Here is a 62,228-nt window from a genome sequence, read left to right on the forward strand (position 1 = left end):
AAAACTTTTGCCTAACGGCGTTTAGAAATGCGAAAAACAAAATCATTTGAACATAACTAACCTTAACGGATAGTTCATTTATAAAAGTGGTGTTACAACATACATATCATTAAAATAGTATAAGAAAATCCAGATTTGACACCAACATAAATACCAACATAATCAATACATAAGTCATATAAAAAATAGACATTCATCATATGGCTAACATAAATGACTAAGCAAGAAACTAAATGTCTTCTTTATAGCAACTACCCGCCTCACCAAGCTAAGTCTTTTACTAGCTCAACCTGCTTAACCTGAGGGAACAACGTTTTTCTAAAGAGAAAGTGTTAGCTTTAAAAGCTAAGTAAGATAGCATGAGTTTATGAAAACATTGTCAATTCATTTTATATTAACAAAAACATTTCATAGTTGTTGATATCACATAACCATTACAACACTTTAAGATCACCACATTACTATGGTGTCTTTCACAACATACTTTAGCAATAGCATATCATCATCATTATAGTAACATGCATAAATTATCACATTAGGATCGATCGTAGTCCTAAATGTGCCTAACCTCATAAAGCTTTACTTTTCGTCTTTCTTTTCTTTTCTTTCTTTTTTTCTTTACTTTTCTTTTGCCTAGACGTAGGTTATGTGACATAAGCCACACATACTTAGGGATGTGGGGTTGTGTGTAGGCGGCCATAAGACCTTACATGGGATCCTCACACCTGACTTGATGGGTAGACCTTACGGTGGTCCATCGTCGTCGTTAAGGAAAGACAAAGTCAATCCAACTAAGTATATCGTTTGAACTTTGCGTGTGTAGTGGTTAGTTACTCCACCCAAATACACTCAAACATAACTATGCCATGGGGAGGTATCTAGATTCCCACACCATGTGACCACGTACACACTAGCTCCGAAAAACTAGCATGGGTTAAGCTTAGCAGAAACTTTACTTATACTTCTTTATTATATTAGCTTAGGCTACACTTTCACCTAAACTAATTACATATATCTTTCTTTACTTTATATTAGCTTAGGCTACACTTTCACCTAAACTAATCACATAGATCTTTCTTTATTTTAGGGCCCTTAATCGTACACGTGTCATGACAAACTGTGGAGTCAAGGATTCGCTGAGAGACTCAGCGAGCTTGTTTATCAGCGAGCTCTCAGCGAGTGACTCGTTCAGCGAGCTCTCAGCGAGCGTATGCATCTGCAAGCACGATCTATCTTCAAGTCTAAAGGATATGTTCGATGACTCACCGTCTAGTATTTGTAAGTCAAATATGAGCGGGAAATTGAAGATAAGAAGGATGGTCCCAAGGACACGTGTTGCAAGATCAAGATGAAGCCATGTGACCTTGTACTATTTCTGTGCAATGGAGTTTCTCTTTCATACCGTTTTTGGAAACAAACAAGATGAAGGAAAGAGACCTCTGCAGATCTGAATGATCCACCAATAGATAGTTGACAACCTTCATGTGTCAACATCTACTAGGGTTGTCATGTGATTCCTTATCTGCCTATAAAAGGAATCACTTGACCTAGCCACCCTCTTATTGGTGTGTTTCACATTCTTTACTTTATTCTCTCTGCATATTTGTTAAGTTTTTGTGTGTTCAAAAACTCAACGAATCTTTTCTTTTTGTTTACTATTGTTGTAAAACAACAACCCATGATTTCACCGTTTAGATTGTAATACATACAACTAAACTGATTCTTTATTTCTCATCTCTATTCTTGTTATTTCATCTTTACATTTTTGTTTAGTTAATCAAATACAAGTAGTGCATTCGTGGACTGTTACAAACCTATAGAAGTCTAGTGACTATGTGTTCAAGCCTTGCAACAATCATAAGACATAAATACATCAACATATCGTCATCACATATTAACACCACATCATCATATCATCAATTGCATTATAGCATAATAACATAACATCTTATCGTTATATCATAAACATTTGAGCTTATCGTTAACTTTATTCCATCATGACATCATTTCATAACATAAACATATTATCATTTCATCATAGCATGCATAAGATTACCATTTATCATCAATGATAATCAAAATCAATTCCATAGTAACCTCCCAATCATTCCCGAATACATATAAACATACAAACATTCATTTGGGGGAAGTTAACTTATGAAAACTATGTTTTGTTGTCCCTCATATGATAAAAGATGTTATCTTACCTTAATGAAGCGCACAACAAAATGATAACAAATGTTACCGAACTTTGCAAGTGTTCCAGACTACTTACAACCATTAAAATATCATTTGATGAGCTCAACAAACACAAGCTTACTTATGGTCATAACTTAATCTTAAGCACTTCAAACATGACCCATATTAATATTTGATTCAACAACGATTCACTCAATATGTTAGAGTTCACAAAAATTAACGAAACTTGACCATTATTCAACATTTCAAGCTTATTGGTATTTTCAAATTTGACTCCTCATTAAAAGACTTCCATTAGAAATTAGACTCCACCACCGTTTCGTGGATAACTTATTTGTCAAAAACGGAGTTACGGTTTGAAAGTTATCACTGTTTCAAAATTGCGTCGCAAATCTGTCGCTTACCATTTTCTGACCAAAAATATGCGTCGCAGATTATAGACATGCGTCGCAAATTTGGTCGCTGACAGCAAAAACCCTTATTTTTCACTCTTAAACGATTCCATACGACTCCAAGGTTAATCCTATGACTTATTTTTCACACTTTTAGGGTACAATTGATGATATAATCCACTAATTAGATCCTTAATCAATTGCATCAATGATTCACACTCTAAAACACCCGAATGATGCAAAAACGAAAACGTTTTGATTAACAACTCAGTACATCAAGTGGGTTTCCAATTAACCACCTGGAATTCACTCTAATACATATAAACAACATATTCCATCATTAAAGTTTGCAACTTGATGTTGTCAGCTAACTCAATTATCGATTATATTCATGAAAACATTGATTTTGCCCGAAAACATCATCTTTAAGCAACCCCAACCCTCATGGCCGAATCTACAGGAACAAAACCTAATTGAAAACTCAATTATCATTCAATAGATGATGTTATACCTGTAGGGATGATTAATGGATCGAAAAGCTAGCAAAAATCCTTCCGAATCACCCGAAATCAACTAGATCTTGAAGATTTAACCTAGGTTTTGTGTGAAATACTTTTCTAGGGTTTTGATTTGTTTTCTCCAACCTTTAGGTCGACCAAGAGGTCATATATATACTAGGGAAACTTTAAAAACTTACATTAGGCCCTCGCACTTCGTTACTACTCATTTCGGCCCTTAACGACTCATTTAACGCAACCGGTAACACTTAACAACTCTTATATCTTATCGGAAACATTAATTTATTTTATTAATCATTATCAACTTTAATTTCATTACTATAAATCACTTTAACACATATCTCACGTAAATCATTTAATTCACGTAAGCACATATTATACACATAGTAACTAACGGCCAAGTAAGTTAACATTCAATGTCAAAAAGTTTCGAGATGTTACACTACGAGTATTTTATCTTTTAAAATATATCCTCATTAACCTTTCAAATCAATTACTTTTACATCAATTATCTACACCACTTGACGCCTCCTCCATCACCAACAGTCGCTCTCACCACCGCACCGTCACCGTTACAACAACCGCCGTATTGCGCGGGTACCATGCTAGTTCAATAAGATGTGTGTTTGGAATTTGAACTATCTTTATCTTACTATCTACTGAAAAAGAGTAATTTTTTCAATTATTTAAATGAAATTCAATTAAACTATTCACATCATCATTAGCTACATAAAGATCCTATCTTTGATGGTTCCGCTACATAAAGATCCAATCTTTGATGGTTCCTCGATAAGGTACCCGATGGGTATGGTCAGGTTCTAGTAGTTTATTACTTATCGGTTTCGGATTGAGCAGTTACCGTTTTAAACCGGACTCATTTGTCATTTCTAAGTTTAAGGTTTTATAGGAGGTGATAGACACGCTTCTTATATACAAAAGGGTGCTAAAATCCTTTTGATTGGGCTTCAATGGTACTTGAACAAACAATTGCTCAATGCTGGTGCATACGAGACTTTGCAGTTTGCACATAGAACCGACCTCAGTTCCTCTCACATGCCAACACGAATTTTATTATTCTTTAAAACTTTTTGCTATTAAATCATTATTAATTGCATGTGAGTGTTTGTTGAAACAGATATTAGTTTCCCATTTCTTGAACTAATAATAAAATTAGTCTTTTAATCTACAAAACCAGGATAAAGACATTTTGTAGACTTTGAGTAAAGGTAGAACCGTAAGAATAAAGATTTTGGTTTTATTAATAAAAGTGAAAAAAAAAAAAAAAAAAACACTAAACATTGGTTAATTCACCAACCTTAATACTCACTCCATATCATCAAATCTATATCAAAGAATTTGTGTTTGTTAATATGGCGACAGCAGCCTTCAAATCCAACACAAAAAGAAGCAATTCCACAAATGAAAAACAGAAAACAATAAGAAGATCCTTAAGCGTCAACGCTGTATCTCGAAGGTCAATCAATAATAATAATAATAATGAAGAAGAATTATTCTTGAATAAAAGAGACAACCCTCTGTACTGGGCAACTGGTGGGTCTCCTCCTGGCGACAAAAACGACACCTGTACTAGTCAAACTCATTCTTCATCACAAGTTGTTGCTCTTAGTGGGTCAGAGAGAGGTCGATCCATTAAGAGGAATCCAGATGTCAAAATTGATAATGGCCGGAGGAGGAGTTTGTCTAGAGTGGCTGCTGCTAGTACTGATAATGGCCGTCGGGGCCGCTCCGTTTCGAGGCCTAATTTTGAGGTTTGCATTCTTTACATAATAATATTGTTAACTTATATTTTACATATCCGACTTATATTGTAGAGATTAAGGCTTGAAATGCTATCGTACTTTCTTTTCTTTTTTGTACATGGTTGCGCCATGAACTTTTTTATTGAACTAGTTGTTTAAGGAATATTTAAAATGTGTTCATATATGGTTATTGAAATTTTGATTTCTAATTATAAAATTTGAAAGTTGAATGAGCATATGGTCATCATTCTAAGTGATACAACTTTTGGCAAATACCTGTATTACGGGGCTGTGTGGCAAGGGACTTTTGGAACCTTGTAGGAGCTTAAAAGCCTCGAGCTTTTAAAATAAACCCTTTTTAAAATGATAGCCCTGTTTGGATATGCACTTGGAATAAAAAGCCCCGGTCCAAAAAAGCTTCTAAACGACTAAAAGCCCCGGATGGTCTTCAATTGAGTAAGAAGGTTTGAGGTAAAAGCCCCAGCTTCTAGTCCCATCTCTAAGCTTCAACTCTAAGCCCCTAACCATAGCCCCAGCTCCAAGCTTTTGTGTCAAACATAGTACATGACAAAATTAATTAACCTACTTACTTTGCCTACAAAAAATTTAGTGAGTATTAAGTATAACTTTTTGGATAATTTAGGAACTTTGGAGTTCATTAAATGCACCATTTTTAGTGCCCCACGGGCACTAGTTAGCAAATCCCTTAAATAACGTTAAGTAACATAAGTGAGGTGAAGAAAAGCTCTGATGCGTCTTCAATTATCTGGTTCATTAAATTAGCTAGGGTCTATTTTTTTTTTTTTTTTTTTCTAACTTATAGTGTATTGTTCTTTGCCAAAATAGAGTGAAACAGAACAAGAATCAAGAGTTTCGATAACTTACGGAGGCAGAAGTAGTTCCACTCGGCCATTTAGTAGAACGGGGAAGGTTCCAGTTACTGGTGCTAACGCATCTGACAGAAGAAGTTCCCATCCATCCCGCCATCCTTCAGTTGGTTCTTCTATGAGTTTACATGGATTGTTTTGTTATGCTTATGCTTCGTTATATACATCCACATTTCAATGAACTTTCCGTAGTGAAATATGCCGATCTTTTTGTAGTTTGACTCACAAGTGTCAAATATGGAAGATATGGTCTCCACCAGTTCTTTGTCTGAAGCAGAAGAGAAAACAATTAAAGCTGTCTATGAACAGATGAAGGTTAGATTTTGTATTGTTTGCGTAATATTTTGTACCAGACTTGACATTTGTTTGTGAGACTAAATGTATAGGTTGCGAAGGATAATTGGGTAAAACTTGGTTTGGGTGAAAACATTCAAAGTTATAAAACAGCCTGTTTAGGATGACTCACTGACAGTTCGAATATTATAAATACTTGTTCCATTACATATCATTAATAAAAAGTTATCGTCAAGGTAATGATCCATTTGATCTTACAAAAATCATCTGGAATTTATGAAGTATAAATACATGATTATGACATGGGCTATTTATAGTCTGTTTTGCCTCTGTTACTGTTAGTTAACTTTTAGATTTGATCTGTTAGCATGTATATAAAGCCCCAATTAATCCGTTTTCACATAAATGGGTCGAAATTGCCACCCCTAAGTAAATTTATAATGTGACTCTGTAAGGGAGGGGATTGACATCATTTGTTGTCCAATGTTATCATTCAATTGCCTTGCAGTCATTAGAAGGGAACAACTCGAGAAAACAAGTTGCCTCAAGTGAAATATATGAAACTGTGAGATCTGAAGTGAGACGTGCTATTGCTGATATCCAAGATGACCTTCAAGATGTGAGTTCCTAAGGTTATCTTTAATTAACTAAACATAATGTATTCCACATCACGGTGTAAAGTTTCAACTGTTTATCACATTGATGTATATGTTTAAATATCGCCCATATTCTTTTTCTCAAAGTTTTACCTACTTCTCTTTAATTTTGGACTCTGTTGACTCTCAGGCCATCCGAAGGAATACTACTGGTGCTCTTGTGAGTGCAGATGTGACAGATATATCCACCAAGTTGATTAATCCCGGGGGTGTTGAGTTAGTCTTTGACATAAGAAGGGAATATGCCAAAGAACTTGAAGAGGTAAATTTGCTATATATCCATTTTGATTAGACACCTGATATAATCAAAGCCTTGTGACTTATTAAACATCACTCATCTAGAGGGAATATTTGATATATCTATGTGAAGATATGGACAGTTTTGGCTAAAAATTTAAAATGTATCTAAAAGAGAAGTTGTTAGATGAACATAAATGCCATCTCAAGTATCCCCAGGGGCCTGCAGGAAAAGTTAACATTAAAAGCATTTGCGGATAAACCAACTCATTTTTACCTGTCTGAAAATTTTATTCTTTTTGACTCTTTACCATTTAGCCTCCTCTAGTCTAAACCATCTCAAGGCAGGGTGAACTTTGGAACTTTAGAAATACATGCTGGCGGGCATAGAGAAGCTGTCACTATTAGTTGAATTTTATAATGATCCCTGCTATCACCAAAAATATTGCTTGACCATTGTATCATTGACTTCATTCATGGGGCAATTATATTTAAACCCCTCATTTATGCCTATTTTCTCATTTCAATGCAAATTGTAACTTATTTACGTTTGCTGATTACACAACTAACCTTGTTTAATCTAGCATGAAATTGTGTTGTGTTGGAAATGGAATAATCTGATTTGAATATGGAGGAAAATTACCATATGAAGTTAAAATGTACAATGTGGTGGCAATAGAACTATTTCTGGTCGTCTTAGAAAAGTTAAGTAAAGATTATGCTCCACCAAGTTTTGCCAAGAGGTGTCAATATATGTTGGTTGGATAACATGTCAAAATAGGTTTTCAAAGTACACTTTGTGTGACTTCAAGATATCTGACCTCTTCTGCCCTTTTAATTCATTTGTTACTTATAGCTCTTGATTTTGTGTATTTGACTTGTTAAAGATGTAAGATATCCATATTGAATCCTTTATTAGTAAACGGGTTCAACTTGCCACCTTCAATTTTCTTTCTTAGTCATTGACGTTAACCTTTTTATGCTCGTGTAAATTGTCCAGGCCCAAGAACGTGCTAGAAAACTTCGATCTGATTTGGCCATCGAGGAGCATCGCAAGCAGGAGTTAAGTAGAATTCTCAAAGAGACACTTCCTGAACCCAAGACATCTAGTTCGCATAGGTCTCGGTTAGGAAGAAAAGTACGTATTTCTTGTATTTTATTTCTTATATCTGTATGTTTATATTAGCAGTATTGTATGTAATTTATACTGTTTTGATAAATGTTTGACCAACAGAGTAGCAGCGAAAGAAAGAAGATGTCAAAACGCTTGACTGATGAAGCAATGTCCTACTTCGATGAATGTGTTTCAATATCAACATTCGATAGTTCCGATTTCTCTGCAGCAGAAGATCCATCTGTAAACTCAGCTGTCACCGCTACTCCAACAACAGGCGCTGTCACTGGTCCAAACCGTTGGATTAACCAACAGGTAAAACTGCAAATTTGGTATTTTGGATGTCCTAGGAAATTGCAATGTGAGAACATATAATGTTATATCTACTTATTATCTACTATCATCATTATATCATAAACAATGATTTAGGGGTGTTTTTGATTTGCGTTTAATTTTAGGGACTTTACTCCCATATAACAAAACATCTTTTCTCTCAAATCTCAATAATGTTTTCTTTGGTCAGTTTATGTATTTTCCACTTTAGGATTAGAGGTTAATCGGTCATAAAGTCACAATGATGTCTTCTTGGGTGATTCTTAATCTATTTCAGTCCATATGATGTTTAAGCAATATTTAATATGGACCTCTCCCCCCATTTTTGGATTAAATGGATCAAACTTGCCCGTTTGCCCCTTATAGATTGCACCTGTATTTAGTGAGAAAGTATGATTTGGTGACTTTGCACTCTTAGAATTAGAAATAATGTTAGAGATGCTCGTTGAAGACAAAGTTAAACATGTCAAGAAATGTTTGTTTTTTTGCCCACATGAGTGGCCAAAAGGTGATTGTGTCATATATATTTAAAATTCTTATCCAAATTGACACCAACTTGTCTTTCCAGATAAATCATGGCGACCTAGGATCTAGCTCTGTGATTGGTAGCAGCTCTAATGAATCCGTGATAGATAGAGTTGTAACTCCTGATATAGAACGAGATAGGAAATTTCGCTTCTCATTTGGTTACAAACCAACGGAATGCATAGAGCTTCAACATGACTTACAAAGTTACATCAAAACTTTAGACAAAGACACCGGTTTAGATGGAATTTTATTAGAAAGATCCAAAGATAATTACAGTCTAGATGCGTATAACCTACTGGAGGTCAAGGAAAACTTGTTGTTTGATAAGGTGTTGTCAAGAAATCGACAAGAGTCTGGGAGTGTGCATCTCTGTGGCGGGGTGGTGATTCCATTTTTGCCGCTGAACCATCTTTATTGAAGATTGAAGACGTTGTATTGTAAGTGCACTTCATTGTAATCATGTTGTTTCTTCTTTCATTTTTGTTAGTTAAGGTATCAAAGAGCTTACAACATGACATTGTATTAATGTTATGTAATATAAATCTATGTTAAAAAGTTGGCGATTAGTGCAAAATCAGTTTCTACATCTGGCAGTTAAAAATGTCCTTTCCATTGTTTCTCTGATATTAATTGGTCGATGACAGGTTGGTTTTATAATGTATAACTTTTTGTACCTATGAGAATGGGTCATGTTGGGTTGACCTTCTTACTAGAACTCTAAGCAATATAACAAAGTAGCTTATGTACAAGTACAAATGCTTTTGAACGTTTGATTTGATACAACGACCCTCCATTTTATTATACAAGGATAATCTTTTGTTGTTAATAGTCTCATAATTTTGGCTGTACATTGTTATGTTGAAATGGCCGTAAAGGTGTATTCAAAGCTTTATGTGTCAAATTCTAATGATTGTAATTAGGTTGTGAATGGACAAAAGTTGTAGATTGTCAAGATTGAGATTTTGAGTCAAAAATATTGAAGTGTTCAGCAATGTTTATAAGTCTTTTTAAGTACAGATGAGTTTGGACAACATTGATTTATGATGCCAAAAACGTTTATAAACGGGTATAAAATGATCTATGGGGCTTATATGAGTTCCACACTTCATGAGTCGCATATAAATTTCACCCAGCTCAATGAGACTCATGAACTCAATGGTCGCATATGAGGCTCTTGTCTTAGTGACTCTTCCTTTTTTTAGTTTTTTCTGAGTATGAAAACGGTAGATTTTTCAATTGTTAAGGGCAATTGAAATCCTACTCAATATATATATATACTAGGTATTTAACCCGCACGATGTGCGGTAATTTTAAAATTGATTTATTAATTTGAATGGTGTGACTCTGCGATAAATATATTTTTTATTCTTTAAAAAAAGTTTTGAATTACTCGCGAATGCTGGTAAGTCTATCATAAGTTATCTTAACCCATTTCACGTTAAAGAGTCTTCACAAAATAGATTCCCCATTAAACTCTTTGATGAGAAACCTCTATAATGTGCAATTATATTGACTAAATATAATGACAATAAATTTAAATACTTATAAGATAATAAATATATATATATATATATCGGTTTTCAAAAAAGAAAGAAAATAGCAAAAATAAAATACATTATAAATAAATATTTAAGAAGCTTTGATATTTTAAATTCAAAACATAGATTCGAGGTGATCTCAAATCAGGTACTTAATATTGTTTCTATATTTGATACATATACTTTTAGTAATGTATACGACATTTCAATTCAATTTTGGTATTATTATTATTTTTTTATTTTTTTATTTAGATACATATATAAATATTAGATATAAATATTATATAAAAAGTTTAGAAATGACACATAAGATTGAGTCTTATGTGGCAATTTTATAAAATAGCTTTAAGTTTTTAGAAGCCTTATAATCGTTCGGATTCCTATTGTTTTAATAATTATATATGGTGAGAACCAACATATATGGTGAGAACTGTGAAAACCATTGGTTTTCCTCATCTTTTCTCTTTTTTTGTGGTGTTTTTATTTTTTTAATTTTAATTTTTCATTTTTTGAAACTTTTTTTTGTTTTTTATTTTCATTTAAACAAAACCCATTTCAAAAAAATAAATTAAAAATAAAATAAAATTTTTAAAAATCATATGTGTTACATGTTAAGAAAACGTATGGATACGGTACGGGCGTTGCCCTACATCCGTTCTAAAGGGGTTGTCACCGGACGCATATAGTAATGGTATGGATTTGATGGGCGGCGATCCAAGAGATGGTGACGGTTGTTATGATATGGGCGTAGCCCTTAATGCTAAGGACAAAGCCCTTAGAGATGATTTTTCAATGGTTCTCACCATATATGTTGGTTCTCACTTGATCCCTCGCATCTACTTATACTGATAACTTTTATTGCTAATGGTTTGTATAAGAAAATTACGAATTAATCAAGGTTAACATTATGGAGGCCATAAACTTTGGAAGTGAGAATGAATGGTTTAAATTAACCTAAATATCATTTGAATGTTAATATGTCGAAAGTCTCATACTTATTAAAGTTTGGGGACTAAAATGGTATAAGACTAATTAGTCAAAGATTATGTCATCAAAATTGATCCAATGATGGATATTAAATATTGAAAATTAATGGAGGGTCTTGATATATATATATATATATATATATAGGGTATGTTGGCAAAATTAGCTGATAGCTGTAGCTGGAAGCTGATAGCTATTAGCTGAAAGCCGGTAGTTGAAAGCTGCAAACTGGAGCTGGAAGCCGAAGGCTTTTTAACTAAATTTAAGTGTTTGACGGAATAGTTGTAAACTTTAATAAATTACCTAAAATGACAAAAATGGACATAAACTAAAATACTTAATACTATACATAACATACATTACACATATATATAAATCTTTATCGGTTAAATATATATTTAAAAAACTCAATTTGCTTTCTATAAAATATATGAAATACATTTAAAAAGAAAACTCTATCTTAACTTTTACATCCTTTTATCTATGCCATGATGCTCATGGGCAGTTTATCTCTAATTGGATTTTCTTTTCTAACTGGATTTTATTCCAAAGATGTGATTTTAGAGCTCGCTTATATTAAGTATACCATCAGTGGGATATATAAGAATCATATTAAAGAAACTCTCAAAATGATGCTACACGTGTATGTCTATGAAGATTGACGAACCACGCGTATGTATAACATAGTCACACACTCAATTACTCAAATATATATTCAAACTTCCAATCATGTACAAACGTAGAATAGAATAGATTTGAAAAAAACACACTATTAATTTTTACACGTAGAAGCTATCATTCCTCCAAAAAGGTTACTTGAGTAGTTTTACGAAGCAAAAGCTTCTAGCTTTTGTTTAACGCTTGATGGAGTAGCGTTTCTTGAAGCTTTGTAAACAAACAGGGCTTTTAATTGGATAGAAGCTTTTTCATAAAAGCTTAAAGCTCGAAGCTCCTTGCCAAACACAACCATAAAAGATTCCCTTAAAAAAACATTACAAGTATCTTTTTTTTTAACCACGGATCGGCTAGCCGTTACATCCATTCAAGTAAGCAGTCACTAACGACCGATCCATGAAGTCAGACCACATTCTTGGAAAACCCACCAATTTAACGCTGGACATTACGAGTTAATTCTTTGGAAATTACCTGTTTGTAACCGACCGCGGTCCTGTTGCTCCATGTCTCCACCCGTAGATCCAGTTTGAACAAAGCTCTTTTTGTTCGAACACCAGCAGAACTAACACACAATAAATAATAACAAAAATGTTAAGACGAGTAAAACAATCATCACCATTCACAATTATTATACGTTTATTTATAGGGTTGATATTGTTAATTTTCATATTCAATATCTACAGTAGAGGTATCTTAGAACACCAACAAAACCTCAATCCCCAATTCCCCTCATTACACCCATCTCGTTTTCAACCGGTAATTATCATTTATTTTTATTTTTTTTAGCTGTCCACAAATAAATAAAAGAAATAAAAATTTACTGACATAGTTTTTAAAATGTGGATTGAAATTTATTTGTTTGATTGCAGTTGGCAGGTGAAAAACTACTTCAGGAAGCTCCTAATAATAATAATACTAATAATAATAGTTTATATTCATGTGTAAAACCTACTTCTAAATATATACAGCAAGGTATCCAATTTTTATTTATTTTATTATTATACTACTGTTTTAAACATTTGTCAATTTTGTTGTAATTTTAGGACATTTGAAATGGGTGATGATTTGTACCCCAATTTATTTTAGCTGTACGCCAGCAAACGTGCTTTAGGATGTTTCACTATACATTAATGTGACACATGTTTGGTGGTGTACGGCTAAAAAATGAAGTTGAAGTTGGTGTACTGATCACCTCCCTTTGATTATAATTTTCCAAATATAAATGGGTCCGTGTTTGTAAATCTAGAATTACTCTATTTATATATTGTCATTGTATGTATTGCCACGCCCAGTTTGCACGTGTTAATCGGTCATATATTGTATACAAACTAACACCCCATTAAAAGCTGGGTACATACTATAGTCTATAGACTTCGAGTTATAGATGGATACATTTTCAAGAACTTAGCCCCTTGTTTTATTGTTATGTGTAATGTTATGATAATTTGTATCGGTTTCTTTTTGTTGATGGTTATCTGTATCCGTTTTCAGCTTTTAACGGTGGGGATCGTTATATTACTGTAAGAAGCAACGGCGGTTTGAATCAAATGCGTACTGGTGTGAGTATTTTATTTCTCTCCTTTTAATACTTGTACGTTATAATTCAGTTGCTGCTTTATGGTTGTAAAATACATCATTTATTTTGTATGATTGTAAAGCAAAGTGAAGATTAGGTATGTTTCTAGGCTAGTTTGTTCCGGATATTGGGATATTTAGAAAGTTTCATGAGTTCAATCCCTGGTGGCTGAAACATGATGTATCACATGATTTCATTGGTGAAGCTGGGTCAGTTGGTTGGACCACTATCTGAGCGGGCTGCATGGTGAGTTTATATCACTTCGCATGTGATGGGTCAAGTACAGTTTGGCGTGGGCAGGTTGGGGTTGCCAAAAAATCGACTTTTTTGGTAAAGTAGTGGTCTAGTTTAGATTGACTGTATTGCTGAATCGTCACATAGTGAGGAAAATAAAAAGGATAATGGTTCTATTTCGTTTGACTCCAAAGTTGTATCGTTTGCTTTCTGCTAACTTACACTGAACAAGATATTGTTACATACTTTTTGCCAGATTGCTGATATGGTAGCGGTTGCGCGCATAATGAATGCAACTCTTGTAATTCCCGAGCTTGATAAACGCTCATTCTGGCAAGACAAAAGGTAATCCGTAAGTTATACCACATTAATGTAGACATAATTACGCGCACAGAAATAAAGATTTAAGATTGCACCCTAATTGGTGGTTCTGCAGTATATTTTCAGATATCTTTGATGAAGACTATTTCATTGATAGCTTGAAACGGGATGTGAGAATCATAAAGAAGCTTCCTCAGGAGTTGGTCTCAATTCCTCGAGCAAGGAAGCACTTCACGTCATGGGGCGGTTTAGGTTACTATGAGGAGATGACCAAATTATGGGAGGATTATCAGGCATGTAGTTTCTTTCTGGTATATAGGTGTATAGGATTTATTTATATATATGACATCTGCTTTGGCTATGATATTTACATACAAATTCTTGTTCATTATTCTTAATTGAAATGTGTTTGTGCATCCTTTTAGCCCTTTGAAAATCATAGCATGTATGTTCTTACAGCTGTTACCATACATCCCATTTCAGCTTTGTTGAAACATTTATTTTTGTCTGTGAAATTATTTTCAATATGTATCCAACTATCCATACAATTGTTATTACTTTTCGAAACAACAAATTGACAGTCATTGTTTATTGTTTATTGCTCACTGATTGTTGCTTAAAAACAGAGGATTCTGGTTTTTTTGCAAATATACATTGTTTAATAAATTATTCTCCTAATTGATGGGTGTTTAGTTACCTTCTATGTGCGTGACTAGTGTATATTACTTTTTTAGTTATATTGGTTTCATATATCTATATACGTTTGGCTGAGGATCCCCTTATGATTGTACGCTTTGATTTCTAGTCCCATGGTGCCTCAATATATTTGTTCTACGTAAAAGCAACTGTACTTATATAGTTTATAAGCATTATGTATTTTGCGCAGGTGATTCATGTCGCAAAATCAGATTCGCGACTAGCAAACAATGATCTACCACTTGATATCCAGAGATTACGCTGTCGTGCTCTTTATCAGGCTCTTCGATTTTCGCCTTCTATTGAAACCCTAGGAAAGGTTGGTGTTTCCTCTCATACTCATACATTAACCTCAGTAATTGATTTTCACAGCATAATCTTATGCACTATATATGTGTGTGTGTATATATATAGTATTTAACAACACATTTATCCGTCAAAATCGAAATAATCATGTTTTTTGTTTTGTGCATCCATCTTGGATGCATATTCATCAAAATGATGCATCCAACAAAAAACGTGATTTTTTCGATTTTGATGAATCAATGTGTTGTTAAACACTTAAATAATGATAATTAGTTATGCACTATGTCAGTTTTATGAACTTTTAATGCATCAAAATGATGATTTTAAGGTGTTCTCATCATTCTTATTTTAAAACTGTTCTTATTTGATTGTCCCCCTATATATATATATATAGGTCCAGTCATCTTTATGTCACTTCTGTGTAACACAATCTAAGAAATTTAGACTAGGAAGATTTTGGATATTCATGATATATACGCTACTGAAAAATATCATCTATAATTACATGCATACATTTATTGATACATCAATGCTTGTTTCTTGTCTACTATATGTCATGTATGCTTGTTTTTTGGTGCATTTAAGAAGTCATCTATCGGGGTTACTATGTATTACTTGTATGTCATAAGCTTACCCTTCGTAGACCTGCTTTTATATGAGGAAAATCAATAAAAAATTCCAGGAAGAGTTAGAATTACGGTCCTTTGAATAAATCTGCAACCTAGAGGTGGCAGTTTTGATCAACCTAATTTATGCATGGGTCAAATGAGTTATGTTCCCCTTAAATTGTAGAATAGAAACCTTGTAAACAAAGGAATGGGTTGTTAGTTGCCTAAAGTGTAATTTTAGTGCTATAAACTTTCGAATCGCTTTATGAAGAAACTAGATTTACCGTAATGCTGTAGTTTCTGTTATCATACTTAAAACACTAATTATCTGTAAAGAGTTGAACAATCAGAATGACAGGTCAATCAGTATGCCCCATGCCAAATCTCAAAAGTACCCATGTTGAACCATTAAGCAACCACCCATTCTGTCACCTCTACCGAAATGTATTGGCTTTCAGTACTTGAATATCTTTACCACTACCCTAGAGTTTCTGGTTGTAAATTGTTTGAATACATGTCACGTGTGCCCAAAAGTCGGTGCATTTAAGAAGTCATCGATGAGCATTTGTTTTATATTAGGCCCTGAGCATAAATGATGGTGACACCGCAGAAGCTAGTTGATCGGCTCAAATCGCACGGTGGAAGGTATATATCTCTTCATCTGAGATATGAGAAAGATATGCTGGCTTTCTCTGGTTGTACATATGGCCTATCTGAGGCAGAATCTGAAGAGCTCAGATTGCTAAGGTGAAAAGTTTGTGCAATTATCTATTAAAGTATCTATAAATACTAAAATGTTTGGATTTCATATGAATTTATAATATTGCAGGGAGAACACAAATCACTGGAAAATAAAGAAAATAAATTCAACAGAGCAGAGAGTTGGCGGTTTATGTCCATTAACTCCTAAGGAGGTTGGAATTTTTCTTCAGGCACTTGGTTATCCTCCATCAACAGCTGTATACATTGCTGCTGGGGAAATTTATGGTGGTAAAGTTCATCTTTCCGAACTCACCTCTCGTTTCCCGAATGTATTATTCAAGGTTTGCCTATTCAGAAGTTGGTCCTTTTTTTTTCTAAAGGAACCATTGCTGTTTTTTGACGCATTGGGATTAATATATATAATGGAAATTGAATTAAATGGCAGGAAATGATAGCAACTGAAGAAGAGCTGAGAATATACTCAAACCACGCATCTCAAACTGCAGCACTTGATTATATCATCTCTTTAGAGAGTGATGTATTTATACCTACACATTCGGGTAACATGGCAAGAGCCGTTGAAGGTCATCGCAGATTTCTAGGCCATCGGAAGACTATTAATCCTGACAGGTACTTTTTTAGTATGGACCGTGAAATTTGAACTTTTGCATACTTTAAAGTCATGTAATACTTTGGGATTGTCTGAAAAGAATAATATACCTTGACCGTGATTCATTATTTTTACTCCGTTATTGAACTGCATGTTTGTCAAATTCTACTTCCCGGAATCACCAGGAAAGGCCTTGTGGAATTATTTGATAAGTTGGAGAATGGACAACTAATGGAAGGACCATCAATGCAACAACTTGTTCAGCACTTGCATGAGAAAAGGTATTTGCATCCTCAAGCTACCTCTCCCACTAGAGATATCTTTATTTGTTGGGTTATCTTTTTCATATTGTTTTTGGTTTTCTGCAAGTTTTTAGTCACTATTTCAAAAGATCATTTATTTGGCCATGCCCTCTTGTTTTAGTCACCGTTCGCAAAGTCTCACGCATCCGTCACTTATAAAAAAGTTCCATCACTATTAAAAAACAAGTCCTTGGAGCACCACCCGCAAGTAAAGTTTTGTGATAATTGCTGTGTATTTAAATATATAGTTTTTGGCAGTTATACATCAAAGAAATTGACGAAGTCTTCATAATTACACTTTCAGGCAAGGAGCTCCAAGAAAAAGAGAGGGTGCACCAGATGGAATCAAAGGACGAGCACGGTTTAAGGCTGAAGAATCGTTTTACCAAAATCCATATCCTGAATGCATATGCAGTTCTAAGCACAAACACGGATAACATTACTGCAATCTCAGTATGCAGTTCTCACTTGACACATACTACACTGTAAATGTGTGATGATAGATATGAGGTAAAGAGCAACAGTTCCTAGAATTGATACTTGGATAGCAATAGCAAGCATTTGTAATGGGGCATTAATATTTTTGTATTGTTTTTGCCAATTTCAATTCATTAAGTATGACTAGCAAAAAAACAAGAAATACCCTCTTCCATGGCATGTTCTGTCTTTATGTCATGTTTTGTAACTGGCGCCTCTGCTACCTTAGATTTTTATTACATTCTGGTATTCCTTTATTTGTTCCGGTTTTTATATGCTCGGGCAAAAGGAATCGTGCAATGTTCTAGAGTTTTATGTTATTTATCTACGATATGTTACGTATATTTGTCATTTGGTATGATATCTTACTCGTCAGTAATTATTTAACATGTTAATTGCATCAAGGCTTGAGACTTTTTTGTCCTGGGATGTAAGACACTTTTTTCAGTTCTGTTTTGCATAGCATGGCGTGCTCAAATAATTTAGAATAACTGGTTAGCTAGAATCTCAATCCAGTATCATCAAAAATATCCCTGTTCGGATATAGCTCCCATTGAGTTCCATGGCGATTTATCAACATTTTTATTAAAAAGAAAATCGTGCTACAAAACTAGTATCTATAGGAACATATGTTAAGAATTTAGATGCATAATCATAACAAATGGAATTTTTAACCACAATGATAAAGGGAAGACAAAAAAAAAAAGACACTATTGAAAAATCATGCCCAACAAGTATCTAGAATGATAGAATAGTGGGGAATTTTTCAGGCTGGCACTATATAAGGTAAGTTGTACTTACAAATCTGATGCTTGTACTCGAATTGTTATCACAGGCAGTAAAAATTACTCACAAGGCTAATGAATTTTCATGTTACATGGATAAAATGGCGGAAAATGATTTAACCTCCTAAAACATTAGCCTAATAATCCTCCTAATATTATCAAATCTTGACATGTGTAACCCACTTATTATCTTCCTTCATCACCCCCTTGATTTTTCCATGAGGCTTGATCTTATATAGGAGGATAATTAGGCTAATATATTAGGAGGATCCATCATTACTCATGGAATGGCATATGCAAATATGCAATTTTGTGTAAGGGCAAGCTATTTACAAAACCCAAACACCTTGATGTATTTAGCGCGTTGAGGAAGAGGGACCATCTTATGATGCCAAACACCCCCCTGATTGTCGCTATCCACTCAGCAATCAAAAATTGCCAGTACTTTAGCATGAATCTAGGATCAAATGTGTAATGTATGGGTTACGTGCGTCTGTCTGTTGAACGCATTTTAAGCATAGGCGGAACAACACTAAGGGGAGGGGTAGTCGGGGCTTCGGGTCCACTTAACCCACGTAGTGTAAACTTGTACGAAATACGTTGATTTTTTCATTGGTGTTACTGGTCAAAGAAATTTGGGATACCGGTCAATGTGAAAGACTTTAAACTTTTGAATTATTTTTATAGCAACAAGCTTATAAAGACATAGTTTAGTAACTAAATGAGAAATAAAAACTATCACATGGGCTAAAACTCTAATAAAATGCTAAAAATAGCAAAAAATTGTTAAAAAATGCTTAAAAGTCGTAACAATTTAGTCATTAAGTTACTTCGCATTAATATGAGGCTAGTGTTAATAGTTTTGTGTTACGGGTCACTCGGAATCCTGGTTCCACCACTGATTTTAAGTCTAAAAATTAGCAGCTGAATCCCTGGTAAGATGGAGGAAGGACTGATATAATGGAGCATATGCTAGTTATTAAAGATTTAAATCATGTTATAACTATAGCATATACATTTGGATGCAATGTACACTTTGAGTAGCAGATTGACCAGATGTTGACTTCAAGTTTGAAACCCGTACTTAGGTTGGCCAAAATTGACTGAAGAAGTGGGTAAGACGGCTGAGTTGCTCAAGGTTATTCTTAATCCGTAAGTTGACAGGTATCATTTGTGCCACTAAAGCATTGCTGCAATAACAACCCAAGTACCCAACTTATTCATTACAGGCAGTACATTATGGAAGTCTTTGACAGAGACAGTGCTCATAGAGAATCAATCCAGATTAGATTATAGATATGATCATTTGGGTTCAGTAGTCCTGATTTGCTTAAACTACGTCGAAACAAAGAATGTTTGCAAGACTGCAAAATGTAAAAGCAGATCTTCTGTTATGCAACAACAAAAAATGCTATTGAATTTGCCATTATATTAGAATAATCTTTACATGAGAATTGCATACCTTTTTATATTCATTGTATAATGAGCAATTGAGCATAATCAGCAATTAACTTACATATTGCATGACAAGAGAAACTATACACGACACGGAATCATGAATTCTAATAAGTAAAACTATCAAAAATTTTAACTACCTTAAGCTGTGTGCTTTTTCTTCATTACCTTGTCGTTATGAATATTAGTCCGATTCCCGTCTCTTTAATGCATTCAAAGGTCTTTGAACCATCTTGGACGATGCTTGAAATAACTCATTTGGCCAATGCTGACCTTGTATTACTTGTGTATAACCTAACTAGGAGCTATCTTAATTTACAAAACTGTTCCAACGTTGTTTAAGGATTGTGTAGGCCTCGGAACATGGAACTGGTAGTAGTCCAACTCTTTCACCAACTTCTTTTTCGATAACAAGATCCAACCTCATCAAAGTATTAACAGCTTTATCAATTGGCATTTCAACCTGTAAAATATATACATCAGAAAGAAGATACCACAGTTCCAGAAAATACTTTATCTAACATAACAACAGCCATATATCCAAGTAAGAGAACAAGGGGTCACAATGTGGACCTGTTTATCTGAAAATGGGTTGATTTGAGCTTAAAGGGCTTAAAAGTAGAGTGTATATGAAAATTTACAAGAATGCCAGCATAGGACCCAAAACCATCCAGCCCAATTTGACCCATTAATTCCCCATATTGTCACCCTGTAAAAACTACAAAAGTCAACTCGATGTGCCTCCAATGCAGAAATTCAGCAAAGATTTCATGCTTTTTTTTGAATATTTGAAACCAACACAGGTAATATGATTGTACAAATATTTACACTGGTCTCATTAGTCGTTACCTTCTTTCTGAACACATCATACATAAATCTTTCACACTGGTCTTGAGCACTGTCTGCAAAAGTGGCCTGCAAAAAATTTAGTTACATTTCAAATCCCGTTGTATGTCTTCTAAATTGTACGAGTACAGATTCCTGAAATGTCACATAGTCCTATTGTTTACAATCTAAGATACCAAATACAACATACATATGGCGTTAGCAATTGATCATAGATCAATCGGTACATGGCCACCATGACCTTTTATGAACCCTTTCCTTGGCCACCCCTAAGATGTTTATGTTGGGAGGTTCCAACCTGAAACCATCAGGATGCCTGATTACTAGTTCACCTTGGGGTGGGGAATATTCCTTGGTGAATATGAGTTAGCTAGTTTGACCACTATCTAAGTGGTCTAGTAGGTGATCTTGATATACCTTACGTAATAGGCTTGGGGTAATTTGACGTGGCTGGTTGAGGTTGTCAAAAATTAGACCTTTTGGAAGTCATATGACCTTGTCAACCCATTTGAGCCGTTCCCGTGTTTCTAACCCTTTTGATTGAACCTTGAAATGTAAAACAACTCAAATGGACCCAACAATTAGCCAATGGGTTGGTGGCCCATTGGTAAGGTCTTAGACCTTGGGGAAATCCACCAGGGTTCGAATCTCACTTCCTACATTTGTAGAAGTGGATTATTTGGGGGGGTTTTCGAGAGTCCTGGGTGTCATCCCAGGCATGCGTGGTTCGAGCTCCGCATACTGCCCAATTGGATGTCATTGTGGTGTCTCGAATGCTAACTACTAACTACTAATTACTAACTCGTTCAAACAAAAAACAAAGTAGTAAATGGGTCGAAATTGATTACTTCAACCGAGAGTCAAGCCAAAGTTATTCTATTAAGTTCCAGAAGGTTATTCAAGTGACACAATTACAACTAAAGCAATATGACATCCACATAGAATAGAATTATATATGCATAAAAAGCAACCTGCATACTCCCAGCTTTTAGCAAAATGGCATAAGCTAAAATGGCTTCCTTGTACTGCATATAAGGTTTAAAGGGAAGGAGTCAGACTCTGAAGGAAAAAATGGTTGTTTGATCCTCAAAATAACTGAGTAATATTATATTCACTGCTTTTCTACTAAAATAATGTCATTCATATCCAACTCTATTAACCAATTCTACCTTCCGATCATAAACAACTTTACCTTGCATATATAGCCTAGTGATTAAACATAACACCATTGGAAAAGATATAATTGCATGTATTCTTTTAAGCTAAGAACTTTAAGAAAACAAATACATAAATGAATATGATCAAAGACTAGGGCAACTCTTTGTTAATATGAAGTCATGTGTCCTCACCTGCTGCTGTTCAGAAGCATCCAAAAGAAAGTGAACAGATCCAAAACCACTGGCCAAAGTCTTCTCATAAAGAGTCCTGTTGACCAATAACTACAGAAATCCTCCGAAAAATGAGAGAAAGAAATTTAAGATCCTTAATATTGAGTTGTAAGCATTTCCTCGACTTACTTCATACCGATCCCACGTTTGTTTGTATCCCAAAATTATACGAGAGAAAGATATTACAAGAGCACTTGCTGCAATCACATCTAGAAGTACAGCTGATCTGCATTAATCAAATAATACAATTATCCACATGTGAAGAAGTAAGCAAAACAGATGGTTCAGAATGATCTGATTGCTAAAATAAAGCCACATAATGACAGATTAAAACCTAAACAAGTTGTTGTCATGAGTGACTTTCTGAAGAACCCTTTCTACAAGAGAAATATGTCAAAAGTAGTGGCATACTTACGGGGAAGACAATATGTTCTCAAATTTGTAGTTTATGAAGTAGGCTAATAGCCCCAAGATCGTGGCACCATCTAACCGTACCTTCAAACATGTAAACAGAACAATTCATACATCTATATATGTGATTATACTTTAAAATCAGAAAACACAATGACAGAAACATAAGTTTTTCCATGAGAAGGATAATGGAAGTTTTTCTAACTTGCTTTAGAAAAATTTAAGGAATGCAATTTGACTACACACGAAGCACGGCTGCTACACATTAAGTTAAACAAAAAAAACAAAAATGAAAAGGAAAGACATACATACAAAAACACACTCAAATACAGAGTATATAGACACACACATACACATTATATAGTTTATAGCTTGTATTTACCGTGTCCAAAATGCGAAAAGACAGTTTCTTGTGAGGAAAAATAACCTACAAAATGGGAAAGACATTGTTATACTCAATTTGCTGCCTAAACTTCACAATTTAACAATGAGTAGCTGAATAGGAATAAGCAGAAAATGGTGATAAAGGTTCACCGGCAAATCAGGGATAGGTATCCGCTCATATATCTTCAACTGCAACATGGGAGATTGGTCTATGCTCTCTTTATCCTCAATTTCTTTCGTATAAAGCAAAATCAATTCTTGAAATGCCGGCTCCTATGAGAAGCAAAGTGTCTCTTGTCAAGTTGATGGTAATAGATGATGCTTAAGCATAAAAAAATATTAAGATAAGGTTTTCATAAAACATGCCTAACGTCAGTAATCAAAATGGCAACAAATACATAAAACAATAAGCAAGTTTAGAACATATATAGTCATGGAATGCATAGTTAACGTCTATATTTTAACACTTCTGATGATGAAAGTATATATCAAACATGCATTTCTAACAGGTTTAGGAGGGAGAGAATGGAGATGTGAAAATTCCCCCTTTATATATATATATGTATGTATATGGGGTAACACTCCGGTGAGAACACTCTTAAAATAAGAACGGTGAGAACACCTTAAAAACATCATTTTGATGCATTAAAAGTCCATAAAACTAACAGAGTGCATAACTAATTATCTTTATTTAAGTGTTTAACAACAAATTCATCCTTCAAAATCAAAATAATCATGTTTTTTGTTTTGTGCATCCATCTTGGATGCATATTCATCAAAATGATGCATCCAACAAAAAACTTGATTTTTTCAATTTTGATGAATCAATGTGTTGTTAAACGCTTAAATAATGATAATTAGTTATGCACTATGTCAGTTTTATAGACTTTTAATGCATCAAAATGATGTTTTTAAGGTGTTCTCACCGTTCTTATTTTAAAACTGTTCTTATTTGATTGTCCCCCTATATGTATATATATATATATATGTATATATATACATACATTTTGGAGGAAAATGATAAAACGTAAAAAACCTCAGATAACAGGTAATGTTACGACTTTAGTACAACTACTATATATGTGTATAGAGAAATGCTTAATTGACAAACAAATCTTTACTAACAAGGTTTACAAACATATGTGGACCAATGAAAGAAGGAGAGAGAGTGAATAAAGAGCAAAGAAAAATAACTCCATTGGTGGTTATGGATGCCACCTATGTTTGTAAACTTTGTTAGTAAAAGTTTGTTTGTTACTCTAGCATTGCTCATGTGTATAATGAGGTCATAGAGCAATGTGTTTGTTGATCATCACATGCCGAACAAGCTTTATAATGTAACCAGAAAATTGTAGTTCGTCTAATACCTGAAGGACTGTTCGTGACAGAAAAATTGAAAATGCATTCTTCAACATCTTCCAAGGATTATTCTCACAAAATTTTCTGGAAGCAGGCTCCCAAATGTCACTAAGTGATATCCTTGACAAGAAAATAGGCCTGCACAATCATTAAATATTACTGACTTGATTAACTTAACAGCTTATTCCAAGTTTTTAATACAAGGCCAAAGTACATTTCATCATTATACCCAAAGAAACCAAGAAAATTGAAAACTGAAGTGATGGTTTAAGTGAAACTGTGTTCAAAGATAAGCAGAATGAGTTGAATACAAACCTCAAATAAGCTTCGGATGCAGAGATATCAGAATCATGGTTGAACAACTTTTCTGGCATGGAGGGTACGAGTCCTGTCCATGTCAACAATTTCCTAAAGAGCCTGCCACGAGGTCCATTTGATGACAAAGTTCCTTCATAACGAGCTACAGCCTTCTGTGCAGCAAGCCATATAGGAAGATCCTTATCTGATAACTGATCGACCCCTAATGTGTTATCAGGCATAGATTCATCAAACAAGTTTGATTTCCTAAACCGCCGGACTTCTTTGAACCAAAGCTTCGTCTTGTTCATCCATACCTCGGCATCTTGTCCTTCAATACTCCTTTCAAATGCCTATGACACGAGTACAGGTCAAAATGTTTAACGTAGGCGACATTTGATCACAACCAAAATATTAGCTTGCATCTTAGTTCCTCCGTATATAATATCTAAAAATGTTACTTCAATAAAATCTACTAATAAGATGTGTTTTAATAATTTAAGTTGACTTGTGGAGATTTAAGCATTAACACATGACTAGAATTTATAATGCCAGTTCAAAGATAGCTATTTTGATAGAAAAAAGGTAGGCAGCACATAGGTAAAGATTACAATAACTCGATAATTCTAACTTCAAATATGGTATTTTGATAATGAACTTAATCTTAATAAATCTTAGAAAGATGTCAAGTAAAAGATGATAAATGATGTTGTAAATAAGAACTACCGATTTTCAATAACTTGACAATAAGCAATTACCTGAATAATCCACATGACGATTTTCCCTAATGGCTCAGAGATACTGTAAAAAAGTGCTTGCAGAATCTTGGACTGCACGTAATCCAGTTTTTCAACTATTAATAGACCCTTTTGCCTCTCGGTTGCATATCCCCTCCTGTATGATGAAAGGTCAGTACATAAGAGTCAACAGAGACCTGCAATGAATTATTCACAAAGTATACCTGAAATCAAGTTACGTTTAATCACAAAAAACTAAATGATGAAGCAAAAATGCATAAGCACTGTTTTAATAAAATTCATAGGCATTCAAAATAAAATCAAAATTTCCACCTGAAAATTATTGCTTTAGACTCTGCTGCTTTCTTCCAATCAACGTAAACTGGGAGAGTGAGTAGATAATCAGTATTTAATGCTGATGTCAACTTCAAATCAGCAGCTGATAGTTCCTCAAATTGTGCATTGTAAAGTAGTTGAATAAAAGCACGCTGGAAACGTGTGTCAACTGGAACTCTACATGAAAAACTTTCAATGAGTGAAACTAAAATAAATCATATTATCCTTTAAATCATTATAAGGTTGAGTCTTGAATGAATACTACTGAATATATATCGTAAGTGAAAGTATATCTAAAAAAACTAAATAAACCATTATCATAACATTGACAAACCTGTATGCTGGTAGAGGATTTTTAGTTGATAATCCCAAAATATCTGACAAGTCAATGACTGAATCCTTTCCATTGGGAATCGAGTTTCCTTCCGAGCCACCATCCTCATGAGTGGTCGTATTTTGATTTGCAGAATGCGTAAAGTCATAATCAGCTCGCATTTCCTCTAGAATGCTTTTATGTTCAGCATGTAAAATAGAGTCTAGACACCTGAAATTTAAGATAACTATTCAAAGATATTTCATTTTACAAATCCTGGAACTTAGATAGACTAGTTTTAAAAGTGTAGTTGCAACAGAATCAAGATTATGAATAACTATTCAAAGACATTTCATTTTGCAAGTGTAGTTGGAACTCAGAAGACTAGATAAACCTGGCAGCTCGACCCCAGCCAAGGGCTCTGCCCCTTGGACCCCGCTCCCAGGGTGCTGCCCATGGAACCCCGTCCTTTAGAGGCTTCGGCCCTAAGTTCATAATAAATTCAAATAAGTGTGCACTCCGCACCACCATACATATATGATGTCTTGTTATGACTAAAATTGGTCAACAAATTAACCCAATTACACTAAAATATCAAACATACAATTGCACAAAAATGTGTTACATTGTGTAAAAGGTAGATTACAATTATATAATACAGCGACATGCTTACACATATCTTCTACTTACATCATTTTACATCGTTTTGTCATAGGCGGACCTACATATAACCTAGGGGTAGCCCGGGCTACGGGTCCGCTAGATCCATGTAGTGTAATTTTTTTTGGAAAACAATGTATTATTTATTGGTGCTACGGGTAAAACAAATACGGGATACCCGTCAATGTAACTATTTGAAAACTTTCAAAAGATTATCGTAATAATAAAACTCATAAAGACGTACTTGTGCAATTAAATGATATATGGAAACTACCAAAGTGCTAAAAACTCTTAACAATCATTAAAAATAGCCAAAAATCCTAAAAAAAGTTAACAATTTAGTCGGTATCGTTATTTCACGTCGATACAAGGCCAGCAATAAAAAATTTGTGCTACCCATCCCCTGGGTCCGCCACTGCGTTTTGTTCTATTAATTTTGTTCCGATACGATCATTAAATCTTTTCCGGATTTTTTTTTTATCGTTTCATCATTAAACAAGCTAAATTCCCCTAATATAACAACATTCTTTTCTCACATTTGAGACATTGTACTCTCGATTGCATTTTAAGGGTATTAAAAGTTGGGTCCTATTACACTTTTGGCAACATTTGTTTCAAAGTACAGTCAGTGCCGAGATTTATGGGCCTAGGGCGAGCCGGAAAAAAAAAATTAAAAAAAAAAAGGAAAAATAAAAAGCTTACGATGACATTAACTGAAACTCATCTTTCAGTTTTGGTGAGTCAAACATTAAAATAATGGCATCTAAGAGTTCGGATTTCGATATGGCGATGTACTTCTGTCTTGGCACATGAACTCCACCATTACCATTTGTTGAATCAACCTTTTCTGCCCGACAACAGAAAAAAGAAGAAGAAGAAGAATAAACAGAATTATTGTATGGTTTTATAAATAATGATGATGATGATGGTGAAAGAGGTTTAAAGGTGGGCAGTTGCCACGAGAGATACATTCTCCCGGCAATTTCCAACAGGCAATTCAAACCGTTGGACATAAAACCAACTACAACTAGTAGATAGATAAGAATAATATTAGAATTTTAAGAATAACAAACATTTGCCGTGGCCTTCTTTCCTACCTTTGAAAATAGTCAAGTACTACTAACACCTCCCACTTCCTTCCTTTGTTATCAACGTGGGGCTTAGTGTTTAAAAAAAAATGCCAAGTCCAAATAATGTAACTACTTACAAAATAATCATATAATGGCAAAATTTAGTCAATTTTGCTAATTTTCCTTTTAATGACTAGCCGTAAACATAATTTAGTAGACAATAAAAAACTAATGTATATTATACATAATTAGGTACTGTAAAAGCCATTTTGAATGAAGAGCGAAAGGAAGAATTATGTATGTTTACTAAACGTAAAAGTTTAATTTGTAACTTTTATTAAAAAAATTCACATAGTTGTACCCAACATAGATACAACCAAGTGGTACAAATCATTTCTCATTAGTAATATATACACATACATGTACAAATTATAAAAATAAATATAAACAAATGTTTCTTTCTTTATATCTATATAGTTGTCTATTAGAAAGTGGTCATGTAACATTACATTTTCACGTCAAATTAGCTTTATATTGCACGTTATTGTATATGAATTATGTCAAATCTGCATATTTCTACATTCAATTTAGAGAGAAAAACAATAAAATAAGAAACGCCCAGAAATAAACCCCACAACCTCATACTTACAAATATAAAAGACTAACCATATGATCTAACTTTACCATTGCTTAATTCATATGGAAACAAAAACCATCGAATTGGTACAAAGATTTCACAATGAATCAAAATCTAGTTTTTGAATTGGAAAGCCAAATTTATCTCATACAAATAGATGTACCTCTAGATAGTATTTATCAATATTTCCTCCATATATATATTTTAAAGGATTTGTTAATTGTATCTTAAAAACCAACATATAAAAAAAATTCTTTTTTAAAAACACTAAATAAGATATCAATATTTCTTTTCATAATGGGAATTTTCTTTAATACTATATTTTTTCTAATTAAATTTTTTTTTATTTGTGTCTAGCCGTATTTTATCAAATCCTTTATAAAAACGGGATTATTGTTAAAATAAAACCAGTATTAAAATAAATTAAATAGATGTTATTTCACTAAAAATCACAATGCAAGGACTCGTCATTTATCAATATGTATACTTGTACTTTGTGAATTTTCATGAATTAATTTTATGATCATGATCCACAGATCTTATTATATTTGTTTTACATTAATACTTTTTTTTTATAGTAACCAACCCTTATAAAACAGATATAGACTATTATCTTTGACATGAGGAATTAATATATATATATTTCCAGTTTTCGTCATTTTCATTTATTCCATTATTAAAAGTGATAGTCGATGAAAATTACATTCAAAACTCAATCCATTTATGTGAGTTATATATAACGTAACAAAAATATTTACGGTTAAATCATAACGTGTTATTGGTAAGTAAGAGAAAAAAAAATTTATAACACTTTACTCTTGATAACCGTTACAATATCTTATTTTTATTATAGTTTAACAATAGTTAATAAAATGAATTAAAGAAAACTATATAAATTTATATACACAAACAAAAACATTACTAAAAAATTCAAACAGAGGCAAAAAAAAAATCTAACTTTATATATAAAAATTTAAACTAACAATTATTTCATCATCGTGCAAAAAGAAAATCAATTATTTCATCTAATCAAACTATTTTATAATCAATAAAATAGTAAATTGTAAACATAAAAAAACTATTTTAAAACCCCTCATAAATGAATATGTATTTTTATTAATCGAACAAAATAAAATTTAAAACATAAAGTTAGATCGATTATCACTTTAAATAATAGAATAAATGGAAATGACCAAAGGATTAAAATCATTTTCCCTTTCATAAATCTCGTCTCTATAGTCTCGTGGTCCGAAATCATTCCTACTCACACCACTCTTTGTTTTCTTTTCTTTTTCCTATTCATTCAAAATCAAATCCAATCCAAATTCCAAATATACATATATACAAACGAAACACCGTCTTTTTGTATATCTGTCTCATTCCATTTCACCACCACCAACACCTACCTACTTCTTCTTTTATTAGGGTTTTAAGTAAGCTTCTTTTCTTCTTTTTTATTTTATTTTATTTTATTACTACTGTTACTATACATCCATCTATACTTATGTTTCTTATCCATGGATCTGTATCCCAGCTTACTTCTATTTCATTTAGATCTGTCGATATATATATTTTTATTTATTTATATTTCATAAGTTGAATGATCTGTTTGTATCTATCTATATTTGGTTACTCTGCTTGCTTTTCATTTTATAGGAGATCTGTTTATATTTCATGTTTTATTTTTAAGTCAATTATTTAGTTGTAAAATATTCAGATTATAATAATTTTTTGAATGCATGTATCCACCTTTAAGCTTAAATGTTGCTTATTTTTATGTTGCAGTGACACAATATTTAAACGACATCAATAAAAAAAAAAAACCTTATATTTGTCACATAAAAGTAGTGCCATCCGATACTTACAATGATAATATTTGAAAGTTTTGGCTTTGGCCGGGCGGTATGCGAGGTGATCCATCAACTAATAGGTCGTGGGTCTTTACGACAATGGGACTTTGGGCGACGGGTTTTCTTTTAGCTTTTACGGGGATATGGGGCGCCTTTCGCTATTGGTTTTCCGGGGCGTTAAGATTTGTTGGATGTTAGATAAAAGTTGCCTTAAAAAAAAGTAATATCTGAAAGTTGTTTACATGCGATAGAAGCATTGCAAGTATCTACCTTTTATTGTTGCTATTTTGTGTTTGTTATGTTTGTTGATATGGATAAGTATTTTTATATGTGGCAACCTATGTGAATGTCACATATGCAAAAGTATCACCTAATATAGAATATAACAATATTTGAAAGTTTATAGAAATGGTAAAAGCGGTTTAAGTACGATACATGCAATTAGTAAATGATAGTATATCTGATTGATGTTTGTGTGACAGTTTTATAAATAAATAATGGCCGATTCTGAAGATATTCAGCCACTTGTTTGTGACAATGGAACCGGAATGGTGAAGGTCAGTATAATTCTTTAGAAATTTAAGACTTTTTATTCTGTCGTTATGTTTTATCTGATTATAATAACAAGAATAGTAATATTACAGGCGGGGTTTGCTGGCGATGATGCTCCAAGGGCTGTGTTTCCTAGCATTGTTGGCAGGCCGCGTCACACTGGTGTTATGGTCGGTATGGGACAGAAGGATGCTTATGTAGGTGATGAAGCCCAGTCCAAAAGAGGTATCTTGACCTTGAAATATCCTATTGAGCATGGTATTGTTAGCAACTGGGACGATATGGAAAAGATTTGGCATCACACTTTCTATAATGAGCTTCGTGTTGCTCCTGAAGAGCACCCTGTGCTTCTTACTGAGGCACCGCTTAATCCCAAGGCAAACAGAGAGAAAATGACTCAAATCATGTTTGAGACCTTCAATGTTCCTGCCATGTATGTTGCCATCCAGGCCGTGCTGTCGTTGTATGCAAGTGGACGTACAACGGGTTAGTTCATCGCCGCTCTTTTAATTTCCGGGAATGAACATGGGATTGGATATGTTTTTAATATCATACTTGTCTTTTTTGTAGGTATTGTGCTGGACTCCGGAGATGGTGTGTCACACACAGTTCCAATTTATGAAGGTTACGCGCTTCCTCATGCAATTCTGCGTCTTGATCTTGCCGGGCGTGACCTTACAGATTCTTTGATGAAGATCCTGACTGAAAGAGGTTACATGTTTACCACCACTGCTGAACGGGAAATTGTCCGTGATATGAAAGAAAAGCTTGCATACGTGGCACTAGACTATGAGCAAGAACTTGAAACTGCAAAAAGTAGCTCATCTGTTGAAAAGAATTATGAATTGCCTGATGGACAAGTTATCACAATTGGAGCTGAGAGATTCCGTTGCCCAGAAGTTCTATTCCAGCCATCTCTTATTGGGATGGAAGCTGCTGGTATTCATGAGACCACATACAACTCGATAATGAAGTGTGATGTTGATATCAGGAAGGATCTTTATGGCAACATTGTGCTCAGTGGTGGTTCAACTATGTTCCCTGGTATTGCTGATCGTATGAGCAAGGAAATCACTGCTCTTGCCCCCAGTAGCATGAAGATCAAGGTGGTTGCACCTCCCGAGAGGAAATACAGCGTCTGGATCGGAGGATCAATCCTTGCATCTCTGAGTACCTTCCAACAGGTAAACTATACCTCCTTATTCTTCATTTCAGATGTGTCAAAGTTGGTGGGTGGGGTTCACAGGGATTACGGCAAAGATTCTGATGGATTTCCTAAGGAAGCAATTTGAAAGTTCTGCAATTTATGGTTGATAATTTGATATAGGTAGTAGATAGTTGATTGAAACATGCCAGGCTGATACAGGCTACATTTTTTCATCAAAATGTTTAATCTTTTTCTAAAATTTGTCTGAGACATATGATAGTGAATTTGCTTTATGCATATTTGGGTTTTCATTTATAAGTAAATTGTTTGAAATTGCCATATTTACCTCAACTGGTTTTAGGTAAAATAAAACAAGTATTAAAGTAAAACAAATAAAACAATAGGTTTCTCTTCATTGAAATTCACCGTGCATCAAAAAAATTATCATGCATCAATTGCTTCGTGAATCTTCATGCATCAATTTAACCATGATCTAAGGGTCAAGATCTTGTCTTAATTGTTTTACTTTAATACTTGTTTTACAATACCCAACTCCTATCTCAACTGATGAACTCTAACTTGCTTTGCTTTTGCGTGAATCAGATGTGGATTTCGAAGGGGGAATACGACGAGTCTGGTCCATCTATTGTCCACAGGAAATGCTTCTAAGTATGTACGTATTTTTGTTGGTTTTGATGGTGGACTTTTCTATCTAGTATGTTTTCGTGTATGGTTTTGTTTTTGTTCTATATTTTTTTGAAAATCTTTTTTCTTGTTATGTTTAATGTGAAGTAAGACTGGTGGACATGGATATATATGTGTCATCTGGTTGTGTTGTATAACTTTGACATTGCGTGTCCATTTCCGCTGGCTGGTAATGTTTGTAGTTTTGAGATTGATTTGTGATTTTTTCTATCATAAAGTTAATTTTGAATTGTGGTCATTGTATCATTATTTTAAATTTATGTTTGCTTCTACACTAAGAAATATAGTTTTAATAAATGTAATTATGTATGATGTGTTAATTAAGACGCCATGTGCATGTCACATTTGAGTTGTTAGTAGGTATGCGTGCAGCATATGTGTTTTGTCACAGTTTTACTTAGCGATAATAGTTGTTTGTGCCCAGGTCTTCTATTAATAGGTTATTGGATTAGCTTGACTTGGATTATCCTTTCTCGTAAATCTTGATCTAGTTGATTTATCATTCATTCTTAGTCTTGAATTGCTATTAATTAGGTTGGACTTTCCCCGTTCCCTTTTGGATCGGAAAATTCATATCAATTGTATTGGAGCGCCTACCTTTAGAGGTCCCAACATCTGAGTGTGGTATATGGAGTAGTGGCTATGACCCATAAAAAGAAGGGTGCCAGTCCTGACCAACCTATCAGTCATCAACAACGGTGGCTTTTAAACTTGAGAGAGATGAAACAGTATTGGGGCTGGCTGGGTGTACTTGCTTATTTTTGAACGGAGTTGATGGGTTTTAAATGTTGATTTAATTATTAAGCGGGTCTAATTTAGCAGAACAGGTTATGGTAAATCAAGTCAAAGAAGTTATGGTTAATCGGTCAAAGCGGAGCGAGAGTTGTCTACACTGAAACACACCATTCCTCTTAATTTTATTCCAAAAATGAATTACTTTATTTTTTATGAAAAATATTGGTTGTATAAGACGGCCAAACACTTCTAAATCAACATTTCATATATGTGAGTTCTTGTTGATCCATTTTATGTATGTCACTTCATATGTGTTAGCTATAAATGAAATAGGGCCCTAACCATCACTAATCTTTTCTTCTATGCCCATGGTGTTACATCATTGATTTCTAGTATTACTCTTGGTTTTGGTAGCCTCCCAGAAATCTTTTTTCCAGGATCGTCTTCCTGGGATTAGAAAAAATTAGAACTGTCCTTGATTATAAACATCCTGGAGTTTTGGTAGTTCTGTAACCACCTTGTCGTCTTAGATTTGGATCAGTTTGAGGACCCTTAATTTGAAGCTCGATTTTAGCCTTTTACCGAGTCCGCCTCTAGCTTATACATGCTTTCCAGTTGAACCAGATTTACCATATCGCGACAGGGTATATTACGAGCTTTCTCCTTAAATTAAAATATATATCTACTTAGTTGATTGATCTACATAAAGATATATATTTTGGTCTACTAAATTAGTTGGCCCATCTTAAATTGGGTCATCAATAATTCAATATCGTTACACACTCTAAAAAGCATCCATGACATTCAAAGATGTTTAATTGCGTATCATTGATTTAAATATCCAACCTAACCAATTACAACTTTTACGTTGTGCATGTAAAGATAGCCGAGCGTCAACAGCATCTTCATTCAATTATATAGTATTTTGCTGTAATCCGGGCCTTAGAATTTTGGGGCCCCAAAACGATTGTTTAGCCCTTCCCTACTATTGAGCCGACACTGATCCAGTTCATATAACTTTCTCCACGAAGTTTAAAATCGGTTTAAAATGGGTGGTGACTAAATGATGTTTTCTTATGTTTTTATCTAAACAAAATATAATCAGAATATTTTTTTTTTATTAACTATATTTATTTGAACTATTTTATTATGTTAATGTTGTATGTTATGATTTATTTTTTATAAAATCTTTATGAGATATGTTGTCTAAGTTATTAATGTGTTTTATTGGCGTAACCCAAGGGTATTGCTCTAGTTGTTAACTAGATTTTAGACTCGTGTCCAACACTGGATACGAGATTTACAATATTAACATTATCAGATCTTCATATATTTAAGTCATAAAAGCTTACAATTTTAAAAAAATACGGTTTTAAGTGTCATTATTAGACTAGACATATTGATCGAATTGTTTGCCGTAGTCATTTCATAAGGCACATGCTATATATAATAATTTCTCAAGTATAGAATATTTTGAAACAGATATACTCATAATGTGATATTATTAAGAAAGATAATTAAGAATTAAAATAGAAACATATTTGTGATCCTGTACTTGACACTCAAGTATATGTATTTAATCATGATACACGTTCATAACACGCATATGTTTATTTTCTTCAATCACTTGTTCTATGATAATATGATAACAATTAAGATTGTTTTTATATTATTTGATAACAATTAGGACTTTTCTAATATTTGTTAATAAGCCATTAGGTTTTTAAATTATTTTTTGTAGAAAATATTTCATACGTTAAATTTTTTTTGTTTAATTAAATGATGGTAAATTTTAAAAAATTCTCTCAAGTTGATGGCTAAAAATAAATATAAATGAAATATTCAGAGCTAAAAAGTGTAAATTATTGATGGAAAACAAAAAAGTGTAAATTAATATAAATATTAATATAATAATATATTTGGATAATGATTATTATGATTTTTAATTTGTAGTTTATCTAAATGATAATATCATCAAAAGTCAATTTGATGAAATCGAACGATGTGATTGGTTAATTAGTCATTAGTTCAACTGTCTTATAGTATATATTAAGATTAAGATTAAGATATGTATTTTTGTTGTATATGACTAAATTTTGTTGTAGGAATATCACTACCCTAATGCTAATGCTAATTTCTGGTAAATTAAGTTCTAACTAAAAAGGGTCGTCCGATCAAATTGTCAATTGATCACTACCTTTTAAAGCCTACTTTTTAGATGGATTTTATCCAATTGTTAGTTAGTGTAGTTCTATTAATATTCTATGTGCTTACATTCATCCATAATTTTTAAAGGAAATGCTAAATACAGTCTTTAACGTGCATAAAAAATTTTATACATTGCATATTAAAAGCCCGCCCCCTGATTCTCATGGTAAATATACAAACAATTTATGCACCTTAAACACAGCCATAAGGACTGTATTTAGTAAACCCCAATTTTTAATACTTATTAGTGCTACGAGTAATATATAACGTAGAAGAAGATAATCTCTATATATAACTAGGACGATATATATTTTCTTAGGTGTTAATTTTAGTTTTTAGTTACCTATGATTTTTAATGAGTTGTCAAATTTTCAATTTAAAATGCTATATTTATTTTGCCATGTGTGATTCTAGTTATTCATTTTAATCCTAATAATCTAATCTTATCCTAATAATCATCATATATACGTATACTAGTATTAATACCCATATGATGTACGAATATTTAATATTTTCATCTCAAAAATATACTTGTTATGTGCTTTAGCGCTTTCAATGAATTTGAAAAGATGTTTTCTTTTTTCATAATCCAATTATGTGCATGTACATAGATAGTAGAATTAATAATTGCTTTGTTATTTATATTTTATATCAAGAGATTAAAAGTTATCATTGTTGTGTATTTAGATGACAAAAACACTTAAAATAAATAAAATTACTGCTATATTAAACATGATTTGTAAATATATGTAAGAATGAAACAATAAAGAACGAAAACACATATATAAACAAAACATAACCTTTCATACTATTATTATAATACCATGCACATCATTAGAGAATTGTTTGTTTAAATAGAATATAAATTATGAAGTTTAATTTAAACAACGTATAAAAAAATAAATATTCAAATATGATAAAGTCATTAAACTAATTAATACAGAACATATGTGAGTAATTATAAAGAGTATATAGCACCTGTGAATGTATTGAATGTATATGGCAATTTGGTTATGCGATATGCGACTCAGAACTCCTCTTCGATAGTGCCGGTTTAATAAAAAACACCAAATCACCAATATTATTTGATATATCATAACTTTACTTTATGACTTTTTAATCAAATAAAAGGTTTTTACTTTTTATGTTTCATTAGTCATGCTTTAACATATTTGACATATATCATATATTCATAAAATTATAATTTTATTATTTGTATCCGTTGTAATTTAACAGCCTTTTATATTAATCTAAACTATGAATAATAATGTAATTACTGTATCAGTTATTTTTTTTATTTGTGTTCACATTTAGCCCCGCACAACATGCGGGTTTAATCTAGTTTGATATATAACACATTTAAATTTAAAATTTAATACTGTAATTTACCTTTTATAGTGAAGTTTATCCGTAGTTTGTTAATTCATAATATTAAGTCCATGTGCTCTTTAATTTCATCATCATTAATTGCAAAGTTTTATCAACAAAACCACACTGCACGTTTGCAATACAAGATTAAACAACTTGAGATAATTATGAAATTTAAAATTTTATATACCCGTTTCCCTCCTCTTTTTTCACTAACATATTACTATATAAACACATACATATGCCATTTATATGTACAATTCTAAATTTTATTTATTAGATCATAAGCTTCACAAAAATACATAATTTAAAAAAAGAAAGGTTTCAAACAACAAATCAAATGTTATATTGACAATATTTAGTTATATACTCTCAGTTTTGATTCGATATATATTAATTTTGTTTCTTTTATATGCTATATAGATGAAGTTTCAAGGTGATGATGAATTTGCTATATCTTGGATGACTTTGTTAACTTGGATGATGTTCATCATGACGGCGAAAATTTTAATCAAGTAATTAATATATATTTGTTTGTTCTTTTTATTTTATATATTTTAATTTCTTTCCTTACATACTATTGTATATATGTTGGTGATTTTGATGTTGATGATGAAACTCCAACTGAGAAAAATAAACGACACGAGAAAGAAAAATCCAGGATCAAAAGTAGATCAGAATATTTTGTCTCTCTGATGAAGATGATACATAAATGCTTATATATCATTTTATTTGATCCCTTGAATTAGTTTTAGGGTTTACTTATTTTAACGAGTATAGTGTTCACGTGTTGAGGTGGTTAAAGGTGATGAAGGTCGATGAGAGTGTGTAATGATTAGAAAGAATGAGGGAAATGAGAGTGTATAAGAGTTTTATGTTTAAGTAGGGGTATTTTGAGAAGAAAAAAAATACTGAATTTTAAGAGATCTAATACTCTTTATAAGAGGTATAGATATAGATATATATAGATATCTTTGTTTTTCATTTTAGTTTTATTCCCTTTAACTTTTAAGTATTCCATATCAAGGCTATGTTTTCAAATGTCATTTTACATTTCTCTTTGTGAATGAATATCTTTGCAAGTCTATCAAAATTAAATATATTTAATTTTGGTTGACTTAAAGTCATCAACTTATCATCTATACATCTTTATAAAAATTAACACACCCCCATTTTTAAAAATAGTTAGGCAAGAGTAACATACAAAATTACTAAAATACCCTTAATAAACACCCACTATGGAAAGAGTTTTTAAAAATTACTAAATTTGCCCTTAATGCATTAATTTACACTGTAAACCTTTATTTTAATATTTAACACTTTAAGCCCCTATCTTCTAAAAATTTTTATTACATCAACCTACACAACTTGACACTGACTACCAATAGTACCATCATCGACACCACTAGACCATCTTTCCTATCACTGCCGCCGCATTGCGCTGATACCATGTTCTTATCATTAAATTAAATGTAAAAAAACTATTGTTTACGGTCAGATGCCAACGCATTAATAATTTCATGGTAGCCAATAAATACCTTACCATTTGTCTAATGATTTATAAGTATATAAATAAATTTTAAAATAATTATCAATTTAAAAAATATTCATATATCTTGTGTATAACATTACAAATTAAACTATGAAAAGTGATAAATTTTAATATAACGTTGAGGAAATTTAAAATTGATCATCATCATGTTACCTATCTTTTTAAGCGAAGTTTATCCATAGTTCATTCATATAGTCTATGTGCTTTCAAATAAATATCATCATGCCATCTTATCTCAAATTATTAACTGAAACACACTGCACATTTGCAACTAGCTAGCTCACATGTCCCGCGTTGAAATGTAAAAAACAAATGCGAGGTAAATGATTTTATACTGATTTAAAAACTAACATAATGTAAATCTTTTAAGGGTTTGAAATGAAAATTTAAAAGTAAAGAAGAAAAAGAGAAAGTAGAGTCTAAAATTGAACCCAAGCTAGACCTCATATTCATATTAGGATTGCTTGAAGTCTTGAACCACTTCTTCTAATCTTAATTTTCTAATCTTAATTTTGTTCATTATTTCTTAACTTTTTTATTTATCTTGAACTTTAACTGTTATTATTCACAAACATTTAATGATATAATATAATATACGATCACTCATAACCTAGTCATGTGGTATAAATCACTAAATATGAAAACTTCTATTTTTTTTAGCTAAAATAATATTTTTGTCACTTATAAATCATTAGCTTATCATATGTCCGAAAACATTATTGTTTGTTATGCAATCTTGTCATGCATTTATATTGTATCTTTACGTTTTGGAAAACTAACATATATGTTTTTTGTTATTTAGAGACTAGTATTTTTATCTACCATCTACCAATCTACCAATATATATATAACAAGGTGCTAAATTCATTCCTAAACAAACAAGAACCTTAGGATGGATTCCATCTTTGATTTGGAACCATTAGACAAATTTAATTATTTCATCTTTATCAAATGACAATATTAATACTTATATTTTTTATAACTATACAAAAAAATCCCCCTTTATATTTAATTTACACTTTTTGATTTTCCATCATAAATTTACACTTTTTACCCAATAAGTCTAATATAATATATTCAATAGACTAATAGCTAATATATATCCTAATAATAAAATAATACTATCTATCTTATATTTTATCCAATAGAATAATAATTAATATCATATGGAAAAAAATAAAGCATATTTAAATTTGAAATATTTAAGATTTGCTTCATATAAATATATAGATCAATTTTCTATTAATAAAAGTAGTAAGTTATATTTTAAACCATAATAAAATAAAATTGAATATTAATAATGTCGTAACACCCTATATCTACAATATAATAATAATAATAATAATAATAATAATAATAATATTATTATTATTATTATTATTATTATTATTATTATTACAAAATTTTCAGCTAATTTTTTAACTATATCTAGATATTGCATTAATTTTTCTCCTTTCGCAGCATATGATCCATTAAAATGATTTGCTAAAAGTAATGAATCTACATATACTTTAAGGTTCCTAATATTCATATCTTTAGCCAATTGCATACCAGAAATTAAAGCTTCGTATTCTGCTTCATTATTAGTAGCTATGAAATGACAATTTACTGTTTGGGGTATGATATCCCCCTGTGGCGATTTTAGTACGATACCTAATCCTATTCCTTTAACATTAGCAGCACCATCAGTATATAGGATCCATTTTTCAGTTGCTTCTTCTAGCATTTTAACTTCTAAGTCCATTTCTTGTTGTAAGTCAATACTAAAATCAGCCACAAAATCAGCTAAAGCTTTAGATTTTATAGCATTTCTAGGTTCATATACTAAGTTAAAGGCACTTAATTCTACAGACTATTTAGCCATTCTTCCTGATACTTCAGGTTTTCTAAGCACACATTTTATAGGGTAATTTGTCCTAACATGTATAGCATGCGTTTCAAAATAATGTCTAAGTTTAGTAGATGCCATGGCTAATGCAAGTATGAGTTTTTCGAGATGAGAGTACCTGGTTTCAGCATCAATTAAACTTTTACTTACGTAGTAGACGGGATTCTGTATGCTTTCAGATTCCTTTACAAGAACTGCGCTTACTGCATTTGATGATCCTACCATGTAAAGATATAAAGGCTCACCATCTTCAGGCTTCATCAGCAGCGGAGGGGTTGATAAGTACTTTTTTAATTCCTGAAAGGCCTCTTCTTGCTTTTCACCCCATTCGAATTTCTTATTCTTTTTCAGAATATCGTAAAATTCTTTGCATTTATCTGAGGATCTTGAAATGAATCTGTTGAGAGCTGCTAATCTGCCAGTTAATCTTTGGATGTCTTTAGCATTCGACGAAGACTTCAAATTTAATATTGCTCTAATTTGCTCCGGGCTAGATTCAATTCCTCTTTTGGTGACCATATATCCTAAGAATTTTCCAGCTCCGACTCCAAAATTACACTTGGCGGGATTTAACTTCATATTGTACTTGTCTAGGATGTTGAAGGCTACTTCAAGATCCTTTAAGTGATCTTCAGCTCTCTTGGACTTTACCACCATATTGTCTATATAGACTTCCATGGTATCCCCCAGTTGATCTTTGAACATCATATTCACTAGCCTTTGATATGTTGCACCTACATTTTTAAGACCAAAAGGCATTGCAATATAACAATAAATACTTGTCGATGTCATGAAGGCTGTGGTTTCCTGATCTTCAGGTTCCATTTGTATCTGTTGAAATCCTGAGGAGGCATCCATGAATGTTAGCATCTCATGTCCCGAAGTTGCATCGACCATTGCATCAATATGTGGTAGTGGAAATGGATCTTTTGGACAAGCTTTGTTTAGATCAGTAAAATCTACACAAACTCTCCATTTTCCATTTTTCTTTTGTACGACCACCACGCTTGCCAGTCATTCTGGGAATTTAACTTCTCTGATCATTTTAGCCTTTAATAATCTTTCAACATCTTCCTGGATTATAGCATTTCTTTCAGGAGCAAATTTTCTTCTTTTTTGCTGTATAGGCTTGAAGCTTTTGTCGATTTCCAGCTTGTGTGTGATGACATCTCTTGATATTCCAGTCATATCTTCTTGTTTCAAAGCGAAAGTCTTCATTCTAGCTTTGAGGAAATCAGTAAATTTGACTTCCATATCTTTTGATATCTTTTTCCCTATTAAAACTTTAATGTTAGGATCTTCAGGAACCAAGATAACTTCCTTTACATCTTGCTCTTCTGGTTCGTCTACATCGAAGACCCTTTTCTGTAATTGCTATTGTGAAATTGGCTTTGCAGGTGACTTCATGCTGGATGTGTAACATTCTCTTGCTTCTTGCTGATCTCCCTTGACAATAACTACTCCCCAAGGTGTTGGAAGTTTAACACATTGGTGATATGTTGAAGGCACTGCCTTCATTTCGTGTATCCAGGGTCTTCCCAAGATTATGTTGCATCCTGGGTGAGAATCTACGACACAGAATTTCTGCATCGAATTCATCCCTCCAACATAAACTGGTAATTTTATTTCACCCACTGTATATTTAGTTTCCCCACTGAATCCAATCAATGGAGAAGCCTTTCCATTGATATCTTCTTCCGAGATATCCATTCTTCGTCATGTCTCCAGCAGCCCATCATGATGAGGTTCCATGATATCATCAAAATCTTCTTCAAAGGAGATAATGTCTGAGTCCGAAATTGATGCTTTCTTCACACTTCTTTCTCCTTTATCTGCTTTGCTTTGCTTTGCAAGTCTTTTTGCTACTGAATATGTTGTCCCGCACACTTCCGATCCCCCAGAGATGGTATTAATTACTTTTGCATTCGCTGGTGGGGAATCTGCTTTTTGTGTTGATTTTGGTTTGGAAAAGTCCAAGCATTCAACATCTTTGGCCTTCTTCCTTCCAAGGAGTTCTGTCAAATATCCTTTTGCTAATAAAGTGGATATTTCTCTTCTAAACATCTTGCAATCTTCGGTGATATGGCCAAAGTCTTCATGATAAGCACACCACTGGCTAGGATCTTTGATGTGTAAAATCTAGTCTTAAATTTATAAACAAGAAATACCCTAGAACTGACTACTACACACTCTCGGGCAGTGGACCCGTTCGTATGCAATATAGTTTAAAGGTAAGTCCAGGATCAAACACAGGGACTGATTTAGAGCAAGCGAGTTTAATGCAGTTTAAAAAGAGTTTTGGATTTTAAGGACTCCCGTCACCTTGGATTTTGAAAAGTTAGTTAGCAAAGATTAAAGTTAGCAATTCCTAAGAATTCAATTGAAAAGAAGATTGTTGTAATCAAATTTAATTAAAAGGTCATCTACTTCGAATCCATGACACTATAAACTTAGGTTGCACTTAATTGAAGAACCAATTCAAATATGTTGATTAATAACCGAGAACTAAACAAAAACTCACCCCGTACCCGTCAAGTTCGTTACCTTATTCAATTCCCTTAATTTACTAGTTCCATTACTAAGACCGGTACCCCAAGACGTTTTTCATAACTTTCCTAGTCAACTAATTGTTTTGGTTATTTAGATAACAATTGTGTCTATTGATTGTACCCAACCATTAGTTCGTTAACTCTTATTAACTATTAATTACTTTCTACCGTACCAGTCATAAAAACAATCGCTTCTAACCAAGCAATTAAAATAACTTTTACACAGCCTAGTTACCACTAAGATCATGCAAAAACTATTCGCAATTAAGAGTTAAATAACAAAAAATTAATAAGCTAAGATTACAACACAACGTTAAATCAAATCAACTTGAATTATAAAAATAGTGCAACCATCATTATTTATCGTATCACTTCATCTTAGTAGATGATAAAAACAATTAGCTACTCATAATAAAACAAATAAAATTAACAATCATCATAAAAATAAAATCCATAATGACAATTGTATAATAATAAAGTCTCACAATAAGCAACTAATAATAAAAAGAAAAGAGTTAAAGAACCAAACGAGAGATTTGGACTAGTGAATTGCTGCTGCTGCTTCTTCGAAAAAAAACTGTTGTTCCCTTCTGCCTATTCGTCGAAACCAATATCCCCCGAATTAATTATGACACCTCACTTTCGTGAGGTGTGCTCTTTCTTTTTCGGCTCTTCCTTAAAACTCCGAATTCCCCCTATTGTACCTCAAGAACTATAATATATATAGTTTTTTTAAAGATTGTGCTAAACTCCTAACCGACTTATTTTGTTTTTCTGCCGATCGAGCCCACCATCATATGGCCCAATTCTTCACCACATTAACAAAACTTGTGTGGCTTTCTTTTAGCCCAAATATATGACACCAAAATATGATATAGAGCCATTACGAATATAGTGTCCAGCCAAGCTTTCGTGTACAATATTAGTACATGTCTTCTAACTTATATTTATGCAACACATATATTAATATATGTCACACTCTTCGTCTTTTCAGCTCCAATATTTATTTTTCCATAATGATCTTTATTCAACACATTTTCGTCAACTTTCATCTTGTAGACCTATAATTATATAAAATCACATATTAAGTATAGTAGTCTATAAAAATGACAATAATACAAGCATAAAATAAATAAAGGAAATGATATTGCGTAAAATAAATATATATAAAATAGGCGACATCAATCTTTCTTCTTGAAGTATCCGTCATTTTTCTTCTGAGGCCATCTCACCTTGTCTCCAAGATCTCTAAGCGCCATTATAATGTCAGGAGTTCCTACAGAGAAACAGTATGATGCCAAAGTTGGATATTCGACCCCGTCATCTTGTTCAACGACATTGACTTGATCGTTTACATGTCTTGAGTAAGGTTTGTGTCTCGGTTTAAACACCGGGGTTTCTGCCTTCCGATTTGGACGATCATATGATAAGGCATCTAATTTTGAAGTTGTAAGTTCATTTTCTTTGAGCCTTATAAATCTTGCTGCCCTTGCTTTTGCTTCATCTAAATTTCTGCATGGCGTCATTATGAGATCTTCCTGGAATTTAGATCCTTTATGGAGACCTTTCTGCAAAGCTTGAATAGCGGTCAACATATCTAATTTAGGAATATTTAGAGATTCTTTTGTAAATCTAGTCATAAAATCTCTAAGTGATTCATGCGGTTTTTGAATTATTTTATATAGATCATCAGTCAATTTCTCAAAAGTCCTACTACATGAAAATTGACTATAAAATAAATTTGTTAAATCAGCGAACGAATTAATAGATAGAGGAGGCAAACTCTGCGGCCATTTTAAGGCTGATCCAGATAGTGTCGATCCAAAGCTTCTGCATAAGCAAGCTTTTTTCAAATTTGATGGAATCGGCACCGTTTCCATTTTCTCCAGACAGAGCGCGATATGCTCCTGTGGGTCAGTGGTTCCATCATATGGTTTCATATTTGGAACTTGGAATTTCTTCGGGAATTCTAAGTTCGCAATCCTGTCGCCATATCTGTTGATTAGATAGGACGCAGGGTTGACTTCAGGAATTGGATTGCAAAATCCAGGAACGCTCGAAATTTACACGAAAAATTCATATTGTCACACAATTAATTATCCAATTATCTAGCATAATTAACCCTAATGATCAAGATTTCATATCAATATATCTAAGTAAGAATCATGAATGATTTGCATGGAAAAATTCATGATTTTTACTTCTTTTTAACCATTAAAAATAAAGGTACACATATAATCACATGCAATTTATTACATAAACATGCAATTAATCAAAACTTGGATTAGGAACACTAAAAAAAACCTTTTTTTTTATTTTTCTGGAATTCGAACCATATATATATTTAAATAAAACTTTTTTCTAATTTTAAATAATGTAATTAAATTACAAAATCAATTTAACTATATATATATATATATATTCAAAAATTTTTAAAGATCAAGAACCCTAACCCCCCTTCAAGTTTTGATTTATTGGTAATCAAAAAACATATATAGTAGGCTCGTGATACCACTGTTTTGGTCAAAATTTATCCAAGATAATCAACCTTGAAGACTTAGATCAATTATGTAACCAAACTTTCGTTCGTGAGGGTTAAGGGCTTGTAAAATTGGTTTAGATTCAAAGATGCGTTTAAAATAAGTATGATAAATCAAGATTATGTTGACTTAAACAAAAGAAGGTAGTCAAAAGATTTCGCAAATAACTGTATAATCAAATATAAGATAGATTAAGCAAGATAAAGAAAGATAAACGTAAATAAATGCAGAAAATAAAGAGAAAGGAACAAAGAACACCGAGATTTTATCGAGGAAAAGCCCTTAATCCTTTATGGATTGCTGGCATAAAAACCCCGGGAGGAAGCAACCGTCCCTGCTTTGTTCTTTTATTAATGGTTTAAATTGGTTACAATGATAGAGCGACTTGATCGATCTTTCTAAGTAAAGAAAAGTGTGTTGGTTGTTTGCAAGTATGAGCAGAGAAAATAAGAAAGTAAATATGTGAGTATGTGTAATGTTGTATATCCTATGATCGATCAGGTTCTCGTTTAAATAGAGCAGCCTAGTAACTAATTTTCCGAAATTACAGGGATCTTCCTGGTCTTCATCTAGTGAACGTTGGAGCATATCTTGACTGATATTGTAGCCGTTTGAAGATATTTTCCTCATGCTGAATTCCTCTTGAAGTCCGATTATGATGTTGGACTAAGTCTTCTTTGCGTGTTCATCAAATAAGACATGTGTTGAATCTCTTTTGTACCGTTAGAGATATTTCCATTGTGATAAATATCAAGTTACCTGCATAATATTCTCATAGAAACAATACTTGAAGTTTATCGTGAGTAATTCGTCAAGGCGTGTCAAGATCCTGAAGGTCCATGATCTTGAGGTCCCAAGATAATGAAACCTGAAATTTCACCCATAACAACCACTGTTAGGATATATAACTATTATCAAACAAATCACAAAGCGCGCAACGGCAGACAAGATCTATGTAGTTTAACTAATTAACCAAGATAGAAAACATGTACCTTAAATTGGAGAGAATAAAGCAAGAAACCTTAATAAGAAGGTTTGAATTAAACCTCTCTACGATTGCACACACAACGTTGGAATGTATGTATGCTAGTACTTGATCACGAATCGAACAACCCTTTGTTCCTAGCTTTAAAATCGACCCAAACAAAACCCGGAAACCCTTTTTCTTGATGTAGTCGATCGAACCAAAGAGAGAGAGAAGAAGAGAGTTTTAGGGTCTTAGAAAACCTAATCAATTGTGTGTTGAAAACAATTAGATTTAGGTCTCTATTTATAGGATTGGGTAACTTGTTTACAAAGTTTAGGGTTTTCAAAACCCTCCCCTCTCCTTGATTTCGACTAGCCCTTCTAGGAACATTCTAGAGGACCTCCTAATTGTTTCCTAATTCCAACTCTTCTTCGTTAAGTCCGTTAGTTAAGTACCGTTAACTATTAACACTTTTAACGGACCTCCATTAGTTCTTCGTGATCAAATTAATTAATAAATTACATTTAATATATTAATTAATTTATAGTTACATTCACGTTGAGGTGTGACCCCGTAGGCTTAAATACTTTCCGGACATACGTTTATTTTACGTGATCATATTCTAACAATAAGGAAAGGCCTTAGTAGTTTAAATATTGGCTATTGAAAATAAAAGGAGGATAAGTATTATGTTCCTCTATATATGATAATAAAGACACGTGTATTATGTTCAGGCGGACATTGATATATATATATCTTTACACAAAATTACATGTTAAAATTATAAATACTAACAAGTTACCACCGTTTTATTTTCCAAAGTATTATGTAGCTTCTTTTTTTTTTTTATCAAAATTATGTTAAGAGAAGCGGTGTCAAAACTTGCAAAATTGACTATTGATTTATGAAAAACGAGAGATAGTGCCCGCGTGTTACGACAGTGAGATGGTGGGGGTGATAAGTCAAGTCATAGAGTATGATAGCCAAATGCGGGCTCTGTCATCAGATTTAAAAATTCGTCGAAAGTATATCAAATGACATCTCTAATGAAAGAGCATGAAATTTTAAGAACATCCATACAATTTTTATAATTTATCGATATACGGTTTTTGAGATAAAAGATTTTGAATTGATTAGGGTAATAAAATGATATATGGAGGAGAGAAAGAAAATAGTGGTTAAGCTTTTAGGTGAAATAAAAAATGAGTGGTTGCGATTTAAGGTTATTATAGGTATATTAGGTAAAAATTGTTGAGTCCCAATGCTATTTGTAAATTTGGTGATGACAAATCTGATGTATAAACACTTAATAATATTTTGGGTCTTGTAATCTGATCTGGGTCAGAGGAAGCTGACACAGCTTGCGATCTATAATGACCCAGATCATGCTTCATTTTTTATAATTGTTATATCTCATGGAAGCTAGTGTTGTTCAAGTTGCATCAATTGGTCCTAGCATTCAGTCCAAGTCGAAGAGAAGGATTGAAGATAGAAGACCAAGCTGGAAGTGGAAGTCAGCTTGGGATTAGCAGTCAGCTTGAAGAACACTTAGACAGATTTGCTTCTGGCAAACGAGCAATCTGTGTCTGACAATCAGGTGAAGAATGACAACCTAGATATTATTGATAAGGACAAATGACGTGACTGGGAAGGTTCCTAGAATCTAGGTTGGTGACAAATGCAAATGCGTGTCCATATTTTTATTGGACGATCAAAATATCGTGTTGCGGGTTTTGGGAACCACGAGTACTATGAAGGCACGATTTTATATTCCTTGATCAACCAACAAAAGAAGAATACGTGGCTGAATTGGATACCAAGAGAAGAATGGTTTTCGCCTAAAAAAGCCACATTCCTTGTATGCATTTGTGTGGCATTTTCTCTTAATCATTCTTAGCATAAGTTCTCTGCTCTTACACACAACTTAGCCTGTACAAAGTCAACTTTGGCTACTCTTCTTGAGCCTGAACTTTCTGATTGTTGTTTGTCATTTTCAAGGGTTGTTTAGATATTCTAGGTTATCTTATTTCCGCAACAGCCCTGTAATTCTTTGTATAGATTATTTCTTAATAAAGAGTTACATTTGAAAAACACAATCTGAGTCCAAGAATGTTATTTACTGCTTTACTGTTTTATTGATTCCTGTTCTTACTTTAAGTTATTTAGTAATCTGAGTCTTTAAAACATTTGATTAAAATTGTTAAGAATTAAGGAAAAGTTGTATTCACCCCCTCTACAACTATTAGTGTACATTATACTTTGGTATTCTGTTACACTTCTGGGACGTTATAAGTGGTATCAGAGACAGGTTAAGAATTAACTTGACTTGATCCTTGCTTATTTTCCTTTAAGTAAAGCATAACGTCATCCTATGTTGATAATGGTTCATCAACCCGACAACCTATGTTTGACAAAGATGATTTCAGTGGGTGGAAGGGTCGTATGTCCTTATTCCTTGAATCCATTGACCAAAATATGCCTGATATCTTGACTGATGGTCCTTATGTACCTACACAGACTCTTGTTGTAGATGCAGTGGTAAGAGACGGTCATCCAACCATTCCTGCCACAGTCAAAACCATAGTCAAAGATAGGGCAGATTGAGGGGATGAGGATAGGAGACTTGCTAACTTGGATGTGAGAGCACGTAACTTCATTGTCCAAGCTGTGCCAAAGATTATTTATCATTCTATTAAAATGTTGTCTACTGCTAAAAAAATGTGGGGTACTTTGACTGTCATGTTTGAAGGATGCTCTACCTCTATGGAATCAACCATTACCACCTTAACAAGGAGGTATGAAAGATTCTTCTCTTTGAGGAATGAGTCCTTAACAGACACTCATACTCGTTTTAATGCTTTGGTTAATGATCTAGCTGCTGTAGGTATTGAAAAGAAAAATGAAGTTTTAAAAAGCAAGTTTTTAGATTCATTACCACCAAAGTGGAACAATTATATTTCTTCTGTGAAGCTAAGTTCTGTGTATCATAATCTTGATCTCCCTGGACTTTTTGGTTTACTCCATAACCAAGAATGTTCAGAAGCTGAAAAGTTGATTGCTATGGGTGATTCTTATAGTCAGCCTTCTACTGCACTTGTTGCATCCATGACTGAACACCCTAGCTCAATATCTAATGAGATCATTCCCTGTGTCAATGAATCTTGTTCTGTGGTTTCTAACATTGAATCTGTTTGTTCTTAATCTGAGTGTGAAGAATCTGATGGTGATGAGTTAGCCAATGAAGTGGCTATGTTGGCTGATAGGATAAGAAGGAGATCCTTTGGAAAATTCAAAGAAAAAGGTAAAAGTGGACAAGCTGATAAGACCAAGAAGCCTTTTGATATGTCCAAAGTCACTGTGTCAGTCAAAGGTGGAAGAGGTGAAAAATATTCAAAGCTCAAGACAAAATACAAAGCTCTCAAAGCACAAGTTGCAGAGCTGAGTAATAAAGTTGAGAAAGATGAAAAGAGTCTGATTGCTAGAGACTGGGCTGAGAGTGCTACATCTTCAGAAGATGAAGAATACTCAAATGAGAAGTGTCTTATGGCTAAAGAGAAGATTGCTGAAGACCTTGTGAAATTGCAAGAGCAATCTGAGTCAGCTCATAAAGCTTCTACAAGTCAGACTGCTCCACCTGAGGTAACTATCTTTTCAAATCTGTGTGATGAAGATAAGCTGACAAGGTTGAATAGGTTTGGTGGTGAGGTCCTTTTACAAAAACATTTTAATCAAGAACATAAGAAATAAATTTCTATGTTAAAACAAGAACTGAGTTTAAAGAATTTCACCATTGAAAAGTTAGAGTCTGAAATTAAAAATCAAAAGCAACTGAATTCAATCTTGGTAACTGAAGCTAAAGTTTCTGAAGAAAAGTTTTTGAAAATCAAACACATAACTGAGTCATGGTGTACAAATTCTAAAAGAGCTTCAAAATGTGTCAATGTTCAAGTTCCTCATCAAGTGCAAGCTGTGTTTGATGGTGACTATGATAGAGCTATTGCTATCAGTGAAGTTTGTGCCATGGAACCTTATCAGCCTCCTTCTCCTCCTAAGGTTTAAACCAAAGGAAAGAGTTCTCAACCAATTAAATTGGTTCAGAAGTCTGGTATTGGTTTTAAAGATCCTGATGTTATTGGTCAAACCATTGCGGAAGCTGTGTCTGAATCAGATAGGGTAATTGAACTAAAACCTGAGGAAACTCTTGATTTATCAAAGCTAACAATTACTCAATCTATGTCAAACTCAAAGTAAAAAACAAACAATGTTGTGTCAAAGAAAAATAAACGAAAAGTTAGAGATCATAGTGTTCCTAAAGGGAAGAGCAAAGTTTTGAAAAATGAAAAGTGTGTTTCAAAAGAAAATGTTTCATCAACAAAATCTGTTTCAAACTCAAAGCACCTTGAATCTGACTCTGACAAATTAATTGTCAAGTATGTTGAGTCCAGGAAAGGTGAGATTTCTATGGATAATGATTTTTTGGCTAAAGTGTCTGATCCCAAAATTGTTGATCAAAGTAAATTAAGGTCTGAATGTAAGAAATCAGGAATTGGAAAATGTTCTGTTCAAAAAGAAACTCTTAATGTTACCAAAAAGAATTTCAAATCTGGTAGGAGTCAGATCAAGCAACAATGGGTTTCAAAATGTGATAAGAATATTGGTTCAAGTACCCAATCTGAGTCAGACCCAATGGTCAGCTCTGGTGAACCCATCTCTGGATGGGTTCCCAGATTGAACTAATCTCTTATTGCATAATGCAGGGCTATCACGACTCACATACCTGGCACTTGGACAGTGGGTGTTCCAAGCATATGACTGGATGTAAGTCCCTGCTATGTAGCTTTAGGACGAGCGCTGGTCCTAGTGTTACATTTGGAGATGATTCCCAAGGAAGAACAGAAGGTTTTGGTATTTTGTCAAATGGTCCTCTTACTTTCAGAAGGGTGTCTTATGTGAATGGCTTGAAGCACAATCTGATAAGTGTGAGTCAGTTGTGTGATGCTGGCTATGAAGTAAGATTCCGAGCTGATAAGGGCATTGTTCTGGATTTAGAAGGTAATGTGGTGTTGATTGTAGAGAGAGATGATTCCTTGTATTCTTTTGACATGAGAAGTCCAACTGTGACAAGAGAAGTATGTTTCATGTCAAAGAATCAAGATGAGTTGAATTGGTTGTGGCATAAGAGGTTGTCTCATATGAATTTCAAAGACATCAACAAGCTGTGTAAGAAGGAGTTGGTGTCTGGTCTGCCAGTGATAAAATATGAGAAGGACAAGCTGTGTGGTCCTTGTGAAAAGGGTAAGCAACACAAAGCTTCCTTTAAGTCAAAAACATGTTCAACCATTGACAGTTGTTTGGATTTGCTGTACATGGATCTGTTTGGACCAATAAGTACTCCTTCATTTAATGGAATGAGGTATACTTTGGTCATTGTTGATGAATATTCAAGATATACATGGGTTTTCTTTTTGAAGCATAAGAGTGATGCAGCTGATAGTATTATTCATTTCATCAAGCAAGCTGAAATACTATACAAAAGGCCTGTTAGGCAGTTGAGGAGTGACAATGGCACTGAATTCAAGAATATCACTCTCAACTCATTCTGCAGTGAAAAAGGTATTTCACAAGTATACTCAGCAGCAAGAACTCCTCAACAAAATGGAGTTGCAGAAAGAAGAAACAGAACCCTGATTGAAGCTGCCAGATCCATGATGGCACAAAACAATGTCAAGCCTCATTTTTGGGCTGAAGCTATTCACACAGCCTGCTTCACTCAAAACAGATCTCTCATTGTGAAAAGACACCAGAAGACTGCATATGAACTTCTCAGGGGGAGAAAACCAGAAATTGGCTTCCTAAGAATGTTTGGCAGTCCTTGTTTCATTCTAAATCAGAAAGACCATCTTGGCAAGTTTTAAGAAAAAGCAGATGAAGGTATCCTACTTGGATACGCTACTCAGATGAAGGCTTACAGAGTATACAATAAAAGAACAAGAACTATTGAAAACTCTGTAAATGTGAATATTGATGAAGGTTGCTCCAAGTCAGTCAATGAATTCTCTGAAGATGAAGAAATCAATTTTGAAGAACTGGATATTCCTGAGAATGAGCCTCCCTCTAATCTACTTGTTGAAGACAAGAATGCTCAAACTCAGGGGGAGCAAATCATTGAAGAAGAAGAGTTACCATTCTTTGATTGTGAGCAAGCTGATCCTACTCCTACCTAAACAGATATTCAAAATCCATTGAATGGCTCTCAAGCTGACTCAGATCCAGTTTTGACTCAAAATGATCAACAAATTCCACATGATGATCAAGCTGGTTCTTCCAATCTGAATCAGCCTATTGTCCCTGAAGATAGTTCTGCTCAACGTTTAATTAAATGGACAAAGAGTCATCTTATCAATCAAATCATTGGTGATCCATTGTCTGGTGTAAAGACTAGAAGAAAGGCAACATGCAATTTCTGCATGTTTGTCAATTTTGTTAGTAAAATGGAACCAACTAATGTTGCTGAAGCTCTGCCAGATCCCTCTTGGGTAAATGCAATGCAAGATGAGCTTACACAGTTTGAAAGAAACAAGGTATGGAAATTGGTTCCAAGACCTCATCATTCTAAAACTGTGATTGGAACCAAGTGGGTCTACAGAAACAAGATGGATGAAAGGGGAGTGGTGACCAGAAACAAAGCAAGATTGGTTGCTCTTGGATACAGACAAGAAGATGGAATTGATTATGATGAAACCTTTGCCCCTGTCGACAGATTGGAAGCCATCAGGATGTTCTTAGCTTACTCTGCTCACAAAGGTTTTAAGGTGTATCAAATGGATGTGAAGAGTGTTTTTCTGAATGGGAAACTGGAAGAAGAAGTCTATGTTGAACAACCTCCTGGTTTTGAGAACTCAAAGTTACCTAACCATGTGTTTAAGCTTGACAAGGCCTTCTATGGTCTCAAACAGGCTCCAAGAGCATGGTATGATACTTTGTCCAAATTTCTGCTTGAAAACAAGTTCAAAAGAGGTAATGTTGACAAGACTTTGTTTGTGAGAAAATATAAAGGTGATATTCTGCTTGTGCAAATTTATGTAGATGATATCATATTTGGTTCTAGCAGTGAAAGACTTTGCAAAAAGTTTTCTGAATTAATGTCTACAAAGTATGAAATGAGCATGATGGGGGAGCTTAACTATTTTCTTGGTTTACAAGTAAAACAGACCAAACAAGGAATTTTCATAAATCAAGGTAAATATGTTAAAGATCTTTTAAGTAAATTTGGTTTCAGTGATTGCTCACCTATGAAAACTCCAATGGGAACTGGTGATAAGATGAGTGAGGACAAAAGTGGGAAACCTACTGATGTCACAGCTTATAGGGGTATGATAGGTTCATTACTTTACTTGACTGCTAGTAGACCAGATATTATGTTTGCTACATGTCTTTGTTCAAGATATCAGGCTAATCCTAAAGAATCACATCTTAAGGCTGTGAAGAGAATCTTTAGATACCTTAAAGGTAATCTTTAGATATCAGATATTTGTAAATTTGGTGATGACAAATCTAATGTATAAACACTTAATAATATTTTGGGTCTTGTAATCTGATCTGGGTCAGAGGAAGCTGACACAGCTTGCGATCTTTAATGACCCAGATCATGCTTCATATTTTATAATTGTTATATCTCATGGAAGCTAGTGTTGTTCAAGCTGCATCAATTGGTCCTAGCATTCAGTCCAAGTCAAAGAGGAGGATTGAAGATAGAAGACCAAGCTGGTAGTGGAAGTCAGCTTGGGATTAGCAGTCAGCTTGAAGAACACTTAGACAGATTTGCTTCTGGAAAACGAGCAATCTGTGTCTGACAATCAGGTGAAGAATGACAACCTAGATATTGTTGATAAGGACAAATGACCTGACTGGGAAGGTTCCTAGAATCTAGGTTGGTGACAAATGCAAATGCGTGTCCATATTTTTATTGGACGATCAAAATATCGTGTTGCAGGTTTTGGGGACCACGGGTACTATGAAGGCACGATTTTATATTCCTTGATCAACCAACAAAAGAAGAATACGTGGCTAAATTGGATACCAAGAGAAGAATGGTTTTCGCCTATAAAAGCCACATTCCTTGTATGCATTTGTGTGGCATTTTCTCTTAATCATTCTTAGCATAAGTTCTCTGCTCTTACACACAGCTTAGCCTATACAGAGTCAGCTTTGGCTACTCTTCTTGAGCCTGAACTTTCTGATTGTTGTTTGTCATTTTCAAGGGTTGTTTAGATATTGTAGGTTATCTTATATCCGCAACAACCCTGTAATTCTTTGTATAGATTATTTCTTAGTAAAGAGTTACATTTGAAAAACACAATCTGAGTCCAAGAATGTTATTTACTGCTTTACTGTTTTATTGATTCATGTTCTTACTTTAAGTTAATTAGTAATCTGAGTCTTTAAAACATTTGATTAAAATTGTTAAGAATTAAGGAAAAGTTGTATTCACCCCTCCTCTACAACTATTAGTGTACATTATACTTTGGTATTCTGTTACACTTCTGGGACGTTATAAAAATGTTTAAATTAGTGAATAAATAATAGAGGTATTTGAGGTAGTTCAAATCATATTTTTTATAAAGAAAAAAAGGCAAAATGTTTTATAAAATAGTATTAAATAAAGAAAAAATGACGTAAATAAACTACGGAGTAACTAAGTAGCTAGGAGTAGTAAGGGCGGTGCTTATAGCACCTTCGTGCGAGCGTCCTAATACCAAAAGACGCAGACGCCTTATTGGCAATAGTCGTCCTCTCTTCTGCGTCCTTGCGAGTGTTCTTGCCGAAGAAGTTAAAAAAAGCAGCTTGTGGGTCCATTTCTAGCCGTTTGCAAATTTTTTATTTTTTATTTTTTGTACTCTCCAATATTCAAACTTTTAGATTTTCTATATAAACACAAAAACAATTTTTCATATTTAACACAACCAATTCAAATCACTAAAACATTTTCTTTCAACTCAATTTTATCCTCCTCAAACCATACAAGATTATGAAACGGTTAACCTAGTAACCGATCGAAGTGCTTGGACCAATATACATGAAAGCTTCAACGCACGCACCAATGCTGGTCCACGGAGCGTATCTCAACTACTAGGTCACTTCCAAAAAATTCGCAATGAATGTAACCAGTTTCAGGCAATTTATAGGAGGTTGAATGCCCAGATTCATTCTGATGAGTTGCTCTATGCAACGGCGCATCGGGAATACCACGAGAATTATGGAAAGGGCTTTAGATACGAGCATTGTTTCAGGGAGCTTATCACGGTTCCCCACTTTCGTTTTCATTAAGTCTGGTTTATGTATTCTAATAATTAAGTCTGTTTTATGCATTTTGATTTAAGTGTGTTTTATGTTTTGTAATGTGTACTTTGTATTTTAATAAAAACAGACTTTTATTCATAATTTAAAAACACTACAAACTTATTAAAGAGAAACATACAACATGATAATTCATATAACACATTATTAAAAAAAATAAGCTTATTTCTTCATCTCATAGACTGCTCTAGCATTTGGGAGGAACTCGTTGAAGGTGTAAACCGCATTAGCAAGTTGTTCAATAGCAAGTTGTTCAATAGCAAGTTGAATTTTGTCGCACTTCCCCTGCAAATAAGTAAAGTATTGACACTCAAGCTCAGTACAATGCCCAGTTTGTATATTACGGATTTGTTCTTGACACCATTTCTTTTTGGCTACCAGTTTTAGACCAATTTCAACAAGATCCCCTTTGAACATTTCGTGGTCGAGGATATCAGCCAGGATACTGTCATTCACTTGATCGACACTCATTGGTGGTTTATGGTTACATGATCGACAGACATTTGATGACGAAGCCATTTAAGATGTATAAGAGTTTGAGAGTTGATAAGAAATATCTGATAAGGAGCCAATATTTATAGCTGAACAAAAAGACGCTCCTCCAACGTTCAAAATTTAAAATATTTACACAATTAGTCCCTCCAACGTTCGAATTCAAAATATTTACGGTTTTAGTCCCTCAAACGGCCAAAAATTCAAAAACAATTACACTTTCAGTCTCTGAACGGCTAGTTGGATTGCCAGGCTATAAATACCAACCCATAGCATAATTCAGTTGCATCCTCAGACCCATTTTCATTATTGTACAAACTCACTCACTCTTTCTAACCAAATGACGTCCTCATCATCAAACAAGAATGTTCATCGACCTCGTCTGACCAAAGAACAGATGAAAACACGAATCATGGCTGATGTCAAAGAGGATACCCTCCTTCAAACTGAACTCTCTAACCAAATGGGTTACCTACGGAGGAAAAGGCGACAATGCGAGCATGAGCTTGAGGCAATACAAGCACTAGGTCGCAAGGTCTCGAAGCACGAAGAGACATATTCTATGTTTCTGCAGGATGAGATCAAGAAGATAAAGAGGGTGGTCGATGACGTTTTTAACGCTGGTCACACGTTGGGTGACCAGTGCACATGGGCCGAATCGTATCACGATAACTGCGGGGAAGGCAAAAGTACTTGAGAAGTCAAATGTCCGCAACACGACAAGTGGTGGACAAACGAAACCGTTTTCCGTGGCTTAGGGAAAATGTAAATCAAAGATGATGAAGATGAATAGTAATTTTAATGATTATGTATTTCGTTTTTTTTAATCAAGTACTATGTTTTTTATATTTTGTGTTGTCTTTTATTTTTAAGTAATGTAATTTGTGTGTTATTAATAAAATGTGTTTTTTATTATATTTGAATGGTGTTTTGTTAATTAAATAAATGATAAAAGAATTGATGATGTGGCGAAGAAGTTCTGAAGAAGTTGTTCTTATAGACATTGAGTGTCCTGAGGAGAGTCCTGAATTATGTGATGCTGATGTGGCACTAAAGAAGTTCCAAGAAGTTGTGTGTTATAAGCAGAGGCCTAAGAGTACTATCTGGTCGAAGGGCAAATTCATCAGGTTAAATGACCCAATTAAACACATTTTTTCTTTTCTTTTTAATTGTCTCATACTCCGTTCGTATATAATAATGGATTTTCATTTACTTGGTAGTTCATTTTTAATATTGGGTATATATGTTTGGTAATACTAGTTTGTAGTTGAAAGTTTGATGTTGGTGGCTCGTAGCTTTTGATTGTATACATCAATATATGTTTAGTAATATAATTCGAGCCTATAGCTTATATGCAAGTAAAATTAGGTAACACGACCAACATATTAATTAGTTTCTGAAATTGTATTATTAGTAGCTAGTTGGAGGATACTCGGGTAATTATCTTTTTCAGAGCTCAATGTACAAGCCGCAAGAGTTACTTCCAAGTACATAAGTGAAGAGGTTGTAGAAACCATAAACTGTGTATCAAAAACAAAACTTAAGGTTCTGTTAAGCTCAAGTTGGTGGTCAAACACACACCCGATTATGTCTGGCCTGCAGCTGTTGGTGATCGATAATCGTCCAACAACACTTGTGCCCTCCGGGTATTGGACATTTTGTCTCAAAGAAATTGAATGTTTGGTACAAAAGCTTGGAGCTTGGAGCTTGGAGCTTGGAGCTAAAGCATAGAAATTGAGCTAGGGCTGGAGCTTCTACTTCAACCCTTCTTACACAACCTTTTACTTTAAAGATCTTTCGGGACTTTTAGGAGTTTTTTGAGACCGTGACTTTTGAATTTAAAATGGGCTTATGTTTAAAAGTTCGGGGCTTTTAAGCTTCTAAAAGCCCTCAAAATCCCCTTGCCAAATAGACACAGTATATGACTATAATAATAAATAATACATATAATCGACCATTTTAATTTGTAAAGTCTTTATATTTAGCAAGTGTGCCTTAATTAAGGATAATTAAACTTTCATAATCAAACGAACCATGTAAATATGTGCCTCATTGAGTTGTCAATTCATAATTCCACAAATGAAAAAGTTCTAATTGTGTCAATGCCTCAGTTTTCTTTTGCGTACCAATTGAATCGTCAGTTACTTTTTTTGTGAAATTGTGAAACACATCTTTCTGAAGTAATTTTGACATGTCACTTTGATTTGTACATGATTAACAAATTTAAATAGTAACTGAGGTCATCCTTCATATATACCATGGTTACAAACAGAGGTGGAGCCAAGATTTGCCATTGATGGGGCTCCAGACCTAGCGACAGAGGTCGTAATTAACGAACGTTGAGGAAGCTCACACGTAATTATTGTGGACAACAAACATACATATAAATATATATTATAGCTTATGCTTGAAAGTTAATTGGTAAGTAACTAGTTGATTCACTTATAATTTATATCTTTATTGAATTCAAGTATTAATAGTGGCTTTTTTAAATACATCGAAACAAGAATTTGTTGATTTTAAAGTTTTAAATAGATATTTCATGTTTCATAAATAAGAAAGAAAATGAAACTTTAGTTTATTGTTGTCAAGTTAACAATATATAGGTTGACTCATAAATTAAAAAGAAAAACATTTTATTAATTAAACTAAGAACCATATAATTTAAAAAGTTTGATACAATAAACTCGATACAAGTTTAAATAGAAAATACATTACAAGCATAAGGTTTAAAAAAGGACTTAATAATAATGCAAGGTTGAAACGAAAAATGATACAAAATACTTCTGAGTCGGTCAAAAGGCATGAAAGTTTAGAATCTATTTCATTTATAAAATATATTTAATTGAACAAACTCAACAAAGTAACCTTCAATGGGCATAGTATCACCCTACACTCACTTCTATCTTTAAAGAAACACACTCGCCCTGTCATCAACATCTTTTTCACACTTTCCCCTCTTTCTCAACACCATCAATACCAATGCCGTTCAACAACCGGTGGCAGTAAAAGGAATTACCATGTGAAGACTAATGTTTATATGCAATCTCTCCCTCATCAATTCATCATTCATGGTATCTCTTCATTAACATGACCAAATATTATTAAAGATTGAGGGTGGTTCGGTTCATAAAAAATATTTGTAACAGTTGACTATGACTAGTCTATCAAGGGAAACCATGGATGGTTGGCAGGGGCTAAGCACCCCTAGCCCCCCCTTGGCTCCGCCACTGGTTACAAAAAATGAGTATTGATGATTTGATTCTATAAATACATACATACAACTCACACCCACCACTACTCCACTAGTAAGTTTTTATCACTATTTCACCACCGTCTTTTTTTTTTCTTGTTCAATGCCACAAAATCATCAAACAACCGCACAACAACAAAAGAACAAAAAAAGAACGGGAAGAATACGGGAAGGTTTTTGTCGACCGGTCCATAACATTCATGATTACATATCCTATATTGTGCTTGCTGATGGTTGCCGCAACCACCACCAATGATGACAGCGGTACAACGTTCACGGTCAGCATGGCAATCCTTACTCTTATATGGGTTGCAACAGTGTTTGGAACATTGTTGTTCGAAATGGGTGGCCGTTGGTACGCTGTCGGGGCTGTGTTATCGACTATCATCCAATGGATGATAGTTATCGTGATTATCATCCATTGGATGATAGTCGACAACACAGCCCCGGCAGCGTACCAAAGGCCACCCACTTCGAACAACAATGTTCTAAACGCTGTTGCAACCTCTATAAGAGTAAGGATTGCCAGGCTGGCCGTGAACGTTGTACCGCTGTCATCATTGGTGGTGGTTGCGGCAACCACCAGCAAGTACAATATAGGATATGTAATCATGAATGTTATGGACTGGTCGACAAAAACCTTCCAGTATTCTTCCCGTTCTTTTTTGTTCTTTTGTTGTTGTGCGGTTATTTGATGATTTTGTGCCATTGAACAAGAAAAAAAAAGACGGTGGTGAAATAGTGATAAAAACTTACTGGTGGAGTAGTGGTGGGTGTGAGTTGTATATGTATTTATAGAATCAAATCATCAATACTCTTTTTTTTTTTTTTAACCATGGTATATATGAAGGATGACCTCAGTTACTATTTAAATTTGTTAATTACGTACGAATCAAAATGACATGTCAAAATTACTTCAGAAAGGTGTGTTTCACAATTTCATAAAAAAAAGTAACTGACGATTCAATTGGTACGCGAAAGAAAACTAAGGCATCGACACAATTAGAACTTTTTCATTCGTGGAATTATGAATTGACAACTCAATGAGGCACATATATACATGTTCTTTTGATTATGAAAGTTTAACTATCCTTAATTAAGGCACATATATACTTGCGGCTCTTTTTTAGTTCAGAGAATCAAACCTAAGAACGTGTATATGTTTGAACTTTTAGGGTAGACATTTTATAGGCTTTATTGGGCTAAGTTTATTTAGTTAATTAATATGCTGACTAGTTAGCCCATATATGACTGGTTAGCCATTTACGAGTATTTAATTAAAGAGAATTGCTACACACTATATAAAGATCTGGTTTAAACAGTATTTTCTATTCTTCCATCTACCAATATCTATCTATAATATAACTAAAAGAAAGGGTTGGGGGTACACTTGGCACCCCTAATCCCCTCCTTTATCCTAATACTTCCTCCTTATTAATCCTCTATTTTTTTTAAATATTAATCTAAATTAATTTACACTTTTTGGTTTTTCATCACCAATTTACACTTTAACCCAATTTAAAAATAATTAAATTACACTTTTTGATTGTCCATCACCAATTTACACTTTAACCCAATTTAAAAATAATTAATTATACTTTTTGGTTTTCCGTCACTAATTTACACTTAAAAATAATTAATTTACACTTTTTGGTTTTACATCATCAATTTACAAATTTACCTAATTTAAAAATAGTTAACTTAGATTTCGTATTGATTAAGTTGTTTTTAGGGAATTTATTTCTTTTATACACTTTGTTTCTCGATCTTTTGTTAAGCTTAAATCTAAATCGTTTTTTCTAAAATTGTTGGTTGTGTTTGTAATAAGTTTAGATATAACAAACTGCGGATTTTTTTATTTAACTAAGGTTGAAAAAAAAGGGGTAAACTGGAATCATTATTTATATGGAGTTATTTTTCATATGTTTTTTTTTTTTTTGCTTTCGTATTGATTAAGTTGTGACATTAGTCATATTGATGGTTACTCGAATCATACTCTACTGTGTAAAATTTAAAATCGTCTAAGTTGTGCATCTCTTTTTTTTTATCAAGCAACTGTTTTTTATGGATATTAATATATTTTGAGACTACCCGTCCATTGGACGGGTTTGAACACTAGTATATATATATATAACAAAGTACTAAATTCATTCTTAAACAAACAAGAACCCTTGGATGGATTCCATCTTTGATTTAGAACCGTTAGATCAAATTTAATTAGCTATATTTTAAACCATAATAAAATAAAATTGAATGTTAATAATGTCGTAACACTTTGTATCTACAATATATATATATATATAGGACTCTTATTACGAGAACTCATTTTTTTGTAAGAACCATGAGAACTCCTAAATTTCATATTGGATCACATGTTTTTTTTTTCATTCACATGTGAAACGTTATAAAAATATATGTTGCAGAAGAAAATTTTTTTCAA

General features: G+C 33.3%; 6 protein-coding genes across 7 annotated transcripts; 4 read left to right on the forward strand and 2 right to left on the reverse strand.

The window, feature by feature from the left end:
* Nucleotides 1-4,400: 4,400 nt before the first annotated feature.
* LOC122578632 lies at nt 4,401-9,502 on the forward strand. Its single transcript, XM_043750631.1, has 8 exons — nt 4,401-4,878; nt 5,716-5,862; nt 5,973-6,071; nt 6,559-6,669; nt 6,837-6,968; nt 7,944-8,081; nt 8,178-8,372; nt 8,959-9,502. Exons 1-8 carry the CDS (start codon nt 4,480-4,482, stop codon nt 9,334-9,336), a joined length of 1,599 nt encoding a protein of 532 aa, XP_043606566.1. The 5' UTR covers nt 4,401-4,479; the 3' UTR covers nt 9,337-9,502.
* A 3,100-nt stretch (nt 9,503-12,602) lies between these two features.
* Nucleotides 12,603-18,204, forward strand: LOC122578907 (O-fucosyltransferase 38-like). 2 transcript variants are annotated; one of them, XM_043750958.1, is made up of 12 exons: nt 12,603-12,871; nt 12,985-13,087; nt 13,607-13,674; nt 14,182-14,270; nt 14,362-14,539; nt 15,133-15,261; nt 16,467-16,603; nt 16,686-16,899; nt 17,004-17,188; nt 17,354-17,449; nt 17,592-17,678; nt 17,775-17,861. In XM_043750958.1, the coding sequence occupies exons 1-11, from the start codon at nt 12,704-12,706 to the stop codon at nt 17,647-17,649; spliced, it is 1,425 nt and encodes a 474-aa protein (XP_043606893.1). In that variant the 5' UTR covers nt 12,603-12,703; the 3' UTR covers nt 17,650-17,678; nt 17,775-17,861. The 2 variants fall into 2 exon arrangements, with proteins under 2 accessions (XP_043606893.1, XP_043606892.1); XM_043750957.1 differs by lacking the exon at nt 17,592-17,678 and having other exon boundaries at nt 12,604-12,871; nt 17,775-18,204.
* A 1,919-nt stretch (nt 18,205-20,123) lies between these two features.
* LOC122610397 lies at nt 20,124-28,675 on the reverse strand. The gene is made up of 16 exons (XM_043783389.1): nt 28,655-28,675; nt 28,016-28,034; nt 27,621-27,765; nt 26,280-26,489; nt 25,943-26,122; nt 25,631-25,766; nt 24,891-25,225; nt 24,584-24,713; nt 23,367-23,489; nt 23,215-23,259; nt 22,837-22,916; nt 22,551-22,647; nt 22,383-22,472; nt 22,005-22,058; nt 21,037-21,102; nt 20,124-20,650 (listed from the first exon to the last, which is right to left on the reverse strand). Exons 1-16 carry the CDS (start codon nt 28,673-28,675, stop codon nt 20,498-20,500), a joined length of 1,884 nt encoding a protein of 627 aa, XP_043639324.1. The 3' UTR covers nt 20,124-20,497.
* A 1,258-nt stretch (nt 28,676-29,933) lies between these two features.
* LOC122611140 (actin-7) lies at nt 29,934-33,117 on the forward strand. The gene is made up of 5 exons (XM_043784114.1): nt 29,934-30,058; nt 30,958-31,032; nt 31,120-31,513; nt 31,598-32,211; nt 32,778-33,117. The coding sequence occupies exons 2-5, from the start codon at nt 30,973-30,975 to the stop codon at nt 32,841-32,843; spliced, it is 1,134 nt and encodes a 377-aa protein (XP_043640049.1). The 5' UTR covers nt 29,934-30,058; nt 30,958-30,972; the 3' UTR covers nt 32,844-33,117.
* Nucleotides 33,118-41,644: 8,527 nt separating this feature from the next.
* Nucleotides 41,645-42,340, reverse strand: LOC122610398. The gene is made up of 2 exons (XM_043783390.1): nt 42,052-42,340; nt 41,645-41,976 (listed from the first exon to the last, which is right to left on the reverse strand). The coding sequence occupies exons 1-2, from the start codon at nt 42,338-42,340 to the stop codon at nt 41,645-41,647; spliced, it is 621 nt and encodes a 206-aa protein (XP_043639325.1).
* A 7,064-nt stretch (nt 42,341-49,404) lies between these two features.
* On the forward strand, nt 49,405-52,910 carry LOC122610400. The gene is made up of 7 exons (XM_043783391.1): nt 49,405-49,836; nt 49,894-50,325; nt 50,467-50,739; nt 50,785-50,933; nt 51,132-51,375; nt 51,444-51,738; nt 52,717-52,910. Exons 1-7 carry the CDS (start codon nt 49,405-49,407, stop codon nt 52,908-52,910), a joined length of 2,019 nt encoding a protein of 672 aa, XP_043639326.1.
* Nucleotides 52,911-62,228: the final 9,318 nt, after the last annotated feature.

Source organism: Erigeron canadensis, chromosome 8 (genome assembly GCF_010389155.1).
Source record: "Erigeron canadensis isolate Cc75 chromosome 8, C_canadensis_v1, whole genome shotgun sequence".
Taxonomy (NCBI): domain Eukaryota; kingdom Viridiplantae; phylum Streptophyta; class Magnoliopsida; order Asterales; family Asteraceae; genus Erigeron; species Erigeron canadensis.

Bases quoted from the DNA above. Each gene is read 5' to 3' on its own strand.
- LOC122578907 (XM_043750957.1), top strand. From the start codon at position 12,704: ATGTTAAGACGAGTAAAACAATCATCACCATTCACAATTATTATACGT. The intron at 13,675-14,181 runs GTGAGTATTTTA...ACTTTTTGCCAG, and splicing joins TGAATCAAATGCGTACTGGT to ATTGCTGATATGGTAGCGGT. The intron at 17,189-17,353 runs GTACTTTTTTAG...CGGAATCACCAG, and splicing joins AAGACTATTAATCCTGACAG to GAAAGGCCTTGTGGAATTAT.
- LOC122610397 (XM_043783389.1), bottom strand. From the start codon at position 28,675: ATGGTAAAGTTAGATCATATG. The intron at 25,767-25,942 runs GTGGAAATTTTG...TTCATCATACAG, and splicing joins TCTAAAGCAATAATTTTCAG to GAGGGGATATGCAACCGAGA. The intron at 24,714-24,890 runs GTTTGTATTCAA...ATGATTGTGCAG, and splicing joins GCATCCGAAGCTTATTTGAG to GCCTATTTTCTTGTCAAGGA.
- LOC122611140 (XM_043784114.1), top strand. From the start codon at position 30,973: ATGGCCGATTCTGAAGATATTCAGCCACTTGTTTGTGACAATGGAACC. The intron at 31,033-31,119 runs GTCAGTATAATT...GTAATATTACAG, and splicing joins ATGGAACCGGAATGGTGAAG to GCGGGGTTTGCTGGCGATGA. The intron at 31,514-31,597 runs GTTAGTTCATCG...TCTTTTTTGTAG, and splicing joins TGCAAGTGGACGTACAACGG to GTATTGTGCTGGACTCCGGA.
- LOC122610400 (XM_043783391.1), top strand. From the start codon at position 49,405: ATGTGGGGTACTTTGACTGTCATGTTTGAAGGATGCTCTACCTCTATG. The intron at 49,837-49,893 runs GTCAATGAATCT...TCTTAATCTGAG, and splicing joins CTAATGAGATCATTCCCTGT to TGTGAAGAATCTGATGGTGA. The intron at 51,376-51,443 runs GTCAGCTCTGGT...TGCATAATGCAG, and splicing joins AATCTGAGTCAGACCCAATG to GGCTATCACGACTCACATAC.
- LOC122610398 (XM_043783390.1), bottom strand. From the start codon at position 42,340: ATGGATATCTCGGAAGAAGATATCAATGGAAAGGCTTCTCCATTGATT. The intron at 41,977-42,051 runs GTTACACATCCA...TCTTCGATGTAG, and splicing joins TCAGCAAGAAGCAAGAGAAT to ACGAACCAGAAGAGCAAGAT.
- LOC122578632 (XM_043750631.1), top strand. From the start codon at position 4,480: ATGGCGACAGCAGCCTTCAAATCCAACACAAAAAGAAGCAATTCCACA. The intron at 4,879-5,715 runs GTTTGCATTCTT...TTGCCAAAATAG, and splicing joins TTTCGAGGCCTAATTTTGAG to AGTGAAACAGAACAAGAATC. The intron at 6,670-6,836 runs GTGAGTTCCTAA...GTTGACTCTCAG, and splicing joins TCCAAGATGACCTTCAAGAT to GCCATCCGAAGGAATACTAC.